The 60,948-nt window shown below is 57.3% G+C and overlaps 1 protein-coding gene across 2 annotated transcripts; it reads right to left on the bottom strand.

Annotated features, from left to right (window-relative positions):
* Positions 1-16,069: 16,069 nt before the first annotated feature.
* Positions 16,070-28,932, bottom strand: LOC121819256 (histidine-rich glycoprotein-like). Of its 2 annotated transcripts, none has more exons than XM_060413726.1 (2): positions 28,849-28,932; positions 16,070-22,454 (listed from the first exon to the last, which is right to left on the bottom strand). In XM_060413726.1, the coding sequence occupies exon 2, from the start codon at positions 19,658-19,660 to the stop codon at positions 18,719-18,721; it is 942 nt and encodes a 313-aa protein (XP_060269709.1). In that variant the 5' UTR covers positions 19,661-22,454; positions 28,849-28,932; the 3' UTR covers positions 16,070-18,718. The 2 variants fall into 2 exon arrangements, with proteins under 2 accessions (XP_060269709.1, XP_060269710.1); XM_060413727.1 differs by having other exon boundaries at positions 16,070-20,666.
* Positions 28,933-60,948: the final 32,016 nt, after the last annotated feature.

Raw genomic sequence — 60,948 nt, 5'->3', positions numbered from 1 at the left:
AGGAGTTGCGGGAGATTTGCTCTCTGCTCTCAGAGTTTGCTCTCAGAGTTTGCTCTCTGGGTCGGGAAGATCCCCTGGAAGAGGGCATGGCGACCCACTCCAGTACTTTTGCCCGGAGGATCCCATGGACAGAGGAGCCTGGCGGGCTACAGTCCAAAGAGTCACAGAGAGTCAGACATGAATGAAGTGACTTGGCATGCCTGCACACAAGGTCAGGACCAAAGTCGGGATGTGCAGTGACATTAGTCCCGTCAGCACTGTCCTAGAATAAGTACTGCCGGTGGGCCAAGGCACGTGAAAAAACGCCGGGCAAGGAAGACATAAAACCGCTTCTTTTTACATTCAACATGACCTGAGTGTCTCTATTTAGGAAGATGGTTTTTTGTTTTGTTTTTACTGATTAAATCCATGTAATTGTTATAGGTGCAGGAGCGGCCGAGAGGAGATACCCCGGTCCAGGGTAAGAGAAACCCAAGTAAGATGGTAAGTGCTAAGAGAGGGCATCAGAGGGCAGACAGACTGGAACCACACTCACAGGAAACCAGCCAATCTGATCACATGGACCACAGCCTTGTCTAACTCGATGAAACCAAGCCATGCCTGCGGGGCCACCCAAGACAAACGGGTCATGGTGGAGAGGCCTGACAGAATGTGGTCCACTGGAGAAGGGAATGGCAAGCCACTTCAGTGTTCTTGCCTTGAGAACCCCATGAACAGTATGAAAAGGCAAAATGATAGGATACTGAAAGAGGAACTCCCCAGGTCGGTAGGTGCCCAATATGCTACTGGAGGTCAGTGGAGAAATAACTCCAGAAAGAATGAAGGGATGGAGCCAAAGCAAAAACAATACCCAGCTGTGGATGTGACTGGTGATAGAAGCAAGGTCCGATGCTGTAAGGAGCAACATTGCATAGGAACCTGGAATGTCAGGTCCATGAATCAAGGCAAATTGGAAGTGGTCAAACAGCAGATGGCTAGAATGAGTGTCGACATTCTAGGAATCAGCGAACTAAAATGGACTGGGATGGCTGAATTTAACTCAGATGACCCTTATATCTACTACGGTGGGCAGGAATCCCTTGAAGAAATGGAGTAGCCATCATGGTCAACAAAAGAGTCCGAAATGCAGTACTTGGATGCAATCTCAAAAGCGACAGAATGATCTCTGTGTGTTTCCAAGACAAACCATTCAATATCACGGTAATCCAAGCCTATGTCCCAACCAGTAACCCTGAAGAAGCTGAAGTTGAACAGTTCTATGAAGACCTACAAGACCTTTAGAACTAACACCCTAAAAGATGTCCTTTTCATGATAGGGGACTGGAATGCAAAAGTAGGAAGTCAAGAAACACCTGGAGTAACAGGCAAATTTGGCCTTGGAATACAGAATGAAGCAGGGCAAAGGCTAATAGAGTTTTGCCAAGAGAATGCACTGGTCATAGCAAACACCCTCTTCCAACAACACAAGAGAAGACTCTACACATGGACATCACCAGATGGTCAACACCAAAAACAGACTGATTATATTCCTCACAGCCAAAGATGGAGAAGCTCTATACAGTCAGCAAAAACAAGACCAGGAGCTGACTGTGGCTCAGATCATGAGCTCCTTATTGCCAAATTCAGACTTAAATGGAAGAAAGTAGGGAAAACCGCTAGACCATTCAGGTATGACCTCAATCAAATCCCTTATGATTATACAGTGGAAGTGAGAAATAGATTTAAGGGTCTAGATCTGAGGAGTGCCTGATGAACTATGGATGGAGGTTCAGGGATCAAGACCATCCCCATGGAAAAGAAATGCAAAAAAGCAAAATGGCTGTCTGAGGAGGCCTTACAAATAGCTGTGAAAAGAAGAGAAGCAAAAAGCAAATGAGAAAAGGAAAGATATAAGCATCTGAATGCAGAGTTCCAAAGAATAGCAAGGAGAGATTAAAGCCATCCTCAGCAATCAGTGCAAAGAAATAGAGGAAAAGAACAGAATGGGAAAGACTAGAGATCTCTTCAAGAAAATTAGAGATACCAAGGGAACATTTCATGCAAAGATGGGCTCGATAAAGGACAGAAATGGTATGGACCTAACAGAAGCAGAAGATATTAAGAAGAGATGGCAAGAATACACGGAAGAACTGTACAAAAAAGATCTTCACGACCCAGATAATCACAATGGTGTGCTCACTCATCTAGAGCCAGACATCCTGGAATGTGAAGTCAAGCGGGCCTTAGAAAGCATCACTACGAACAAAGCTAGTGGAGGTGATGGAATTCCAGTTGAGCTCTTTCAAATCCTGAAAGATGATGCTGTGAAAGTGCTGCACTCAATATGCCAGCAAATTTGGAAAACTCAGCAGTGGCCACAGGACTGGAAAAGGTCAGTTTTCATTCCAATCCCAAAGAAAGGCAATGCCAAAGAATGCTCAAACTACCACACAATTGCACTCATCTCACATGCTAGTAAAGTAATGCTCAAAATTCTCCAAGCCAGGCTTCAGCAATACGTGAACCGTGAACTTCCTGATGTTCAAGCTGGTTTTAGAAAAGGCAGAGGAACCAGAGATCAAATTGCCAACATCCACTGGATTATGGAAAAAAGCATGAGAGTTCCAGAAAACATCTATTTCTGCTTTATTGACTATGCCAATGCCTTTGACTGTGTGGATCACCATCAACTGTGGAAAATTGTGAAAGAGATGGGAATACCAGACCACCTGACCTGCCTCTTGATAAATCTGTATGCAGGTCAGGAAGCAGCAGTTAGAACTGGACACAGAACAACAGACTGGTTTCACATCGGGAAAGGAGTACGTCAAGGCTGTATATTGTCACCCTGTTTACTTAACTTCTATGCAGAGTACATCATGAGAAACACTGGACTGGAAGAAGCGCAAGCTGGAATCAAGATTGCCGGGAGAAATATCAATAACCTCAGATATGCAGATGACACCGCCTTTATGGCAGACAGTGAAGAGGAGCTAAAGATCTTCTTGATGAAAGTGAAAGAGGAGAGTGAAAAAGCTAGCTTAAAACTCAACATTCAGAAAACTAAGATCACGGCATTTGGTCCCATCACTTCATGGGAAATAGATGGGGAAACAGTGGAAACAGTGACAGACTTTATTTTCTTGGGCTCCAAAATCACTGCAGATGGTGACTGCAGCCATAAAATTAAAAGACATTTGCTCCTTGGAAGAAAATCTGTGATCAACCTAGACTGCTTGTTAAAAAGCAGAGACATTATCTTGCCAACAAAGGTCCATCTAGTCAAAGGTATGGTTTTCCCAGTAGAGAGTTGGACTGTGAAGAAAGCTGAGTCCCAAAGAATTGATGCTTTTGAACTGTGGTGTTGGAGGAGACTCTCGAGAGTCCCTTGGACTTGAAGGAGATCCAACCAGTCCATCCTAAAGGAAATCAGTCCTGGGTGTTCATTGGAAGGACTGATGCTGAGGCTGAAACTCCAATACTTTGGCCACCTGATGGGAAGAACTGACTCATTGGAAAAGACCCTGATGCTGGGAAAGATTGAAGGCAGGAGGAGAAGGGGACGACAGAGGATGAGATGGTTGGATGAAATCCCCAACTCAATGGACATGAGTTTGAGTAAAGTCCGGGAGTTGGTGATGGACAGGAGGCCTGGTGTGCTGTGGTCCATGGGATCGCAAAGAGTCAGACACGACTGAGCGACTGAACTGAGCTGCCAGCCCATGCCCCTAGTCCAGAGCCAGGGCTTGAGGTTGTGTCCGTGGATGCTGGGGATGAAGCAGACCCAGTCCTGGAGGCGGCAGGCAGCTTGGCTCCTCGCTTCGCCGCCTGGTGTCAGCCTTCCTCTGCCGCTCTGTCCCCACCTCCGCGGGGTGCCGCCCCTCTGAAGACCCCTGGTGTGGGCGCCGCGGTGCTCTGTTCTTGTCTCCTTTTATGGGCCTGTGCCCCGCCTGGATCAGGCACCTGTTCCCCACAGCAAGCGCCAGGAGTCCAGGCTCCCCAGCACCCGCCCCTTCTATCCCTCATCTCTGGGGGTTCCTGCGTTTTTGGCCCCACCATGCCTGTTGGGTTCATCACGTGGCTTTTATCGCTGGAGCGGCGGATGGGAGAAGTGGCCTCCTGAGAGCTGGGTGCGCCCGTGTTCCGGGATGCAGCTGGCTCCGTGTCTGTCTTGGTTTCTGCAAGTTGGAGTAGAGGAGGTGGTCTTGCCGCGTGGGGCGAATCGCCCCCGCCACCCCAGGATGCGGACGCGGCGGTGGGCTCTGACCTCATGTTTTCCTTCCCTCTTCATGTGTCTCTGCTGACGCGGTTCTGCACGGGTGATGTGTGGAGGCAGTGATAAGATCGGGGGCCTCTTTCAGCTTCGCTCAGACTCAGGGCCTCCTGGCCCCTCTCTGACCGCAGCCTTCCTCTCCCTGTCCTCCACCCCCATGAAGCCCCTCGCCCTCCCAGTTTCAGCTCAGACCTCGCTCCTGAGAGAAGCCCTCCCCCACTCCGCCAGACTGGCCCCTTCATACTCCCGCCCTCCATGCTCCCTCCCGGCCCTGGCTTGGCCGTGATGGGATTTGGGGGCCTTGTGGGCTCTGGGTCAACCTGCAGGGAGGTGGCGCTTGTCCGGAAGGCTGGCCCCTGCCCGTCCTGCCGCAGGACCACAGCGCATCTCTCCGGCAGGAGTCTGGACGGTCCAGGCCCGGGCTCCCCCGCCTCCTCGACGTCCTCGGGCGCTGCCTCTGTGGGCGAGAACCTGCTGGGACCGCTGATTTGGGTCCTTGTAGCCTCGACCGGGCCTCTGGCTGTGCAGACTCCTTCTCCGGGGACCGCTTGCAGGCCTGCCCTCCCTGCCCCTCGGAGGGGAGGCCGAGGCAGCTCCAGTCTGGCGCACGCCCCGAAGGGCTCTTTCAGGGGTCCAGGGTGACTTCCTGTTTGAATATCTGCAGAGTTTACGGAATTTGAGAAACGCTCTGTTAATAAAGGCAGAAGCAACCTTTGACCCCCTCCCCCCTCACATCCTGTAACAGGAAGCCAGTGATTCTGCCCCACCTACCAGAGGGCAAGAACACATCCCTGGGAGGAAGGCCGTTGCCTTTTCACCCCATCCTCTATCTGGAAAGCTCTGTGCTCTCTCCCCCGGGGGGGTGGCTGGGAGCGGGGTGAGCAACACAGCTGTGAGAGGCCTTAGGACTTTGTAAATGAGGGCCCGAGCCCTACAGAGCCAGGGGCTGGGGGTCCCCCTCTCTGGGTGGGGGGCGCCCTCTAGGAGGCGGGGAGCTGGTGGGTCGGCAGGGGGCGCCCAGGAATACCTGTCTGGGAGGAAGCTCAGTTCTCTACCCGGGGTGGGGGGCGGGAGAGGCCATCCATCTGAGCGTCTTATTTACCTTGAACTAGTCAGGCAAGCAGACACATTATTTAGGGACTAGAATAAAAAGCCATTCACTTTACTTCAATTGACCATTTAGCTCAATCTGTGTGTTACTGCAGGTAATTACTCCAGTAATAACGTGCCGTAATCCCCGCTGATTGGGAGCTGGCCCGGCTCCGCGTTAACGCCGCGCGCAGTGTACACTACCTCCCCGTGTGTCGCCATGGTTATTTCCATGGACGCCGTGTTAATGACACCCTGGAAACATAAAGCAATAGAGAGTTTTGAATTAAATCTTTGTGTTCTCTTAGAGCTAAAAGTGCATTTCGCATCAAATAATCATGAATAAAATGAGGTCATCTTGGCGGAGTTGCCAGGAAGCTGACTAGCTGAATGCAGAAGTGTGACTTTACTCTGCTCGAGAATTAGCGCCTCCCAAACGTTGTCGGTTGCTAGGCAACCCCCGCGATGACGTCACTCACGCAGCCACGCTGCCCGCGATGTCATCTCTGCATATTTATAGCGTCTCCGTGGAGAGGCTGTGCATTATAGAGATGACATTATTTTTCTCCCGGATGATGGGTATGAATGGGGGCGGGCTTCGGAGGGCCGCGCAGAAAGAGAATTTGGGAACACCGTGAGCCTCTTTCTCTGGGCAGTAGATGCTTTATTTCCAGCGGGGTCCAGGTGAAGAGATGCGTGTCACTGCACGTGTCTGAGAGCTTGGGCAATGGCGGGTCCACCTCCTGCCCGTGAATAGGCCACTAGAAGTGCGCCCAGCCTGGGGGGGGGTCGGGGAGGGATGGAGCCCCCCAGCGGGGGCGTGTGCCCCACCCCTGGCCCTGCTGGCCCTGGTTCCCTGCTCTAGCTTCGAGCCAGCACCAGGAGGGAATAACCAGAGCAGGGACACGGTGCCGCGTGTGGCGCTGAGCACCCCGTCGTGGGGGACATCCAAGGGGAAGCTGGACAGTGAGAGCAGAGAGGCGGAGGGGTTAGGGGCGTGCGGTCGGCCCAGCTGACCCCAGCAGTCTCTCTCAGCTGTGCTGTGCTCTGTTCTGTGGTGCCATCTCCGCCCTCACTTCTAGCCAGGCTGGCCACATGGTCGCGGCTTCTGGGAGCCTGAGGTCTGGCTGGGGGCAGAGGTGAGTGGACCCCAGTGAGGCGTGATCCTGGCCTACCTCCTCCCAGCGGGAAGGGGCGAGCTTCCTGGAGGAGCTTTAGGAGGTCACGGCCGGAGCGCGGGTCTCCCAGGGCAGGCGGGTGGGTGGGCTCTGGACTTCCCCTGAGGGCACTGGGGAGCCACCGCGGCTTTAGCAGGGGAGGGCCACGTCTCCATCCAACCTGAAAATCGGCTTGCTCCAGGGGCGGCGGTGTGAAGCTCGCTGCGGATAGCTCCGGGCACCGAAGTGCACCTGGTCTCAAGATCTGGGCCCCGCACAGGGCTTCCCTCATAGCTCAGGCGGTAAAGAATTCGCCTGCAATGCAGGAGACCCCGGTTTGATTCCTGGGTCAGGAAGATCTGCTGGAGAAGGGGAAGGCTACCCACTCCAGTATTCTTGGGCTTCCCTGGCAGCTCAACTGGTAAAGAATCTGCCTGGAATGAGGGAGACCTGGGTTCGATCTCTGGGTTGGGCAGATCCCCTGGAGAAGGGGAAGGATACCCACTCCAGTTCATTGGAAGGACTGATGTTGAAGCTGAAACTCCAATACTTTGGCCGCCTGATGTGAAGAGCTGAGTCACTGGAAAAGACCCCGATGCTGGGAAAGATGGAGAAAGCGATGGCACCCCACTCCAGCACTCTTGCCTGGAAAATCCCATGGACGGAGGAGCCTGGTAGGCTGCAGTTCATGGGGTCACACAGAGTCAGACAGGACTGAGCAACTTCACTTTCACTTTTCACTCTCATGCACTGGAGGAGGAAATGGCAACCCACTCCAGTGTTCTTGCCTGGAGGATCCCAGGGTCTAGGGAGCCGTGGGCTGCCATCTCTGGGGTCGCACAGAGTCGGACACGACTGACGCGACTCAGCAGCAGCAGCAGCAGCAGCTGGGAAAGACGGAAGGCGGGAGGAGAAGGGACGACAGAGGATGAGGGGGCTGGATGGCATCACCGACTCCATGGACATGAGTTTGAATAAACTCCGGGAGTTGGTGATGGACAGGGATGCCTGGCGGGCTACAGTCCATGGGTTCGCGGAGAGTCGGACACGACTGAGCGACTTTCCCTTTCGCAGCTCCGAAGCCACCTTGTTCTTGCCTGGCCATTAGCTGCCCTCCCTGCGGGCTCAGAACAAACTGCAACCCTGCCCCCCTCCCCCCACGTCTTAAAACTCCCCCTGCTCGCTTCCGTCAACCAGCCCCTCATCAGGAAGGCTCCACCGTCCTCCTCCCTCTGGGCGGGGCCTGGCCTGTGTGGTCCTTCTGGCTCCTTCCCCCTGGGATCGCCGGGCTCAGCCCCATCATGCCCCTCCCCCTGCCCTTTAAATGCCATCCGCGTGGAGAAGGCTCCTGGGCTCCAGTTCACTCTGAGATCCAACCACCCACTCCGCTCCCCAATAGTGTCAGCCTGTCACAACCTTGACCGTGAGATTGCGTAGCAGCCTGTCCAAACTGAAGCCTGCTGTCTTCCCCACGTCCGTCCGTTCCTTAAACGCTGCTGTCCTCCTCCGTCCGGCCCAGCTGACGCTGCTGCCCTGGTGGACACCCTCAGACTCTGTTCTCCGTGAACCCTCTGCCTCGCCTCGCCTCTCCACCCTACCCCAGGGCCTTTGCACCTGCCATGCCCCACAGGAGCCCCTCATGGATGTTTTCACAGCTCCTTCCCTCCCTCCCTGGCTCGTCTGTTGTGAAATGCCCACCGCACTCACAAGAAACAATATTATTTTTCACGAAGCCACCAGTCTCCCTCCTGAGGGTGGCACCTCTGCTCTGCTCACGTCACAATAGGAGCTGGTGTGTTGGTGGTGGCAAGTGAGACACCAGGATTCCCAGCACAGGCTGCATGCCAGGACCGGGATCCCTGAGCTCCCAGAACAAAGTGTGGACGGCCACCTGGGGTCCTACAGCAGCTCTCTTCTTCCGTCAAGGAATGAAGACCCTCAAACAAGCAGAACAAACACCCAGCTTCCAGCTGCCGTCACCACGAGCCCATGACAGAGGCCGCCTCTCCCCACACAGAGGGACAGTGGCGTGAGGTCAGAGCAGAGGCTGGCCCGCCATGCGTCCTGCTCTTGCTTGTTGCTGATGGCAGAAGATGCTGGTGCCACCAGAGCCCAGTCTGGGGACCGGGGCTCACGAGGCCCTGGATCTAACCTGGCCTCGAAGAGGTCCTGGGCGTCGGGGTGACACCTGGGGCCCTGGGGTGGCTGCCGCGGTGGTGGTCCCGACGCTGACGCTGATGGAGCCCATGGTCCCGGCAACACCGCAGAGCTGTGCACTTGGTCCCAAGGCCTTCGGCAGTGAGGTGGGTATTCCCGGTGGATTTGGAGCCTGAGCCCGGACACCATGCCCTGTTTCATCACCAATCACCAGTGAGCAAGTCCAGGCTGACCTCCAGGCCCCTGAAATGCTCGCCAGGGAGAGAGCAAACCTGGGAAGGCTGGCGGCCCACCATCTCTGTCTTCTTTAGAGGCAGCTCCAGTGCTCTCGGCCAACTCTCTCCTAAAAACCTCTGTGCCTGTTCATTTAGCGAGGAAAAACTTGGCCCGCATTGCTTTACAATCAGGGCAGAGACCCCTGCAGCCTCGACCGTGAGGTCTGCGGTTCCTTGGGCTTGGCCTTGGGCACACTCCGTGGGGGGCCTCTCCCTCCGGGACCTCTTGGGTCTCCCCTCGTTGCATCTGAGCCAAGTTGTCCTGCTCACGGGAGATGTCCATCCATCCCCAGCCCCTTGTCCCTGCTGCCGCAAGCCGCCACAGCCGCATGGGCAAGGCGAGGCCGCGCTCGCTGGATGCTGCTGGGCCTGGACCAGGCATGGTCCAAGGGTCCGTGCTACCACAGCGGCCTGGTGGTGGGGAGGAGTCAAGACCAGCTTGGTGGATGGAGGCCTTAGAGGGTTTGCAGCAGAAGCTGGGCTTTGGGGTCTAACTCAGGAGCTGGGCCAGAGAGTGGTCCCTGAGAGAGGGCGCCCGAGTTGGCCATGGAGACGCGTGGAGAGGACGGGGGTCCTCAGAGGGGTGCAGGTGACCCAGGATGGGGATGTGGGCTGCCGCTCATGGGGCTCTGGATTGGGGAGAGGGCTCTGAGATGGAGGGGCGGAGACACACCGATGCCCACTGCTTCCCCCCGGCTCGGGGGGCACACTCGTTGCTCTCCTCTGAGAGGCTCGGCCCAGGGGCTCTGCGCCTGAGTCTGCTCGGCCAGGAGGTGCCGGAGGATCAGTGCCGCCCCCGTGCGTGCAGCGGCGGTGTCCCCCGGCTCTGGTCCAGAGATAGCCCTGCCTGGCCTGGCAAGGGTGTGCCCCCTGGCAAAGTGGGGCCTCCCCCCTGTTGGCTGCTGTGGGCAGGAAGCTTCAGGGCAAGTCCTTCTGGACCAAACACACAGCGTGATGTGTCTGAGTGCTCACTCGGTCGCGTCCGACTCTGTGCCACCCCATGGACTGCAGCCCGCCAGGCTCCTCTGCCCATGGGGAGTCTCTAGGCGGGAAGACTGGGGTGGGTGGCCGTGCCCTCCTCCAGGGGATCTTCCCGCCCCAGGGATCGAGCCCGGGTCTCCTACAGCTCCAGCATTGCAGGCGCATTCTTTACCACGGAGCCGCTGTGTGGGTGAGGGGTCCCCAGGGATATTCGGGGGTGTGGCGTCTGAGTGGCGTGGACCCAGAAGGCTCCCTGCAGCTGGCAGGGCGCTGAGGGAGCCCTTCACGCCTGTGTTCCCATCAGGGAAATGGCCCTAGAGCTGCATGCCTTGTTCACAAGGATTGGGAAAACATGGGAGAAAGGAAGGTGGAAGGGGTTTTCCCTCATGTCCTGTGTGATGGTGGCCAAGGGCGTGGGTTCTGGAACTGGCCCCACACCCCGGGCGACGTGTGACCCTGGGCTAAGGTGCTTTACCTCTTTGCGCCTCTGTGTTCTGGTGTGAAAACCGGGGCTGATAATAAGCCCTGCATGCTGGGCGCTGCGCGGGTCAGGGTGTTCACAGGCCTCTGGCCCTTAGGGCGTCCAGGCCCCCAGGGAGGACCCGGACCTGTCGGCCATCATCACTGGGCGTTCTGTGTCAGCTTCAGACTGGCACTTACCAAGAGCATTGTCCTGACTGAGCAGCAAAGGCCTTTGCCGCCTGCCTCTATGGAGACCGAACTCCGCGCTGCCGTAGCTGTTGACGTCCAGCGACCCCGAGGGAGCTCAGGGTGGAGAGAGGCACTCTGTGCTCCAGGGAATCTGGGGGGACAGGTCTTCAGGTAGTTGGATGTCTTTAGGGACAGATTTTGTGATCTCCATCCTTGCATCTCCTCACAGCTAGAGAAGCAGTGAGTCCCTTCACGGTGACGTCAGACCCTCACGACCAACGAGAAGCCTTTCGTAAAATGATGCTTCGTGGCGTTAAACTCCCCCTTGACCAAAGCCTTGTATGCTGGCCTTCCCTCTCTGCCGCTTTGGAACAGACTCTCAGAGCCCTGCCTCCCGGGCTGCGGTCCTCATTCTGCTCCAAATACAACTTGGCTTGCAACGCTCAAGTTGTGCCTCGTTTTTGGCCAACACTTGTCTCCTCTCTGCTCTCAGAGTGGGACTGGCTGTCCCCAAGGAAGCCGCTCAGGTGTATGCACACTCAGGGAGTGGGGGTCACTTGGAGTGACAAGGAGGCAGCAAGCAGGTGACTCTGAGCGCTCCCTCTTTCCCGAATCCCAGTACAGGACAAAGACGCAGCAGGAGGGGCCGAGCCAAGGTTTCGGGTGATTTCCTGCGGTGGCTGGCCTGGTTCGTCATCGCCCGTCCATCAGCCCAGGAGGGTGGGAGGGGGCGCGCTGGCTGAGAAGGCTCAGCCCAGGGAAGCCGCCGTCCTGGGTCTGGTGGGGGGGGTGGGGGGGAATGGGGGGGTGGGGGGGAATGGGGGGTGGGGGAGATGGGGAGTGGGGGGGTCTGAAAGCCTTCCCCCGTCTCTCCCCGCCTCCCCTGATTTGAGTGCAGGGCCCTATTTCCCAGGTGGGCTGGTGATACTGTCTGCCTCCGGGGATGCTCTGGGAAGGGGCGTAGAGGGGAGGAAAGTCCCCCAGCCCAGCCCAGCCAGGAGAGTGGGCACGGGCCCATCTGCTGGGGACCCTCTCCTGCCCTAGGTCTGTACCAGCTCCCAGCCAGCCAGTGGCCGCGGCTGGAGGCCCCGCCCTGCCTGAGGTTGCACTGGGCGCCCCTCTGGGCCCGACCAGGGTCAGCCTGGGCCCTGTGCTTTCCCTGTGCTTGCAGGGGTGTGGCTGCCCGGGGCGGGGAGAGAGGCTGCCTCGAGGGGAAGGGGGCCCCAGGGAAGACGATGGGCTCTGCCCTTGGCCTGGACTCTCTGTGGGCCCAGAGGTGGGTGCAGACAGAGCAGGGCTGGGCAGAGCCCCCTTCTGCCCGGAGCAGCTGCCGGCCTGGAGGGGCCGACTCGGGTTCAGAGATGGGTGGCGAGGGGGTGGTGCCTGGCGCTGAGCCTGATCTCCTAGGGGAGAGCTTGGGGCATGAGCGGGTCCCCCTGCCCTGGCCCAGGCAGAGGGTCTGCACCCCGGCGCTGTGCCCGCCTTTGTGGTACGATCTTGGGTGGTGAGTCCCTCCAGTTTCCTCATCTGAAAATAGGTTGTTGACGGCCCGAGGTCATGGGCTGCTGGGGGGACAGTGGGCACGCACAGCGAGTCTTCACTGAAGCTGATGGTTCTTCCTGGGGGAACCAGAGAGGCTGAGCTATTCAAGATGGTGAAACTGAGGCTGGGAGTGGGTGGCCAGTGGGCACCTTGGCCCAGCTGGACGGAGTGGCCTGACGCGCTGAGGACAACCACGTGGGGCTCCCTGACCCACATGTTACCGATGTAACAGCCGTTCTCAACCTCCCTCCCTACTCCTGCTCCACCGAGGTCCCCAAACATGTCCCCAGCTCCTCATCACAGCTTGGACCTAAGGTTCCTGGCCGTGGGATCTCTGTCCCTTCAGGGGTCCCCGGCCCTATCACGAGGGCACCAGCGTGGCTGGTTGGCCAGTGGTGGGGGCAGGGTGGCCTGCAGCCGGCGTGGACAGATGGACAGAGGGCCACCGCACAGGGCCCTCCCCTCTCTCCCGCTGCAAGCCACAGCCATTCCCCAACTCCTTGATTTTTCATTAAAACAGCCACCGGCTCCGAGCTGCCAAGGTCACGGGGCTGCCAAGGGAGCTGAATGCGGGCCATTACGCTGGCCGCTAATGTCCTTGAGGCAGCGGCTGCTGGCGCGATCAGGCACCCGGGACACTCCAATCTCCGCCTGTCCAGCAGCGATGGTATCGGGGCCTGAGTGATCTCCCCGCGGGCAGCCCTCCCTGGGGAGCAAAGGGATGCTCGTGGGCTGCTGGTTGGCCCGAGGGGCTAAGAAAGGGGCCTCTCCCTGCTGTCCTCCCTTCATCAGCCAGCCGAGTTCGCGCTCAGTTCACTGGCTGCTGGGAAACATCACTCATTCCATCCTCTTCTGGCTGGAAGGCCTGGGCCAGCGCGGGCACAACCCCTGCGTGCTGCCCCCCCGAGGTGGTGGTGGGGGGTGGGGGCACCAAGCGGGCAGCAGCCCACCCCTGGGCCTCCTCAGGACCCGGGGTCCCATCACCTCAGTTACAAAAGGGCTGGGGTTCTAGGGGGTCCTGTCACCACCAGAACCCGCCAAGTAAGGGGCGTGCAGGGGCGGGAGTCCTATGCCCCAGCTGGAGACCCGGGGTCCGCGAGCCTCGCTGCCCCCTCCAGCGAGTCTCGTGGTGGCCCACATGTCGGCACACAGCGGCCCATGTGCAAGGGGCTGGAGCCGAGGGCCAGGGAGCCTGTTCTGGGCTGAGAAACCGCTGTAGATCTTGGCTAAGCAAAAGCTAGCAACAGCCAGAAGGCCTGTGCCTGGGGAGCGGATCGCCGGAGGCCAGGCCAGCGGGGAGCGCCTCTGAGCAGCGAAGAGGCTGCAGGGCCGGGCCCAGCCTCTGGTGCCTGCTGGGCCCCGAGGACCACATGCTGTCCGGTTCCAGTCACGGGCCGCCCGCCGGGCACAGAGGGTGGTGACCCGCCGCGAGCAGCTGGGGTGGGGCGGACTGACCGTAAAGGGCACAGGGGGGGCATGCGGGTGCTGGCTGGGGCTAGATCTGGACACTTACACAGCCGCACGGACGCGTCCCGGATCTCAGAAGGGTGCACAGGAAAGGGCGCGTTTCTCTGAGTGTAAATTATACCCAAACTGAACGACGAGAAAGCTCCCTTCCCCTGTTCCAGACACAGTCGGCACCGGGGTGGGTCCAGGCGGGACACCCTGCTCGGGAACCAGCCGCACCGGAGCAGGGCCCGTGCTGTTTGCCCCCGGGTCCCTGCTCTAGGCCCGGAGCCGCTGCTACTTGTGAGGCTGGGAGGGCTCCTGGGGCGAAGGTGGCCTGGCTGCAGGGTGGCGGGAATGGGCCTCAGTGGCCCGCCTCCCAGTTTCTGGTTCCACCCCGGTCTGGGAGAGAGGGGTGTCCGGGAGACAGAAGGCGGGGCTCTTCTGGAGTTTCACCAAACAGGCAGATAGACCACCCCAGAGGAGTCCAGGTGTGGGGAGGGGTGGGCAGAGCTGGGATGGGGTCTCAAACCCACTCAGCTCCTGGGTTTTCTTTCCGATCAGATGGTGGGGAAGATAACAGGTAATGAAGCCTCAGGAGCTCTCTAGGGGAGGTGGCTCCCCTTTGCTCCTGTTTAATTGACCCTTCTCAGCTTTTTGGCTAAGATCAAATGTCGTATGGGGGCTTCCCAGGTGGCTCAGCTGGTAAGGAGGACCCATCTGCCAGTGCAGGAGACGCCAGAGACGCAGGTTCGCTCCCCGGGTCGGGACAATTCCCTGGAGAAGGAAATGGCAACCCACTCCAGTCTTCTTGGCCTGGAGAATCCCATGGACAGAGGAGCCTGGCGGGCCACAGCCCACGGGGTCACACAGAATCGGACACACGCGAGCACGCAGCAGGGAGGGGATGTCGCTCTCCCTGCCTCCATCTCAGGCAAGGCCACGGCCTCTCCACCTCTCCCTTGCCCTGACAGCCCCCCACGGGGCATTCTGTGCTGTAGAAAATAGCTCCTGGGAATGGGTCTCCCTCCCATCCTGCCTGGGAGTCATGAAGCTTCTCCGGGGTTGGGTAACACAGCCGCTTTCATGGGGCCCGGCATCTGCGATACTGTGTTATCCCGTCAGCCAGGTCAGACCCTGACGCTGGGAAAGACTGAGGGCAGGAGAAGGGGACAACAGAGGATGAGATGGCTGGATGGCGTCACCGACTCGATGCCCATGAGCTTGAGTAAAGTCCAGGAGTGGGTGATGGACAGGGAGGCCTGGCGTGCTGCGGTCCACGGGGTCACAGACACAGGTGAGCCCCTGAGCTGCACTGATCGGCCAGGTAAGCCTGGCGGCTGGCACCTGAGTTACTGCTGCCGAAGGGGACTGGGAGCCCCCAGCAGCCCCTCTGAGGGCTGGGAGGCCCTCACCTCCCGTGGCTCACTTCGTGGCAGCCCACAGTGTGAGCCTGTGTGCAGGCTCCGTGCAGAGGGGCCCAGGCCGGGGGAGCGGTGAGTCCCGTACACAGACGTGGTGTGCTGTCCGCGCGACCTGAGGAGGGAAGGGACCGCCGTGTTCCCGCGTCCTTGTGCTCGGCTCTGTGTCTGGGATGCTCTCATTTCAGATGAGGGAGCTGAGGCTGGAGGAGCACAGGGGACCCACCCAGGCTGGCACTGGGTGCTTCTCAGGCGCTCCCCTGCCCCCCTGCTTGCCAGACCAGCTGTGCCAGCTTCCCCGCCTGGGGCCTGGGCACCAGCATGCTATCAATGCCTGGCGGTTTGCCGGGCAGCTGGGACTCTGTGTTGACCTGTTCTCCCTCATCAGACCCGTCCCTGTACTGTTCAATATGAAAATCATAGGAGATACAACTCAGCTCATATGTAATTTTGAAAATGAGAGCACTATAATGTCCCGGCTATGATATAAAGCAGGGACTGAAGGGAAGAGGCTGATAATAGCATTTAAAGTGGAAGTCGACCAGTGGCGTCCCCCTGTTTGTGACCCCGTGGACCATCTGGTCCGTGAAATTCTCCAGGCCAGAATACTGGAGTGGGTGGCCTTTCCCTTCGCCAGGGGATCTTCCCAGCTCAGCATTAAAAAGCCAAGATCGTGGCATCCAGTCCCATCTGCTGCTGCTGCTGCTAAGTCACGTTAGTTGTGTCCGACTCTGGGAGACCCCATAGATGGGGGCCCACTGTCTCTGGGATTCTCCAGGCAAAAACACTGGAGTGGGTTGCCCTTTCCTTCTCCAATGCGTGAAAGTGAAAACTGAAAGTGAAGTCGCTCAGTCGTGCCTGACTCTTGGCAACCCCATGGACTGCAGCCCACCAGGCTCCTCCATCCACAGGATTTTCCAGGCGAGAGTGCTGGAGCGGGGTGCCATCGCCTTCTCCGATCCAGTCCCATCACTCCATGGCAAATAGAAGGGAAAAGGTGGAAAAAGTGGCAGATTTTACTTTCTTGAGCCCCAAAATCACTGTGGACAGTGACTGCAGTCATGAAATCAGAAGGCGCTTGCTCCTTAGAAGGAAAACTGTGACAAACCTTGACAGTGTATTGAAAACAGAGACGTCACTTTGCTGATAAGGTCTGTATGGTCAAAGCTATAGTTTTTCCAGTGGTTGTTTACGAATGTGAGAGTCGGACCATGAAGAAGGCCGAAGGTTTGCTGCTAATTGTGGTGCTGGAGCACCGGAGCTTCAGCTTCAGCATCAGTCCCTCCAAAGAAATCCCGGGGCTGCTCTCCTTCAGAATGGACTGGTTGGATCTCCTTGCAGTCCAAGGGACTCTCAAGAGTCTTCTCCAACACCACAGTTCAAAAGCATCAATTCTTCGGCGCTCAGCCTTCTTCACAGTCCAACTCTCACATCCATACATGACCACAGGAAAAACCATATCCTTGACTAGACGGACCTTTGTTGGCAAAGTAATGTCTCTGCTTTTGAATATGCTATCTAGGTTGGTCATAAATTTTCTTCCAAGGAGTAAGCGTCTTTTAATTTCATGGCTGCAGCCACCATCTGCAGTTATATTGGAGCCCCCCCCAAAATAAAGTCTGACCCTGTTTCCACTGTTTCCCCATCTATTTGCCATGAAGTGATGGGACCGGATGCCATGATCTTCGTTTTCTGAATGTTGTGAACAGGGAGGCCTGGCATGCTGCGATTCATGGGGTCACGAAGAGTCGGACACGACTGAGCGACTGAACTGAACTGAATTGAACTGTGGTGCTGGAGAAGACTCTTGCAGTCCCTTGAACTGCAAGGAGATCAAGCCAGTCCATCCTAAAGGAAATCAGTCCCGAATAGTCATTGGAAGCTCCAAAACTTTGGCCACCTGATGCGAAGAGCTGACTCATTGGAAAAGACCCTGATGCTGGGAAAGATTGAGGGCAGGAGGAGAAGGGGACGGCAGAGGATGAGATGGTTCGATGGTATCACTGATCCAATGGACATGAATCTGAGCAAACTCCGGGAGATGGTGAAGGACAGGGAGGCCTGGCATGCTGCAGTCCCCTGGGTCGCGAAGACTCGGACACGGCAGTGACTGAATGATAGCAACAACAATGGAAAAGAATCTGAAAAAGAATAGATGTGAGTGTGTGTGAGTGTGTGTGTGAGTGTGTGTGAGTGTTGTATGTGTGTATGTGAGTGTTGTGAGTGTGAGCGTGTGAGTGTGTATGAGTGTGTGAGTGTGTCTGTGAGTGTGTCTGAGTGTGTGTCTGTGAGAGAGTGTGTGTGTGTCTGAGAGTGTGTGTCTGTGAGAGTGTGTGAGTGTGTGTGTGTCTGTGAGATTGTGTGTGTGAGAGTGTGTGTGTGTCTGAGTGTGTGTGTGTGTCTGAGAGTGTGTGTCTGAGTGTGTGTGAGTGTGTCTGTGAGAGAGTGTGTGAGTGTGTGTGAAAGTGTGTGTGTGTCTGAGTCTATATGTGTGTGTGTGAGTGTGTGTCTGAGAGTGTGTGTCTGTGAGTGTCTGTGAGAGTGTGTGTGTGAGTGTGTGTGTGTCTGTGAGATTGTGTGTGAGAGTGTGTGTGTGTGTGTGTCTGTGAGTGTGTGTCTGAGAGTGTGTGAGTGTGAGTGTGTGTGTGTCTGTGAGTGTGTCTGTGAGATTGTGTGTGAGAGAGTGTGTGTGAGTGTGTGTGTGAGTGTGTGTGAGTGTGTGAGTGTGTGTGTGTGAGTGTGTGTGTGAGTGTGTGAGTGTGTGTGTCTGTGTGTCTGTGAGATTGTGTGTGTGAGAGTGTGTGTGAGTGTGAGTGTGTGAGAGTGTGTGAGTGTGAGTGTGTGTGTGTCTGTGTGTCTGTGAGATTGTGTGTGTGAGAGTGTGTGTGTGTGTGAGTGTGTGTGTGTCTGAGTGTGTATGTGTGTCTGAGAGTGTGTGTCTGAGTGTGTGTGTGTGAGAGAGTGTGTGTGTGTGTGTCTGAGTGTGTATGTGTGTCTGAGAGTGTGTGTCTGAGTGTGTGTGTGAGAGAGTGTGTGTGTCTGTGTGTGTGAGTGTGTGTGAGTGTGTGTGTGTGAGTGTGTGTGTGTGAGTGTGAGTGTGTGTGTGTGTCTGTGAGTGTGTCTGTGAGATTGTGTGTGTGAGAGAGTGTGTGTGTGAGTGTGTGTGTGTGTCTGTGAGTGTGTGTCTGAGTGTATATGTGTGTGTGAGTGTGTCTAAGAGTGTGTGTCTGTGAGAGAGTGTGAGTGTGTGTGTGTCTGTGAGTGTGTCTGTGAGATTGTGTGTGTGTGTGTGAGTGTGTGAGTGTGTGTGTGTGAGTGTGTGTGTGTGAGAGTGTGTGTGTGTCTGTGAGTGTGTGAGTGTGTGAGTGTGTGTCTGTGAGAGTGTGTGTGTGTGAGAGTGTGTGTGAGTGTGTGTGTGTGTGTGTGTCTGAGAGTGTGTGTCTATGAGAGAGTGTGAGTGTGTGTGTCTGTGAGTGTGTCTGTGAGATTGTGTGTGTGAGTGTGTGTGTGTGTGAGTGTGTGTGTGTGTATCCGTGAGATTGTGTGTGTGTGTCTGAGAGTGTGTGTCTGTGAGAGAGTGTGAGTGTGTGTGTGTCTGTGTGTCTGTGAGATTGTGTGTGTGAGTGTGTGTGTGAGTGTGTGTGTGAGTGAGTGTGTGTGTGAGTGTGTGAGTGTGTGTCTGTGAGAGTGTGTGTGTGAGAGTGTGTGTGAGTGTGAGTGTGTGTGTGTGTGTCTGAGAGTGTGTGTCTATGAGAGAGTGTGTGTGTGTCTGTGAGTGTGTCTGTGAGATTGTGTGTGTGAGTGTGTGTGTGTGTGAGTGTGTGTGTGTGTCTGAGTGTGTGTGTGTGTCTGAGTGTGTGTGTGAGAGAGTGTGTGTGTCTGTGTGTGTGAGAGTGTGAGTGTGTGTGTGTGTGAGATTGTGTGTGTGTGTGTGAGTGTGTGAGTGTGTGTGTGTGTGAGTGTGTGTGTGTGAGAGTGTGTGAGTGTGTGTCTGTGAGAGTGTGTGAGTGTGTGAGTGTGTGTCTGTGAGAGTGTGTGTGTGTGAGTGAGTGTGTGTGTGTGAGTGTGTGTGTGTGAGTGTGTGTCTGAGAGTGTGTGTCTATGAGAGAGTGTGAGTGTGTGTGTGTCTGTGAGTGTGTCTGTGAGATTGTGTGTGTGAGATTGTGTGTGTGAGTGTGTGTGTGTGAGTGAGTGTGTGTGTGTGAGTGTGTGTGTGTGTGTGAGTGAGTGTGTGTGAGTGTGTGTGTGTCTGTGAGATTGTGTGTGTGTGAGTGTGTGAGTGTGTGTGTGTGAGTGTGTGTGAGTGTGTGTGTGTGTGAGTGAGTGTGTGTGAGTGTGTGTGTGAGTGTGTGAGTGTGTGTGTGTGTGTGTGAGTGTGTGTGTGAGTGTGTGTGTGAGTGTGAGTGTGTGTGTGTGTGTCTGAGAGTGTGTGTCTATGAGAGAGTGTGAGTGTGTGTGTCTGTGAGTGTGTCTGTGAGATTGTGTGTGTGAGTGTGTGTGTGTGTGAGTGTGTGTGTGTGTGTGAGTGAGTGTGTGCGTGTGAGTGAGTGTATGTAACTGAATCCCTCTGCTGTGTACCTGAAATGAACACAACACTGTCAAGCAGCTGTGCTTCAGTTTAAAGAAGGGTTTAGAGCCTCCAGCCCCCAGTGCGGTGGCCTCCGTGCGGTCCGCTGTTGGAAATCTCATTCAGGCTGGGCGGGATTATGCCCGGTTGCCGCACCTGCAGCGCTAACGTCTGGGCGTCCTCACCTGGCCTGGAACTCTGCAGGTGTGTGTGTTCTTGGAGTCCAGACTGGCAGCCAAGGGCGGAGGAGCTCAGCCCCGCTCCAGGCCGTCCCAGCCAGAGCCGGGGCCCCCCCCTGCCCCGCCCGGGGCCCCTCTGACCCTCGGAGCGAGCCCTCTCTGTGCCCCTGCTGCTGTCTCTGGGAGCCCGAAGGGGCGGCTTCTCCCTGCGCCGCCCGCGTGATCTGTCTGGCTGGCCCCGCCGCCCTGTCCTCCCGCGGTGATTGCATTTCGCACCGACTGGCTCAGAGTCACCGGTTATTGGCTCATTTTTCATTTTGCATCTGCGGTAACCAGACTTGGAAATAAGAAGCAGGGCAAGGCCTAAGCCAGATGGGGAAGGGCTGCGCGGACGCCTGCAAATGGGGTGGGGGCTTTCCAGCGGTGGCGCAGGGGGTGCGGCCGGCTCCCGCCCAGGCCCACCTGGGGTCTGGCCCCAGCCTCGTCTCACTGCCAGGCCCGCATGGCCGGGGTTTTCGCGGCTGCAAAGTGGGAGAGTAAGACCCACCTTGAGAGCTTCATGGCACATAGTAGGTATTCAGTTGGTGCAGTTGTTACGATAATGGCTATATGCTGTTTCAGCGTTGTTTTAGAAGTCATGAAACGATGGCAGTGCGTCACTGGGGGCTGTTTTAGAGACGTAGAGAGTGAGAATGAGCCATGGGACGCCTGGCCTGGCCTGGCCTCCTCTCTGCTATTCAATTACCCTCCCTCACCCCCCGCTCCTCCTGTGATCTGATTACTTCGGTGCCCACGAGGCGCTCCTGTTGACACATCGGAGGAGCTAGCTGCTGCAGCTCTTCTCTTCGGGGTGGGGCTGGTCTCCAGACCTCCTAAAACAATCCTTTCGTTCTTGAGATTTGCAGCAGGCAGAGTGAGGGTCCGTGCATCTCGCTGTCTCGCTGTCCGTCTATGGATGAGAAGGACGGAATGACCAGCTCAACCAAGGTGGCAACACAGCAGCTGGGCTGGGGTTCAGACTCAGGCGTCTGCATCTCAAGCGCTTGCTGTTTCGGGATCCAGTCTGCATTCAACATTTACCTCGCTCAGGGCTCGGCGCTTGGCAAACACAGTGGGGAAGGCGTCAGATCCCACAGAGGCTGGGGCAGGGGACACACGCAGATGGAGCACGGAGCGGAGCGACCGGAGAGCTGCTGGGGGCTCTGACGGCGGGCCTCAGGGGGACACACCTGTGGCCAGGGTCGGGGGGGCTTCTTCAGGTGGGACCGTCTCAAGGAGGTGACCCGGGGATGGCATGGAGCCTGCAGGCTCTGGACCGGGCGGGCAGAGTGGACAGCGGGCTGCTGCTGCTGCTGCCAGAGCCGTGCGTAAGGTCACCGCGGGCCTGACTGGTGGGGTGCGTCCCGGCGCTTGAGCCGGGCACCGGGACTAGGGGAAGGGGCAGTCGGCATGTGGTGCCCAAGCTGGGCCATGCAGCCCTGTGCTTCAGCAGCCTGGGCATCCGGATTTGATGGCACCCACTTCTTGGAGAAAATGGCAAGCCCACCCCAAGAAAAGCCAGGCGCTCAGCAAATCTCTCTCCTCCTCCTGCGCAGGTTATTATGGGCTGGGAGGGATCATAAACACCTTTCCGTGATGCTTGCTTGCTTTGCGGGGTCATGGACCCGTCAGAGCGTTTGTGAGTTTGAAGATTTTGTAGGTTCCTTGGTAGGTATGTGCATTGCTGGCCAAGTGATACCGCAGATCCTGGGCAAACCCCAGCCTGGTCTGGGCAGACCTGGGCACCTGCAGCTCACGGCCTCCCTGAGCCCTGGGGTCCCACTGGGAAGTGCGGTTAGTCAGGCAGTGCCTCACCCGGCCGAGTGCCCATGTGGTCCTCGGGCACCTGCGTTCTGAGTGACAGCGTTGCCCCTCCCCCCACATGGCTGCTCCCCTGTGCCAGGAGGCACGTGGCCTCTTTTCATCCTTTACGCTGGTGGCCAGAAGCCCAGGAAGCGGTCCGGGGAGCGGGCCCCCGGGGGGAAGCCCAGCACCCCTCCATGTCGGCCACCGTGGCCTGAGCTTCCTCCGCGGGTGCGGGTGGGGCCGCCTTCTCCCCAGGCAGGTGGGCTCACACTGTGTCGAGGGTGCCTGCGGGCTGGTGGGGGGGGGGGTGGTCACAGCACAGAGATGCCCAGCCCCAGCTCCCTGTCCCCTGTCGGTGGGATTGGGATGGGAGATCTAGAGGGATCCGGAGGAGCCAGGATCGGGGCTTGACTGGGGGGTGGGCAGAGGGACAGAGCGCCCCCAGGGGCTGGGGCAGGGGAGGCAGGGGTTTCCCACTGCCTGTGGCCCCCAGGACAGGGTCTCCCCGGCGGGTGCGGCGAGTGCGCCTGAAAGCGAGTGTTTCTCTCTCTCTAATGAGCCCCCATAAATCGCGCCTTTCATGTACAGTAGCCCTCCAGCAGTCCCGGACACAGGCCTCTCCAGCGCCCTCCCTGGGGCAGCTGACGGGCACCCTCCCCAGTGCCTGCTGAGTCCAGGCTCCGCCGGACACTGCCGGCCGGGCTGCAAGTTCCCAGGGCTGGAGGGGAGGTGGTGGGGCAGTCGTGGCCGCTCCGCCTTCACAGGCCGAAGTAGCGTGTCTTCCCCAGGCGGGAGCGTGTCTTCCCCAGGCGGGTGCGTGTCTGGGGTCCGGCCCGGCGATCTTTCCACACGTCGTGTTCGTCAACACATGTTCCTTCTCGAAGAGCAGTTTCTGTCGAGGTGAAATTCACGTCCCATAAAATGAGCCTCTGCCAGCGGGCCGCCCAGCGGCGTTCGGCCCGTTCACAGCGCTGTGCTCCCAGCCTTCTATCTGGTTCCAGGACCTTACCATCACCCCAGAGGGAACCGCCCCCCAGCCCTGGCAACCCCCGGTCGGGTTTCTGTTTCGAGGGGTCCCTTATGCCGGACACTTCCCGGCCACACGTGGCCTGCCTTCTCTCGCCTGGGAGCTGGTCTTTGAGGTTCATCCACGTTGTTTTCCCCGAACTTCCCTCTTGTTGGGGGTGTGTCCGAGGCCCCAGGTCTGGCTGCATTCCACACGCTTCACTTGATACACTTGAGAGGTAGGTGTCAGCACTGTGTGATTCCTACTTGAAGGACAAGGAAGCTGAGGCTCCCTGAGGTCGGGCGACGCTGCCCGAGGCTGCAGCTGGGGCTTCAGGCTCTCCTGTCCTTCGGACCCCGCTTCTGGCTCCTGCTCGTCCCTGGAGCCCTGGTCCCACCTCCACCGCCTCCCAGAAGTCATGAACAGGGCCGCCTGGGTGCAGAGCCCGTTTAGAGTTTCCCCTGCTGGAGGGAAGCTCCTCGCAGGCAGTGAGCTCTTGTCCTTGGCCCTCGTGGGCCCCCCGGACCTGTGCACAGTGGGCGCTTATCAGTTAGCAGGCAGTGCCTCTTAATGGGCTCCCTGGGTTGGGGCCCTGGGACACGGCCATGGCCTGGATAGACTTCCGGCGCTCTGCGGCCACCCAGGGGTCCCTGTGCCTGCAAGGGCGTTCCTTCTGTGAACCTCGGGTCAGCTGGTTTCTTGAACCTCTTTTTGACTTAAAGGAAAATCGTGTGTTTGGAACATAGGATGCTGCCAGGAGGGCCCGAATCTCTCACCTCCCTTCTAGAAAAATAGATCGTCATTTCCTTTGCCTTTTCTTTCCGCTCATAGTGGAGCAGATGTTGGCTTTCCAATAAACAGGGGAAGAAATAGATGAGAGACGTTTAGCAAACTATCTCTGTGCAGGCCAGAGTTATCACTCTGATTTCAACGGGGACCATAAAATTTTATGAGCTATTAAATTGTCCTAAAGCTCCTTTAACATACAAACTTGAGTGGCTGAGATTACCCATTAAGAAAAAGTGGGTTACATCAGGGGAACTTTCACTGCTAACACTCAATTGTGTTCAATCAATAAAACTTTTAACTAGCCACGTTGCTCTGGGCGGATTATACGGGTCTTGCTGGGGACGGGCCAGCCGGTGGTCCTGGACCCATCGTTGAGCATTGCCTTGGCTGGGGAGCGGGACTCTCAGCCAGGCCCGTCACCTCTGAGCATTCCAGAAGGTTCTGCTTCCTGCCTGGGCATCTGTGGTCAAGCGGTAGCTTGAGCTGGGAGGTGGGCTTAGAGGCCAGCGTGTGCTGGGGGTTCCCACCAAGAACCCAGCAGGGAGCCCGAGCACCAGGCCGCACTGTGGGTGGGAGCTACGCCTCTCAATGGTGGGGACTGGGGGCTCCTTGGCTGTGGAGGTGCCTCCCCTGGGGTTGACCCCTCAGCCAGAGTGCTCTGTGAAAGGAGCCACGGCCACCCGGCCGGTGCCCCTGGATCCAGGAGGACCCCCACCTCGAAAGGGACGGGGGCCAGGAGGCACCGTCACTGCGGGGCTCCTGGCCCTCCGTCCTCTGGCAGGGCTACGGGCCTGTGTCCAGTCTGCTCCGGCTGGGGCTGGGCCACCCTGGGCTGGGCTGCTCAGAGGAGGTGCGAGGCCCGAGGGGCTGCCCTACTGGGCTGATGGGCAGGGCGCCGCTTGGAAGGAGGAGGAGGGAGGAGGAAGGGCTTGAACCGGGGGCTCTGTGGTCCTGGCTGGACCCTTCCCCACTTCCTCACCCGTAGGGTGGGGCGGGAACCTCTGCTTCCTGGCCTCGCACCTATTGTAAAGTGCTGGGAAACCGTGGCTGGACCAAAAAAGAAAGTAAATTCTGTAGAACAAAAGGAGGGATTTGGTAAACTCCTATAGAAGAATGGGGTTGCTTTGCCCCCTGCCCGGGGAGGTGAGGTAGGGCCGGGTGGAGGGGGGCCAGGCTGCCCCGTGTGACAGGCAGGTGAGGCCGGGGCACGTGGCCTCCGGAGTCCTCGTGAGCCCAGAGAACCCTCCCAAGGCCGGAGGGTATGTGCTGGGGCAAGTTTAAGACCATTTCTGCGGGCTGCGCGGTCATCTGCCTCCACCCCCGGCCCAAGGGTCCACATGGCGGAAGACAGCAGGGCTGTAGAGGGGCGGGAGTGGGCTGGGGAGCCCCACTGGGCCAGGGCTGTGGCAGGGCCCGTGGTTGTCAGGTGTGGGCCTGGGTCTTCCGTATTTCCTGGGGGCAAGAGGGGGGCATGTCGGACTGTCCTGGGATGAGAATGGTCAGCCCTGAGCTGCTGCTGCCCCAGAGGCCTGATTCTTGCCCATCGCCCCAGCCACAGACTGCAGGGTGTGGGGCCCAGGGACGCTGGCCTTTCCCCGTGCCGGGCAGCCACTGTCCCCGCACCCGCGGTGCTCAGGGCAGCCGGGAGGCCCGGCCCAAGCGGCCGTCTGCAGGGCTGACCCTGGAATCCTAGCCCCTTGCAACAGTCCAGTTGGGCAATTCCCGGGGGAGAGCTCTGCCCGGAGCCGGGCTTCCCATCCCCGCATCTGGGTCAGCGCAGACGCGCCCTGCTACCAGTGTTTACGAGCCGCCTCTAATCCCTGCACGCCTCCGGAGCCCGCCTCTGTCTCCAGCTGGCTTCGCTGCAATGCTCTGGCCCCGAGGTCAGGGAGACACATCTCTCAGGCCCGCAGTCCCGCCGCTGTGGTGCCTGCCGGCTGGGAGAGAGCCCGGTCAGAGGCTTCCTGGGGCAGCCCAGGCAGTCGGGTTTGGGGGGCTGTCGGGGTGGGGGCTGTGGTCAGCGTGCAGACCTGGCAGGGAAGCAGGCCGGAGTCGAGGAGTGTGCTTTGCCGGACGCCAATTAGCCTGGAATTCGGGGCCTGCGGCCTCCCCCGCCTGCCTGGTGGTGGGGCCTGAGATCCACTTCCCACCAGACCCTTCCTGCGGGACCCCTCTCTGGTTCCTGGAGTCCCACGACCCAGGGGCACGTCCGGGATCAGAGGGCCCTAAGCCTCGGGTTGGGAATGAAGGTGGGGGGGCGGCTGTCTGGAGTGCAAGCCAGACTCCTGCCAGCCTGACCCAGCCCTTCTGCCAGCTCCAGGAGGGGCCCCGTGAGGCGCTGGCCTCTGTGGGCCTTGGAAACGAGGGGGGCAGAAGAGGCCCCCCAACTTGAAACCTAAACTTCCGGGCCTTTGGCTCAAGGGTGGCTTCTAGGAGCTCCAGATAAACAGTAGTGTTTCCAGAGCAAATTCACCCCGAAGGCACTTTTAGGTCATCCCACTCTAGTATCAATGAGCTTTCCAGACCAGCTTGAATACAGAGCTGGGAGGGGCCGGGCACTGTGCTTGGGCCTCTGCGAAGAGGGGAGTGGGGCAGACCAGGAGGTGCCTCCTGGCAAAACTAGACATCCCAAGGGCCCCCGGGAGGAAGGCCCAGGAGGAGGAGGAGGTGTGACCTCAGTGTGGGGAGCTGAGCTGGGAAGGAGTCCGGCCCTGGGAGCATGAGAACATTCGTGCGGGGGTAATGGGGAGCTAAGGAGGGCTGTGTGGTGAGGGAGCAGACCTCCAGCAGCGTATTTTGGGGAGGTGATGCCGGAAAGTAGCGTGAGGGCTGCAGGTGGGAGGGATGGAGGTGGGACCCTGGGCTCTCAGATGTCCGCTGAACCCAGTGAGAAATGCCCAGCAGGGAGGGTGAGGGTGAGGACTTGGGCTTTCCCTGCCCTTTAGCCGAAGTGGCTCTTTGACTTGGTGGCTTTGTCTTATGGAGTTGTCCCCAAACCCTCAAGGACCCCCTGCCCCAGAAGATGAAGCTCTGTGTTCCCTTGGGGGCAGGGAACACGCCCAGCTGCCCCAAGGCTTCCGGAAGCTGTTCCAGGAACACGGGCTCTGTGAGGTGTTAATGGGGTCCCCGGAGGTCTCAGGCATCCAGGTCAGTTCAGTTCAGTCGCTCAGTCGTGTCCGACTCTTTGCGACCCCACGGACCACAGCACACCAGGCCTCCCTGTCCATCACCAACTCCCGGAGTCCACCCAAACCCATGTCCACTGAGTCGGTGATGCCACCTGGGTTCAGGTCAAACCCTAAGTCCACTGCAGGTTGTCTAACCCCAGTCAGCATGTCCCGGGACCCCCGAGTCCTGTGCTGGGCAGGCTCTGTTCCTCAAATGTGTGCACAGCAGGGCCCTGCCAAGCCCCCCTGGTGAACGCCGACATGCCCTTCTGGACCCCGAGGGTAGAGGGGCAGGTATGCTAGGCGTCAGCTGGGAGGGAAGGCCTGGAGCTGCTGGCTGGGGAGTGCCCACACCCCTCCCCTGGGCGGAGTGACTGACCACTCCAGTTGGGGGATCACGGCCCCGACTGCCCGGCCTGTGACCCAGCCATTCAGTCCTTGGGGGCAGGGGCAGACCTGGGCTCGCATCCCTCTGTCCATCCATTGACCGCGTGGGCTTGGACGCATTAGGTGGCCTTCCACAGCCTCCTCAGGGGACGTGAGGCCGCCCCCGACCCGGTGTCTGTGGCCTTCAGGACAGTGACAGTAGATCCCGTACGGACACTCTGGGAGACCCAGCCTGGCCCCTGGGGGAGCGGTCAGCCTGGGAGGAAGGCTGCCACGGCCTGGGGCATGGTCCCTGGGAGGCCAGCATGGCCGCACGGCGGCTCCTCCCTCACCCTGGCTTTGCCTCGGCTGGGACGACACTCCGTGGCTTCCTCCTCTTCCTGACACGTGGGGCACACACGCGGGGTCGGCAGGCCGCTCATGCCGGGACCAGCGCAGGACCTACAGAGGGGTCCTGGGCATGTGGCCCATCGCACGTGGGCCCCGGGGCCGAGCACTGGGGGTGTGCCCCCCGCCCCCACGCCCTCTGCTGTCCCAGCTCCCCCGGGCCGGGCGGGGGGAGCAGAATGCCGGTGTCCCCCTCTCTCTCCCAGGCACTGGAGAAAGTGGCTTCATTTGGCCTGCTGTTGCAGAACGGCTTGGCTCACAGGTGCCCGGAGGCCCAGCCGGCCAGGGAGTCCCCGCCAGCCGAGGGGTGGAGGGCCTGGCGGCGCTGGCATTGGCTGGCAGCCCCCGCGGCCCCTCCCTGCTGCCCAGCTCCCAGATGGGCCTCCTGGCCGGGACTCCGCCCGCTGCAGCCAGGCTGGAGGACGCTCCCCGGCCCCCCGGGGCCACCCCGGGGGGTGCGGGCAGGAATTCAGGGCCTTGGCTTTTCCCGTGCTGCCTGGCCGCCGCGGCAAGGACAGAGAGGCTGCTGGCGGGAAGCCCTGCGCCTCGGGAGGCTGTCGCAACCCTCTGAGACACACAAGCGGGCGGCGGGGGGACCCCCTCACTGGGCACCGAGCCTGGGAGCCCCAGTCTCTTGGGCAAGGAGGGACTGAGCTATGGGGCCAGGCGCACAGGCCCCACGACTTAGAGGGATCCACGTGCCGGGGGTTTCTGCTCCCTCCTGCCCCACACGGGGTACTCAGTCAGCCAGCAGGCATTCACTGAGCACCTACTGGGCGCTGCCTGCAGTTCCAGCCCGTTTTCCCGGTCTACCTGTTTCCCCCCCGGCTCCCCCTACCTGCTCCCTGGTCCTCAGGCCTCCAGAAGCCTCGCTGTCCTCCCCAAGGCCCCGCCACAGCCCCAAGGGCACCATGTCGCCCCAGCCCTGCAGTACGTGCACTGCCCTGGTGTGTGCTTGTCCGGTGCCAGCCAGCCCGAGTGGAGTGCCGTCCCTCCACAGCCCAGTCCTGAGTCAGGCCGACAGCCAGCCCTCGAGGCTCCTGAGCGGGGAGGATGGTGGACTTGGTGGTGTGTGGGGGGTGATTCCTCCCCAGGGTGAGGCTGATGGTCCCAGGGAACTCCAAGGCCAGGGCCCCACCTGGCCGCCTTCCTCCCGTCCATGGTGCAGAGGTGGGAGAGGGCAGGGGTGCGGAGGGGTGGGGACAGGTTTCTCTGCTGCGGGCGCCTCACCCCTACGTGGGCTCTCGTCTCTGTCTTGGGATGGAGGTGGTGTTCTGCCCATTTTACTGATGAGAAGACTGAGCCCCAGGTGGATTGAGCGGGGAGGGGCTGAGCTGGGCAGGGTCCTGCTCTTTGCCAGGAAAGTCAGCCTTTGGCATCTGAGGCCACACATCCCCAGCACCCGGGGGCGCCCCTTGGGAGCTTCTAGGCCCTCGGCACCGTCATTACTGCGTAAAACGCTCCCGGAGGAGCCGAGAGACCAGCGGGTGAGCAGGTCTGGGCCCCGGAGCATGCCTTCCCACCAGGCTCACCTCCCGCCCGTGTCTCACCTTCAGACGCCATGTCTCCCTTAATTAGCTGCCTGGGGAGCCGGGCCCCCTGCTTCCTTCCGAGGGTGGTGCTAACCTGGGTCTGCTCCAGCTGGGTTCCTCGGGAAGGGGTGGGGTGAATCGGGAGCTGCTGTGTGCCGCAGGCGAGCCACACGCACAGACACGGGGGCACACCCACGGGCACAGAACACCCACAGGCGTTGGCACGCTCTGTGTTCCTTCCCAGAGCTGTGTATAGACACGCATCCTCCCGGCGAGGCCTCCACGCGGCCCCCGCGTCTGCACACGCAGGCTGTGGCCCGGAGCACGGGCTCGCATGGGGACTGGCCCCACAGGGCGCCTTGAGCGGGCAGTGGGCTGCGTGGAGGCCCTCCTCCCGCCCGCATTCCCCACTGCCCCCCCCACCCCCACCCCCAGCAGCTGGCCCTTCTTTTGCAATTCTAGCATTTACTTCACAGTCCTTTATGTCGGCAGAGGCTTTCAAAACACTTTAGGCTTGTTTACTGAGCTGTGCAAGAACATTTTGTCTCCTTTCCAACTCAGCCTTCCAGAAGGACCAGGAACGTGCCCGTCTCTGGCGGGGCCAGCTGTGTGCTGTGCCAGGAGCAGCCCCCTCTTCTTAAAGGGCCAGCTGGGCTCCCCCTCCATGCTGGACGGTGCCCACTCGGACCCTGGGGCTGCTGGCCCCAGATGCCGGGGCTGGTGAAACAGGGCGTTAAAACCCTGGGACTGGGAACCAGTACAGGGGATCGTACTCCTGACAGAACAGCCCCAGTTCCTTATGGTTACATTGTAACCCTGGGAGGGGGTGTTCCTAAAGAATCTGCCTGCAATATGGGAGACCCAGGTTCAGTCCCTGGGGTGGGAAGATCCCCTGGAGGAGGGCATGCAACCCACTCCAGTATTCTTGCCTGGAGAATCCCATGGACAGAGGAGCCTGGCTGGCCACAGTCCACGGGGTCGCAAAGAGTCGGACGCGACTGAGCAACTAAGACTTCATGTTTTTTTCCTGCTTGGCCGCTCCCTGAAACAAGACTGTGACAATGGGGCAGGGAGACTCTCTTCTCTGTTCCCCTCTGGGGGCTGAGGGTCTTCTCTGTTCCCCTCTGGGGGCCGAGGGCAGCTGTCGCCCCCACTGTGACCCAGGGCCGGGCATTGTCCCCAGGACCTGCCCTCCAGGCGGCTGCAGAGGAGGCTCTGGACCCACAGGGCTGGGGCTCCTGGGTGCGGGGGGTCCTGGCAGGGGGTCCTGGGTGCTGGGGGTCCTGGATGCAGGGGGTCCTGGGTGCTGGGGGTCCTGGCCGGGGGTCCTGGGTGCTGGGGGTCCTGGGTGCTGGGGGTCCTGGATGCGGGGGGTCCTGGGTGCTGGGGGTCCTGGGTGCTGGGGGTCCTGGCGGGGGTCCTGGGTGCTTGGGGTCCTGGGTGCTGGGGGTCCTGGATGCGGGGGGTCCTGGGTGCTGGGGGTCCTGGGTGCTGCGGGTCCTGGTGGCTGCGGGTCCTGGATGCAGGGGGTCCTCGGTGCTGGGGGTCCTGGGTGCTGGGGGTCCTGGCGGGAGGTCATGGGTGCTGGGGGTCCTGGATGCTGGGGGTCCCAGTTGGAAAGGAAAGCAGAACCGTCCTGTAGAGGGTAGGGGGGCCCTGGGGACCAGCTCCCCACTGCCCATCCCCCACTTGGCTGTTGGTGATTGAGAGACGGTCCTTTGTCTTCGTTTTCTCTCCAGACCTCTTTGACATGCAACACCCAGACCGCCTTTCCCAGGACCCATGCCCGCCTGAGCTCGTGTGGGGCCCTTTAGGACGTCAGCCTCCCCAGTGGACATAGCTCCTTCGTGTGCAAGTTTAAACAAATGAAGCCTGAGTCCACCTCCCTCTTCTAAGGGCTGAGGAGGTCTGCCGGGGACACACACATGTCAGGGAAGACAGGCAGGACAGGAGAAGGCCACCCTGGCCCTGAGGGGCGGGGTCCGGAGGTAGCAAGCAGCGTGACTGTGTGCTTGGCCGGGACTACAGTGCTGAGCCTCCTGGCAGCCAGGGCGAAAGAGAGCTAGGACAGAAGACGGCCCTCCCGATCGAGAGAGAAGATGTGTAACTATGACGCCCTTAAAGGGAGTGCATAAGAGAGTATAACTTGACCTGGCAGGGAGGCAAGAAAGGAAGCAAGGGGGAGAGAAAGACGCCCCAGGTCACAAAGAACAATAAGCATAACAAACTAAGTTCTTCCATGATTATTTTATATTCTTTGCAGCCAAAGATGGAGAAGCTCTATACAGTCAGTAAAAACAAGACCGGGAGCCGACTGTGGCTCAGATCATGCGCTCCTCATTGCCAAATTCAGACTGAAATTGAAGAAAGTAGGGAAAACCACTAGACCATTCAGGTATGGCCTAAATCAAATCCCTTATGATTATACAGTGGGAATGAGAATAGATTCAAGGGCCTAGATCTGACAGACAGAGAGCCTGAAGAACTATGGACGGAGGTTCTTGACACTGTACAGGAGGCAGGGATCAAGACCATCCCCATGGAAAAGAAATGCAAAAAGGCAAAATGGTTGTCTGACGAGGCCTTACAAATAGCTGAGAAAAGAAGAGAAGCTAAAGGCAAAGGAGAAAAGGAAAAATATACCTATTTGAATGCAGAGTTCCAAAGAATAGCAAGGAGAGATAAGAAAGCCTTCCTCAGTGATCAATACAAAGAAATAGAGGAAAACAATAGAATGGGAAAGACTAGAGATCTCTTCAAGAAAATTAGAGATACCAAGGGAACATTTCATGCAAAGATGGGCTCGATAAAGGACAGAAATGGTATGGACCTAACAGAAGCAGAAGATATTAAGAAGAAGTGGCAAGAATACACAGAAGAACTGCACAAAAAAGATCTTCATGACCTGGATAATCACGATGGTGTGATCACTCACCTAGAGCCAGACATCCTGGAATGTGAAGTCAAGTGGGCCTTAGGAAGCATCACTACAAACAAAGCTAGTGGAGGTGATGGAATTCCAGATGAGCTGTTTCAAATCCTGAAAGATGATGCTGTGAAAGTGCTGCACCCAGTATGCAGCACATTTGGAAAACTCAGCAGTGGCCACAGGACTGGAAAAGGTCAGTTTTCATTCCAATTCCAAAGAAAGGCAATGCCAAAGAATGCTCAAACTACCACACAATTGCACTCATCTCACATGCTAGTAAAGTAATGCTCAAAATTCTCCAAGCCAGGCTTCAGCAATATGTGAACTGTGAACTTCCTGATGTTCAAGCTGGATTTAGAAAAGGCAGAGGAACCAGAGATCAAATTGCCAACATCCGTTGGATCATTAAAAAAGCATGAGAGTTCCAGAAAAACATCTATTTCTGCTTTATTGACTATGCCAACGCCTTTGACTGTTTGTATCACAACAAACTGTGGAAAATTGTGAGAGATGGGAATACCAGACCACCTGACCTGCCTCTTGAGAAATCTGTATGCAGGTCAGGAAGCAGCAGTTAGAACTGGACACAGAACAACAGACTGGTTTCAAATCGGGAAAGGAGTACGTCAAGGCAGTATATTGTCACCCTGTTTATTTAACTTCTATGCAGAGTACATCATGAGAAACCCTGGACTGGAAGAAACACAAGCTGGAATCAAGATTGCCGGGAGAAATATCAATAACCTCAGATATGCAGATGACACCGCCTTTATGGCAGACAGTGAAGAGGAACTAAAGATCTTGATGAAAGTGAAAGAGGAGAGTGAAAAAGCTGGCTTAAAACTCAACATTCAGAAAACTAAGATCACGGCATTTGGTCCCATCACTTCATGGGAAATAGATGGGGAAACAGTGGAAACAGTGACAGACTTTATTTTCTTGGGCTCCAAAATCACTGCAGATGGTGACTGCAGCCATAAAATTAAAAGACATTTGCTCCTTGGAAGAAAATCTGTGATCAACCTAGACTGCTTATTAAAAAGCAGAGACATTACCTTGCCAACAAAGGTCCATCTAGTCAAAGGTATGGTTTTTCCAGTAGAGAGCTGGACTGTGAAGAAAGCTGAGTCCCAAAGAATTGATGCTTTTGAACTGTGGTGTTGGAGGAGACTCTCGAGAGTCCCTTGGACTTGAAGGAGATCCAACCAGTCCATCCTAAAGGAAATCAGTCCTGGGTGTTCATTGGAAGGACTGATGCTGAGGCTGAAACTCCAATACTTTGGCCACCTGATGGGAAGAACTGACTCATTGGAAAAGACCCTGATGCTGGGAAAGATTGAAGGCAGGAGGAGAAGGGGACGACAGAGGATGAGATGGTTGGATGGTATCACAGACTCATTGGACATGAGTTTTGGTAAACTCCGGGAGGTAGTGATGGACAGGAAGGCCTATCATGCTGCTGTCCATGGGGTCACAAAGAGTCGGACACAACGGAGCAACTGAACTGAACTGAAAAGATAAAAAAAGTTGAATTAGATCTCATCAGAATTTAAAGTTTTGCTCATTAGGTATGGAGGCAATAGTTCCAAAAGGTGGATCTGACAGAGAATTGCTATCCAGGATCTAGGGAGATACCCTACAATTCCATGATAGAAACGCTCAAAACACTGTGCAAAAAAGCGGGCAGAAAGCTTGAGCAGACACTTCACAAAGAAGATCCACAAGCCACCAAAAAGAAAACACAGGCAAAAAGTGTTCACTATAATAAAAAAGAGAGAGAAGCTTTTTAAGACTTTGTGTGCAGAAGGGCCTTCCATCTAGGCCTGGAGGGAAACGTGGTCTGGGACAAGGTGTGGGAACTTTCCTTCTGGGGCACTGCCCCCAGCGGCTGTGAGGGGCCATGGCCCAGGGCCCCGTTTCTGAGTCTGCATTTCAGCAGGGAGCAGCCTGGGAGTCCAGGCTCAGCCTCAGAGCAATGTGGAGCTCCAAGTCGGAAGGGTCAGGGCCTAATGCAGTTGAAGCAGAAGGTCCTTGGGGCCCCGAATCCTCAGAGCCTGGGTGTGCCAAGGTGCTGCCCAGGGAGGGGGCCCTGGGCCTGCAGACGATCCCTGCGCCGTGCAGCTCTGGCCCACCTGGGGGGTGCCGCAGGGACTGCCGGACCATAGGCGGTCAGGAGGCCATGTCCGCCCCCACGGCCATGGGCAGGCAGGCTTCTGGCCCCGCGCTGGAGGCTTGTTTACCGTGAGGCCTCCGACAATGCCCGCCCGTCTGGGCATCTGCGTCCCTCACCCTGGTCCACCCTGCCTCGTGCATGGGGACCCAGGGCTCTGCCTGCCCAGATGGCCTCCGTCTGCCTCTTCACCCACCTCTGCCTCCTCCTTTCCCAGGGCCCCCGCCCTGTGCAGGTGGGAAGGGGCCAGGTTCTGCCAGGGTTGCTTATGCAAGAGGGCACCCAGCTGCAGCGCGGCATGTCCTTAGCGCCTTAACCTATGCCATGAGGCCAGGCACGTGAGGCCCAGACGCCCACCAGGCCGCCTTCTCCATGCCCTGCCCCGGCTCTGAGCCCTTACTCTGCTCTCTGTGGTTCGCAAGAAGGTTTTCTCTTTAAAAATTGCCTCGTGACTCCCCGGAAAGGCAGCAGCTTTGGTGGGTGCCAGGCAGGGGCCGGAGGATCTGGGGACACTCCCAGCACCCCCTGCCCCCTGGGATGGGTGCCGAGACTCTGCTCTCTTCTGCCGGACAGTCCGGCTGTCCAGGCGCCCCCTGCCCCGTCCCCCGGAGTGTGGTGTGGCTCCGGCCCGTCCTGGGAGCAGGGTGCCCAACTCCAGGGGCCCTGGTCAGTGTCGGTCCTGGAGGGAGGGCAGGACCTCTGAGTGAGGGGCCGATGTCTGTGGAAGGCCGGCACCCACCAGAACCCACTGGCTGCTCCTCCGAGCTGGGGCGTGGGGCCTGCACGGTGTCAGTGTGGGGAGCCTGGGGCCTTGGGGCTGGGATGTGGGGCCAGAGGGGGTGCTCCCTGCACCTCGGTTTCCTCCCTGGAGGGGCAGCGGCTGCCCAGTGGGGCACAGGGTGGGGGCAGGCACTCAGAGGAGGCTCGGCTCAAGACTCCAGCAACGCCTCGCTGGCGAGGCCGGCGGGCTCCCTCCTCAGAGGCAGAGGACACGGGAGAGCACAGCCCACCCGCAGGCGGCAGGCCGTGGCACCCGCGTCTGAGGTCCCAGGACCAGCGGGAGGAGCAGCGGCTCTGCAGCAGGCGTCCTTCCCGGCCAGGGGCAGCCCCCGGGGGTCAGGGCTGCCCTCCCCCCAGGACCCCGCACCCGGCACGCGGATCCCTTTGGGCCTGTAGAGAACTGGAAAAGCAGGACCCCTGGGGACCCTTCCTCACCCCTGGGGCCTCTCACGGAGTAGGGGTCCCGTCCAGGGCAGGAGGGCTCCATCCCCCCTGCCCAGTGATCCTGGTGACCCCCAAAACGAGTGTCAAGGAGGAAGGGCCCCCTGAAGTCTGACCACTTGGCCTCCTCAGCCCTGCCCTGAGGACCCGTCGGCGCTAGCGATCACTCACCTTTGGCCGTCCCTTCCTGTCCTTCCCATTGCAGCCCGCAGAGCCGACCTCAGGGCCTCCATTTCTGGCCCCCGCCCTCTGAGGACGCGCGGAGGCCCCCGGGACCTGGCTGGGCAGCACCCCCCACCTCCTTCAGCACCTTGGTGCCCCGAGGCTCACTGCCTACATCTCTGCCCTGGGCGTGACCCCCGAGGGGGAATTTGCCTCCCTCGCCCAGTGAACTGTGTGTCCCCCTCCTTGCCCGGCTCGGTGGGCTCCTGCCCAGAGTGCCCATCCTGAGAGGCCCTGCCCCGTCCCAGCCGCCGCTCACCTCTGGGGCGCCTGGTCGGGGCTCACTCCCCAGCTCCCATTTACTCCGGGACCCCGCCCCACGCGGGCTCCCGCACTGCAGCCTGGTCTCTCTGGGTGTGGCCCTGGGCGGGGGACAGAGGCAGGTCGAGGGGCTCAGGCCGAGGTCGTGGGGGACCCGGGGCTCAGCACACCCCAGAGGAGCCCTGGGGTGTGAAGTAGAGCTGGAGTCTGGGCCCGAGGGGGCCCCGAGGCGTCCAGGGCTGAGGTCGGGCAGCACTTATCGAGCCACGTGCTGGGCCCACACATGTGAACGCCACCTTGATCCAGCCTCAGAGGCCCCGGGACGGCGGAAAATCCTCCAGAGGCCCCGGGACGCCGGAAAATCCTCCAGAGGCCCCGGGACGGCGGAAAATCCTCCAGAGGCCCCGGGACGGCGGAAAATCCTCAGAGGCCCTGGGACGGTGGAAAATCCTCCAGAGCCCCGCGTTCCGGGGCCTGGGCCCTGCATGAGGCCCACTGAGGCCTCTGGCTGCTGTTCCCATCAGTCTTAGGGGTGGGGCTGAGAACTGGCCAGCCCACTGCGAGGTGCTGAGGGCCCGTGCGGCCCTGCCCCCCACGTGGCCCTGCCCCTGCATGAGGGCCTCCCAGGCCCCGGAAACTGGCAGGGCCCTTGGTGATGGTCACTCTCGGGCCAGGGTGGACACTCTCTTCCCAGCATCTGGGATCCACTTGTTACTTATCTCAATGGGCTCTTCACAGCCTGCTCTCCATGTCTGTCTGTCCCTGTTCCTGTGATGGGTCCTGGGACGTTCTGGGAGGGCCTGGGCACCCCGCTCCTGGGCTGCAGCTCTCCTCTCCCATGCCTCTCCTTGGCAGTGGGGGGCCTGGGGCCCGGGCTCAGGTCGGGAGTGTGGCCGGTGCCCCGAGGGGTGGGGCTGTGGCTCTGGGCCGGACTCTGTCTCTGCTGTTGATGTCTTGACCCTGTTTTCTTGGCTGCACAGCCCCCTGGACCTGCCCCCGGCTCTCACCCCAACTCCCCAACACCGTCTGCCCTCACCCCTCTCTGTACTCCCCTCCGTCTCGCCCACCTGCCTGGTGCCCTGGATGCGCCCCCGCCCCAGCCTGTGCACGGCTGCGGGACCAGTGACTTGAAGTGGGGGGCCCGCCTCGGCTGGGCCGGGGGCATGTGTTTTCCACCGGCCTTGCGCTCGCCCTGCCGGTCAGTGAGGAAGAGGCCCGAGGGCCAGGCCCCCAGGAGGGTCGAGGGGCGTCCCCTCTTAGCAATGCTGACACAGGCTGCCCCAGTGGCGGGGTTTCTGAGTCACTGACTCACCTTGACGGATCGGGGACAGGCTCCTGGCCAGTCCAAGGGGCCGAGCGCTGTGGGTGACCGACCTGCCGGAAGGCCCGTGACGCTGGGCAGGGCCCCCACACTCCCAAGGCTGGCCTCCTGCGGCCCCCGGGCTGTTCCAGCAACTGCTGGCGCTCCCACTAGACAGTCAGGCAGACCGAGGCCCGGTGCTCTCCCAGGAGAGGGGGTAGGGGGCAGCTGCCCAGCCTGGCTCGGGCTCGAGTGCCTGCATGGCCCCTACAGGGGACTCATGCCATGGGCCCCTTGGGCCCCGTTGGCTGCACACCCTCCTGCCCTGGACTCCGCCTGCAGGCTGCTGAGTCCCCAGAATGAGTTCAGGCTGTGGGGTCCCCAGGGAGCTTTATTCTGGAACCAGAGTCGGCCCTGGTTTGTCTTGCCCTTCACACATTTCCCCCAAATGTCTGTACCCTAGCATCGTGGCGAAACTGGGGGGTATTTCCTCCGCCTGCTTCTGGTTATTCACAAGAAGTTCCTCCGAGCTGGGGCTGCCACTGCCACTGCGGGGATGGGCCTCTCAGAGGCTTTTATCTCGGAAACAGGAAGCTGTGAATTTTGCCAGAAGAAAACGAAGAAAGGCGCGCCTCGGGCCCTGACCCACGACGCTGGCCTCGGGGCTCACATGGTCTCGAGACCAGAAGGGCGCCTCGGGCTCTGACCCGCGACGCTGGCCTTGGGGCTCACGTGGCCTCGAGACCAGACTTGGGGCCTCTGCTGCCCCATCTCCCCAGAGGTGGGGGGTCAGGGAGCAGGGGTGTGCCCAGGGCAGGTCGGAGCCTGGGCTCGGAGGAGGCCAGGCTTCTCTGACTGGAGCCCTCGCTGGGCCTCGGGTCTCCCCATCTGTACGAGGCGAGGGGGATGGGGTCACCGGGCCCCAGGCAGGATGAAGCATGGGGACTCACCTGCTCGGCAGGTCGTGCCCCTTGGCGCCAGGGTCGTGTCCATCTGTCTGCTGGGTTCACTGGGTGTTGCCAAGTGCACCACCAGGGCAGGGCCTCAGGGTGGGCTGGGGGTGGGGGTCCTTGGGTCTCAGCCCGCCGGTGCGGAGCCGGGGAGCAGAAACGAGTGCTATCTGCACGCGGCAGGCGGGGGACGGAAGTCTGGGGCAGCAAGGTGGCCTGAACTAGGCTCCAGTGCCAGCCCGTGCTCGTCCCGCAGGACTGCCCCTCCCAGGAGAGGGGGCTGTGTGTCGGAGCGGCTCCTGGGGGCTGGGGATGTCCCTGCGGGGGAAGGGCCTGGGGCCACCTTCTTGGGGGGGACCAGGAGGGGGGCTGTCCTGGCCTTACTTCCTGCCCCCACACCCGTCCGCGACTCAGGACCACTCTGCCCCAGGGGGCCGCACGCTGGACTTGGGACTAAAATCCCACTGGAATTCTCTGCCAGCGCCCGCGGACTGGCTGGCTGCTGCTGCCCTTCTGTGGAAGGACGTGGGCTCAGAGAGGCTGGAGGTCTGGCGCCGGGCCCCCGCAGCCCGTGGTGGGGGTGGGCTCGCCCTGGCGGAGCACTGCCGGCCCCCTCCTCTCCCACCTTGCCCCCTCAGGCCCGGACTCCCTTACTGGCAGCGGCCATGAGACGCTCTGTGGCCCCAGGAGAGACACAGGCCGCAGTGTGACTCGGACCCTGAGGGTCAGCGAGGGCCTTCCCCTGGGGGAGCCCTCCCCCACGCCAACCCACTGGGCAGCCTGCCCCTCCCTGTGCCCTCCTAGAGTGGGCTGCTCCAGGCAGGCCCCCATGGAGGCGGGCTCCGGGCTGTCGGCCACAGGGTGCAGCTGGTCTGGACTGTCCTCGGGTGCGGGGCTCTGCTTCTGCACGCTGCTGGGGTCACCTCCTCCTCCTGGGGGGCAGAACCCAGGGTCACTCTGGGCTTGGCTCACGGCTGGACAGATGTGGCCAGCTTACCAGATGGGTCCTCTCTCTGCCTCAGTTTCCCCTGTAACGTGGGGGCCGCCATCTGAGCTGCCTTCAGTCGCCTCCCAGTCCAGTGAGCACCTGCCTGTGACCTGCAGTGGGCCACGGCCGTGGCCGCCTGCAGCCGTCAGCACTGTCCCTGTTTTGGAGGAACATGTCTTTAAAACTCACAGTGACTGTGATGGTCACAGTGTGCAAGCCTTAGGGGTAGGGCCTGCGGAGCCCCCCAGTGGGGTGGAGAGTTTAGGGGTGCCTATGGCAGTGACTGGAGCCCCCTGCGGGGTGGCCCTGCCGAAGGCGCTGCGGGTGTGACGGTGTGCAGGCAGCGCCACCCCAGGTGGGGTCGTCAGGGGGCCTTGGGCAGCCCTCGTGAACCTGCTGGGCCGTGTAAGAATCTCCAGGGGCCCTAGGGAGCCATCGAAGGTGAAGGCGGGCCCCACTGGGGTATTGTCAGCACCCCTCTTCGCCTCTCTCCTTCTATGGGTGAGACTGGCTGGTGTCCCCTGAACTGTGCCCTCAAAGAGACCCCACCTGTAGGTCATGAAATAAGAGAGCTCAAGGAGACCCCCACCCAAGCGTAACCCCACCCCTCTCCCGGCCTGGGTGAGTGGAGTGGGGGCATCTGTCCAAATCACCTGAGGGAGGCCCCTCCCATGTTGCTTCAGTTCAGCTCAGTCGCTCAGTCGTGTCCGACTCTGCGACCCCATGAATCGCAGCACGCCAGGCCTCCCTGTCCATCACCAACTCCCAGAGTTCACTTAAACTCACGTCTATCGAGTCTGTGATGCCATCCAGCCATCTCATCCTCGGTCGTCCCCTTCTCCTCCTGCCCCCAATCCCTCCCAGCATCAGAGGTTTTTCCAATGAGTCAACTCTTCACATGAGAAAGTGGCCAAAGTACTGGAGCTTCAGCTTTAGCATCATTCCTTCCAAAGAAATCCCAGGGCTGATCTCCTTTAGGATGGACTGGTTTGATCTCCTTGGAGTCCAAGGGACTCTCAAGAGTCTTCTCCAACACCACAGTTCAAAAGCATCAATTCTTCGGCGCTCAGCCTTCTTCACAGTCCAACTCTCACATCCATACATGACCACAGGAAAAACCATATTCTTGACTAGACGGACCTTTGTTGGCAAAGTAATGTCTCTGCTTTTCAATATATGCTATCTAGGTTGGTCATAACTTTTCTTCCAAGGAGTAAGTGTCTTTTAATTTCATGGCTGCAGTCACCATCTGCAGCGATTCTGGAGCCCCAAAAAATAAAGTCTGACACCGTTTCCACTGTTTCCCCATCTATTTCCCATGAAGTGATGGGACTGGATGCCATGATCTTCGTTTTCTGAATGTTGGGCTTTAAGCCAACTTTTTCACTCTCCTCTTTCACTTTCATCAAAAGGCTTTTAGCTCCTCTTCACTTTCTGCCATAAGGGTGGTGTCATCTGCATATCTGAGGTTATTGATATTTCTCCTGGCAATCTTGATTCCAGCTTGTGTTTCTTCCAGCCCAGCGTTTCTCATGATGTACTCTGCATAGAAGTTAAATAAGCAGGGTGACAATATACAGCCTTGATGTACTCCTTTTCCTATTTGGAACCAGTCTGTTGTTCCATGTCCAGTTCTAACTGTTGCTTCCTGACCTGCATACACATTTCTCAAGAGGCAGGTCAGGTGGTCTGGTATTCCCATCTCTTTCACAATTTTCCACAGTTTGTTGTGATCCACACAGTCAAAGGCTTTGGCATAGTCAATAAAGCAGAAATAGATGTTTTTCTGGAACTCTCTTGCTTTTTCCATGATCCAGCGGATGTTGGCAATTTGATCTCTGGTTCCTCTGCCTTTTCTAAAACCAGGTTGAACGTCAGGGAGTTCACGGTTCACGTATTGCTAAAGCCTGGCTTGGAGAATTTTGAGTATTACTTTACTAGCATGTGAGATGAGTGCAATTGTGTGGTGGTTTGAGCATTCTTTGGCATTGCCTTTCTTAGGGATTGGAATGAAAACTGACCTTTTCCAGTCCTGTGGCCACTGCTGAGTTTTCCAAATTTGCTCGCATATTGAGTGCAGCACTTTCACAGCATCATCCTTCAGGATTTGAAACAGCTCCACTGGAATTCCATCACCTCCGCTAGCTTTGTTCGTAGTGATGCTTCCTAAGGCCCACTTGAATTCACATTCCAGGCTGTCTGGCTCTAGGTGAGTGATCACACCATCATAACTATCTGGGTCGTGAAGATCATTTTTTGTACAGTTCTTCTGTGAATTCTTGCCACCTCTTCTTAATATCTTCTGCTTCTGTTAGGTCCATACCATTTCTGTCCTTTATTGAGCCCATCTTTGCATGAAATGTTCCCTTGGTATCTCTAATTTTCTTGAAGAGATCTCTAGTCTTTCCCATTCTGTTCTTTTTCTCTATTTCTTTGCATTGATTGCTGAAGAAGGCTTTCTTATGTCTTCTTGCTATTCTTTGGAACTCTGCATTCAGATGCCTATATCTTTCCTTTTCTCCTTTGCTTTTCATCTCTCTTCCCTTCACAGCTATTTGTAAGGCCTCCCCAGACAGCCATTTTGCTTTTTTGCATTTCTTTTCCATGGGGATGGTCTTGATCCCTGTCTCCTGTACAATGTCATGAACCTCACTCCATAGTTCATCAGGCACTCTATCAGATCTAGACCCTTAAATCTATTTCTCACTTCCACTGTATAATCATAAGGGATTTGATTTAGGCCATACCTGAATGGTCTAGTGGTTTTCCCTACTTTCTTCAATTTGAGTCTGAATTTGGTAATAAGGAATTCATGATCTGAGCCACAGTCAGCTCCTGGTCTTGTTTTTGTTGACTGTATAGAGCTTCTCCATCTTTGGCTGCAAAGAATATAATCAGTCTGATTTCGGTATTGACCATCTGGTGATGTCCATGTGTAGAGTCTTCTCTTGTGTTGTTGGAAGAGGGTGTTTGCTATGACCAGTGCATTTTCTTGGCAAAACTCTATTAGTCTTTGCCCTGCTTCATTCCACATTCCAAGGCCAAATTTGCCTGTTACTCCAGGTGTTTCTTGACTTCCTACTTTTGCATTCCAGTCCCCTATCATGAAAAGGACATCTTTTTTTGGGTGTTAGTTCTAAAAGGTCTTGTAGGTCTTCATAGAACCGTTCAACTTCAGCTTCTTCAGCATTACTGGTTGGGGCATAGACTTGGATAACTGTGATATTGAATGGTTTGCCTTGGAGACCAACAGAGATCATTCTGTCGTTTTTGAGACTGCATCCAAGCACTGCATTTCGGACTCTTTTGTTGACCATGATGGCTACTCCATTTCTTCTGGGGGATTCCTTCCCACAGTTGTAGATATAATGGTCATCTGAGTTAAATTCACCCATTCCAGTCCATTTTAGTTCACTGATTCCTAGAATGTCGACATTCACCCTTGCCATCTCCTGTTTGACCACTTCCAATTTGCCTTGATTCATGGACCTGACATTCCAGGTTCCTATGCAATATTGCTCTTTACAGCATCAGACCTTGCTTCTATCACCAGTCACATCCACAGCTGGGTATTGTTTTTGCTTTGGCTCCATCCCTTCATTCTTTCTGGAGTTATTTCTCCTCTGATCTCCAACAGCATATTGGGCGCCTACTGACCTGGGGAGTTTCTCTTTCAGTATCCTATCATTTTGCCTTTTCATACTGTTCATGGGGTTCTCAAGGCAAGAATACTGAAGTGGTTTGCCATTCCCTTCTCCAGTGGACCCCATTCTGTCAGGCCTCTCCACCATGACCCGCCCGTCTTTGTTGCCCCGCAGGCATGGCTTAGTTTCATTGTGTTAGACAAGGCTGTGGTCCTAGTGTGATTAGACTGACTAGTTTTCTGTGAGTATGGTTTCAGTGTGTCTGCCTTCTGATGCCCTCTTGCAACACCTACCATCTTACCTGGGTTTCTCTTACCTTGGACGTGGGGGTATCTCTTCACAGCTGCTCCAGCAAAGCACAGCCGCTGCTCCTTACCTTGGATGAGGGGTATCTCCTTACCGCCACCGTTCCTGACCTTCAACGTGGGATGGCTCCTCTAGGCCCTCCTGTGCCTGCGCAGCCGCCGCTCCTCCCATCCCTGTTCTCTGAGCGGTAAAGAACCCGCCTGTGATGCAGGAGACGCAGGCTTGATCGCTGGGTTGGGAAGATCCCTGGAGAAGTAAATAGCAACCCACTGCAGCATTCCTACCTGGAAAACCCCATGGACGGAGGAACCTGGAGGGCTACAGTCCTTGGGGCCGCAAATAAGTTGGATACAGATGCTAAACAATGACACCCGCCCCTCCTGCCTGGACCTGCCCCACACCAGTTTGCCCAGCTCACCAGGACTGGCAAAGCCCCTGGCTTCTCCTTGGTTATGGAAATGAGGGGGTTCCCCACGATGGGCAGGGCCGGGGTGCCCCTGCGCAGGTGGGGCCTGGCACAGGCTCTGCCCCTCTCGGAACCTCTGTGGTCACTGGGGAGGGGGTCTGTGTGCTGCTGGGGCTCACCGCAGACTCACCAGCTGTGCTGATGGACCTTTGTGGACCCCAGGCAACGGAAAACAGAGCCAGCCCGAGTAGGGCAGGCGCTAGGGGCTCCAGAGTCCCCGGGCCCTGGGGCTGTGGGGGCGGGGCGGGGGCGGCCCTGGCCACGCCCCTCACTGGTTCATTGGGTTTTGGGGATCTTTGTGCCTGTGCAACTTTGAGGTTTATGTGGGGTTAAGAACAGGGCGCCTGTGGGCGAGCCGGATGCCCCTCAGCTGGGAGCGTGCTTCTCCTGGGTGGGCAGAGGCTGGGAGTGGGGGACCTTGGGAGCTCCCCAAGTCGTGGGCAAGCTGAGCCAAAGAGACAGGCTCGAGGGAGCAGCTGAGCCTAATTAGACCGCAAGCCAAGAGGGACTCCAATCAAGGATCAAGGGAAAACTTCATTCCTAATGAGGCCAACAGCGTGGGTTTCATCTCCGCGCGCCATTCAGTTCAGAGACGGTTAATTAGGCACCTACTGTGTGCCAGGCTTGAACGGGCTTGGCACTGCTGAAGTGTACAGTTCCATATGGGTGGCCCCAGGACAGGGGCCAGGGGGTCAAAGTGCAGAACGGAGGGGAGAGGACTCTACGAGGGAGGCGTGGCCTCTGCCTGGGGCCGAGGTCACGAGTCCCGGCCACAGCAGGAGCCGCTGGAGGGCAGCTGAAACGGACACCGCACGCCTGCGGCCTTCCTCCCCAAGCCCACCACCCACCCCAGTCTCACCACGAGACACCCCAGTTAAGGGACATTCAACCAAAGCCTGAGCAGCCCCCCCAAATCTGCTAAATTCGCGATAATGAGGCAAGTCCCAGAAGCTGTCCCGGACCAGAGGAGCCCAGAGAGGTGTGAGGGCCCTGTGGGGTCCCTGATGGGGTCCTGGGGCAGAGACGGGGGTCGGGGGAAATAGGAAAGCTGAACAAAGACTGATTCCAGTTAACAACGCATCAGTATTAGTTGATGAATTGTAGCCAACACCCCACACAGAGGTAAGAGGCTAATAATTAGGAAAACTGGGGGCAGGGAGATGGGAACTCCACAAACATCTCGGTTTTGCTGCAAATCTTCAGTTCAGCTCAGTCGCTCAGTCGTGTCCGACTCCTTGTGACCCCATGAACCGCAGCACGCCAGGCCTCCCTGTCCATCACCAACTCCCGGAGTCCACTCAAACCCATGCCCATTGAGTCGGTGATTCCATCCCACCATCTCGTCCTCTGTCGTCCCCTTCTCCTGCCTTCAATCTCTCCCAGCATCAGGGTCTTTTCCAATGAGTCAGCTCTTCGCATGAGGTGGCCAAAGTATTGGAGTTTCAGCTTCAACATCAGTTCTTCCAATGAACACTCAGGACTGATCTCCTTTAGGATGGACTGGTTGAATCTCCTTGCAGTCCAAGGGACTCTCAAGAGTCTTCTCCAACACCACAGTTCTAAAGCATCAATTCTTCGGCTCTCAGCTTTCTTTATAGTTCAACTCTCACATCCATACATGACCACTAGAGAAACCATAGCCTTGACTAGATGGATCTTTGTTGGCAAAGTGATGTCTCTGCTTTTTAATATGCTGTCTAGGTTGGTCATAACTTTTCTTCCAAGGAGTAAGCGTCTTTTAATTTCATGGCTGCAGTCACCATCTGCAGTGATTTTGGAGCCCCCCAAAATAAAGTCTGACACTGTTTCCCCATCCATTTGCCATGAAGTGATGGGACCAGATGCCATGATCTAAGTTTTCTGAATGCTGAGTTTTAAGCCAACTTTTTCACTCTCGTCTTTCACTTTCATCAAGAGGCTTTTTAGTTCTTCTTCACTTTCTGCCAAAAGGGTGGTGTCATCTGCATATCTGAGGTTATTGATATTTCTCCCGGCAATCTTGATTCCAGGTTGTGCTTCATCCAGCCCAGTGTTTCTCATGATGTACTCAGCATAGAAGTTAAATAAGCAGGGTGACAATATACAGCCTTGACGTACTCCTTTTCCTATTTGGAACCAGTCTGTTGTTCCATGTCAGTTCTAACTTGCTTCCTGACCTGCATATAGGTTTCTCAAGAGGCAGGTCAGGTGGTCTGGTATTCCCATCTCTTGAAGAATTTCCCGCAGTTTGTGGTGACCCACACAGTCAGATCTTAAACTGCTCTAAATAAAGGCGGATCCAGACTGAGCACAAAGGTATGGAGGTGAGGTGCTGAGGCCCGGTGGGGCTCTATGGGGAAGGCCCAGTTTCACTTTGCCTGACTCCCAAGTCCCACCCGCATTTGCCTGTGGAACGCCTTTCCCACGCGGGAACCTCCATACCAACGGATAGCCGGTTCTCTGAGCCATGATTTGTGAGGAGTCCTGGACCGGGCGCTGGAGCCTCATGATCGGCAGGGCCCCTCCCCAGGCCCAAACCTTCCCAGGTGGGCAGAAGGATGAACCGCCCCCTCAGATGTCAACCCTGCCCCTAGACTCTCTCCTCTGCACTCCTGGGCACGACAGACAAGGGTGGGGTCAGGATGGAGGGCTTTAGACTTGTGCTGGAATCTCAGAAGAGACCTTGGCACTTGCCCAGCTCTGTGTAGCATTTTAGCTGCATCCACACACTGAATGAAATTAAAAGACGCTTGCTCCTCGGAAGAAAAGCCATGACCAATCTCGACAGCACATTGAAAAGCAGAGGCACCACTTTGCCCACAAAATTCCGTCCAGTCAAAGCCAAGGTTTTTCTAGTAGTCGTGTGTGGATGTGAGAAGTGGACCACAAAGAAGGCTGAGGGTCAAAGAATGGATGCTTTTGAACTGTGGTGTTAGAGAAGACTCTTAAGAGTCCCTTCGACTGCAAGGAGATCAAACCCGTCAATCTTAAAGGAAATCAACCCTGAATATTCGTTGGAAGGACTGATCCTGAAGCTGAAACTCCTATACTTTGGCCGCCTGATGGGAAGAGCCGACTCACTGGAAAAGACCTTGGTTCTGGGAAAGATTGAAGGTGGGAGGAGAAGGGGACGACAGAGGGTGAGATGGTTGGATGGCACCGTTGACGCAGTGATCGTGAGTTGAGTAAACTCTGGGAGACACTGAAGGACTGGGAAGACTGGCGTGCTGCAGTCCACGGGGCTGCAAAGCGTTGGATGTGACTTTGCAGCCAAACAACAATAACGCTTTAAATTCTCGTGCCCTAGCCAGGCTGGTGTGACTGTCTTCACCTTACAGGTGTGCAAAGTTACGGAAGCGGTGGCAGGCCTGGGAGTCCCAGGCAGGTCCCTCCGACTCAAAAGCCTGGGTTGTTACTCAGCTCTTCCCCCCAACCTTGGCACCAACAGGCAGCTGCAGAAACAGCATCTTTCCAGGCGCAGTGAAACCCTTGGTGGCCACATGCCCAAGTGTTAACTGGATCCTCTCCGGAGCTTGGGGCTTGGTGGGGCAGTGACACTCCGTAATTCACACACTATGACTTGCTCAGACTTATTTGTTTATATTTTCACAGTGAGCATGCATTTCCTTTATCATGTGAAGAAGTCGTCCCACTGAGGGAAGGATGTTTGAGTCAGCCCAGGGCAGTGGGGAGAGAGCGAGGGAGGGAGGCCTCTTTCCATCTCCCTCCCTGCAGGAGCGTTTCAGAAGTCCGCCCCCTGGAATTTCTGTCCTTTGGGGGAAGCTTGAAACCCAACAAGGGCATCTTTGTCCCTCCAGGCTGGCCGCCAGCACAGCCTCTCTAGGGCACAGGGCAGCGGGTGTGATTCCCACACACCCATCCAAGAGGGATAAAGAAGGATAAAGCCACCTCGCCGTCAGGCGTCAGCTCCTCTCTGCACGCTGTTCTCCACTGTCCAAGGCTTTAAATTTGGTGTCTCCAGGCCATCAGATGCCCCACTGGCACGTGGAGGTCTGCACTGGTGACCTTCCTCAGGAGCCGAGGAAGCCAGGACAAGGCAAGAGAGCCCCCAGGCTGGGGGGCAGGAGGCCTGGGTTCTAATCTCATCCTGCTGTAAACTTGCGGGGTGACACTGCGTAAACATATCCGCATTGACGGGGGACTTAGCAGTGGACTTAGCTGTGGCCTAGTAACGGGCAGGGCCCGCGGCAGGATGGTTCAGCACACAGAGTTTAGAATGGGGGACAAGTCCCAAGGGTGCCAGAAGGGCAGAGAGCCCAGACAGGAGGGGGGAGCAACGCAGAGAATAGCTCCGGTAGGGGCCGAGGGCGTTCCTGGGCTTCCCCAGGGCCCCTGTGGAAGAAGGGGCCGCCTGGCAGCAGCTGAACTGCAGGAGTGGGCGCCGTGATGCACGTCCAGACCTGCACCTCGGAAGGAGTTCCTGTTCTGCTTGCCGCTGGCAGTGGTGCCTGCTGGCACTTTGCAGCCAAGTATGTCTCCAGCATTGCGTCGCCTGAAGCAGGCTGCCTCGCCCCAGTTTAGGTCTGCATCCAAGCCTGGTGGGCATGGGAGCATGGAGTCCCAGCCTCTTGCCTTGACCGTGGACATCTCTAAAGGGGCTATCCCCGCCCCAGAGCCTCCCATGAGGTCGACCGAGGCCTCTGTTGCAGCCTGCTCTCTGCCCTGTCCTGCGTCCCTCACTCTCTCACAGGTCTTCTCCCCTGCATGCAAACCTCCACTTTGGAGTCTGTCTCCTGGAGAACCCGACTGAAGGCTGTTGGTACTGAGAATGGCACTAGGGAGAAAATTTTAAAATGGGATTTTGGAGCTGGGCAGTAGGTGATGGGTGAAGACTCTGGCAGGCGACTCTGGTGCGACTGTTAAAACGTTGGCCAGTGGGGAGCTGGGCTGGGGTCCTGCACTGGCGCGTGCAGTATCTCGAGTGGTTGCTGTCTGGGGGGAGAGTCAGTATAAGGACCGCGGAATCGGGTGCTGTTACTGGCTGTGGTCAGTGGGTGGGGGAAAGACTGAAAGCCTGATTGCTCATCAATTTAAGATGAAGTGTGGGCTGATGGCAGCGAAAGTTGTGGCTGAGGAGCTCTAAATTCTGTAAACCAATTAAAAAGGGGCAAAAATGGTTAACGTCTACTTTTTCCTCCCCCAAGAACTCTGGAAATTAACCAAAGGCTTACAGCAATTGAGGGATTTACTTAAGAAAAATAGCTGATTATCAGTGAAATCAGTTACTTTGATAGCCCCCGCCCCCCTCTTCTTCAGCTCAGTGGTAGCTCGCGTTGCAATACCAGTAAATGCGGAGCAGAGCTCATTCCCAAAGAATCGTGATTAGTTGTCTGTTCTGACTTGTCCTGTGTTCTCTGGAAGGCCAGCCCAAAGTTCGTTTGTGTTTCATTTAACTCGGAGTTGGCCTAGAGCTCAAGCGGCACACGGGGTGTGTGCTGAAAGCATTAGCCAACTGCTGTGAGAGGTGGTAACAGCTGGGAAGCAATAGGCTAATCACAAAGCTTGGGAGGAAAGGTGAGCAATGAGATGTCCGTGCTGTCCAGACGCTAAGTTGTGTCCCCCTCTTTGTGGCCACGGACTGCAGCACACCTGGCTCCCCCGTCCTTCACCACCTCCCGGAGTGGCGCAAACTCACGTCCACTGAGCCTTCCAACCTTCTCACCCCCTGCCGCCCCTTCTCCTGCCCTCAGCCTTTCACAGCATCAGGGTCTTTCCCAGTGAGATGTCCTTAGGGCTCTGGAAAGCTTGGAAGTATTCGCACAAGTCTAAAGGGCCGAGCGCACATCCGCCCGAGAGATTGAGCAGGCCCTGAGCCCTCACCTCCTGACGCTGCCTGGGCGGCAGCAGGAAGTGAAAGCTAAGACAGAGCGGGAAGCCACCTGGCTCGGCACTGAAGGCTTGGCCCTAAACGCACAGAGCCCTTTGGCAAAGACTGGAATATTGTTTAGCTGTCCCAATCCTTCAGGGAAATCTCTGTCCAATCAATACCTGACCAGAAGCCAACGAAACAGAGATTTCAGGGTCTACACATGACAAATAAGATGGACTCTACAGAAAAGTTACTCGAGAAGATCCCGACTACAAGAAGGGACAGCACCAAGAAACCCTGGGGAAGGGAGAGAACCTGGTTTCCAGAGCTGCCACGTGAAACACTCAGAATGTCCAGCTTTCAGCTAAAAACGACCAGGCCTGCAAAGGAAAAAGAAAGTATGGCTCACACACAGGAAAAAATGACATCACTGTACTCTATCGCTGAGGAAGTCTAGATATCAGACTTTTTAGACAAAGACTCTATATCAGCAATTTAAATGTTTGATCAGCTAAAGGAAACTGTGTCTAAAGAATAGAGGACAAGGGCTTTCCTGGCGGCCCGGTGGTAAAGAATCTGCCTTGCACCGAAGGGGGTGTGGGTTCAGTCCCCGGTCAGGGACTAAGATCCCGCATGTTCGGCAGCGACTAAGCCCGTGCCGCTGCCGCTGAGCATGTGTGCTCCAGAGCCCGTATCCCACAACCGGAGAGTCCATGGTGGTGTCGTCCTGTCGATAAGTTGTGTCCGACTCTTTGCAATCCCACAGTCTGCAACATACCAGGCTTCCCTGTTCTCCACTGTCTCCCATCCTTTGCTCTGACTCATGTCTGTTGAGTTGGTGATGCCATCCGACCATCTCATCCTCTGTCGTCCCCTTCTCCTCCTGCCCCCAGTCTTTCCGAGCATCAGGGTCTTTTCCAATGACTCAGCTCTTCGCATCAGGTGGCAAAAGTATTAGAGCTTCAGCTTCAGCATCAGTCCTTCCAATGAATATTCAGGGCTGATTTTCTCTAGGATGGACTGGTTGGATCTCCTTGCAGAAACGAGGGACTCTCAAGAGTCTTCTCCAACACCACAGTTCAAAAGCATCAATTCTTCAGCACTCAGCTTTCTCTACAGCCAAACTCTCACATCCATACATGACCACTGGAAAAACCATAACTTTGACTAGACGGACCTTTGATAGAGGCAAAGAAGAGCAACTTTAGTATACTGTTGAAAATAAATTGTTATTAATCCAAACCGGTGTGTTATAAATTAAGATACTGATTGTAATCTATAGGGCAACCACAAGAAAATAACTCAAAAATAAAGTAAAATAAATTACAATGGCATTAAAATAATACTTTAGAAATATTTAACATAAAAGTAAGCCGTGATGGAGGGACTGAGGGACAAAAACGAGGCAGAGAAAACAAGTCGCAGAACGACAGACGTTTGTTCTTTCTTATAAGTAACGATTAAATGCAAACAGATTTAAACTCTTCAATTAAAAGACAGGGATTAAAAAAAAAAAAACAGGGACTAGCAAACTGGATAAAATAACGTGGCCGATGAGGTGCTGTCTCTGAGAGACTCGTTTCATTTCTTTGTTTATGATGGTGGAGCAGAGAATAGCTTTATTGTTTTGCCAGGCAATGGGGCCACAGCAGGCTGATGCGCTCAGAACTCTGTGTCCCAGCCTCGGGAGAGTAGTGCGAAGTTTTACAGTAATTGTTTTAAGGGGCTGTTTGTGTTCCTGGACTTGCTTCCGATGGGTTGGTGGTGAAGTAAGTAGGAGTTGAAGGTGAAAGTGAAAGTCATTCAGTCGTGTCCAACTCTTTGCGACCCCATAGACTATACAGTCCATGGAATCCTCCAGGCCAGGATACTGGAGTGGGTGGCCTTTCCCTTCTCCACGGGATCTTCCCAACCCAGGGATCAAACCCAGGTCTCCTGCATTGCGGGCAGATTCTTTACCAGCTGAGCCACAAGGGAAGCCTCAAAACACTGTAGTTGGTGGCCTATCCCTTCTCCAGCGGCTCTTCCCGACCCAGGAATCGAACCAGGGTCTCCCGCATTGCAGGCGGATTCTTTACCAACTGGGCTATTGGGGAGTTACCATCATTAATCTTCAGGTTCCAACCAGTCTGGGGTCTACATGCTTGTGGGCAGCAACAGTTAAGTTCCCCCGCCTGGTGGGAGTCTCAGTGAGCAGACTCACTTTGGAATCAGACACAGATTGGCTGAAACGAAAAGGAGGGAGACAGGTAGTTCATGTAAGCTGTATTCAAAAGAGGGTCGGAGCGGCTGCGCTAGCATCAGGCAAAAGGGACGTTATTAAAGACGAAGAAGGCGATAAAATGGCCAAAGGGTCAACCCGTGAAAAAGAGTCAACAATTACAGATACATAAGCACCTGGAAACAGAGCCCCGAAATCATGAAGCAAAAAAAAAAAAAAAGACCAAATTGAGAGAAGTAGAGAATTCAGCTATAATAGTTGGAAACTTCAATACTCCACTTTCAATACGGACATAACAGTTAGACAGAAAATCAGCAAGGAAATTAAAAACTTCAAGAAAACTGTCTACCAAAGTAGCTGAACAGAAATCAGCAGAACACTCCACCCAACAGCAGCGGAATGCGCATTCTTCTCAAGGGCAAACGGAACGTTCTCCAGGACAGACCATAGATTACCGCGCGCATATGTCTCAGTCCATTTAAGAAGACTGAAATCAAACAAAATATGTGCTCTGACCACAATGGAATGAAATTGGAAATTAATATATAACAGAAGGAAATTTGGAAAAGTCACAGGTTTGTGGGCATTAAATAAAACACTCTTAAATAGCCAATGGATCAAAGAAGAACAAGGGAAATTAGGAAACACTCTGAGGAGAGTGGAGGCGAAGACACGGCAGAGCAGAGCCATCAGGGATGTAATAAAAGCAGTGCCAGCGTGGGGCGAACAGCTGCAAACGTCTGCCTTAAAAAGGGTCGAAAATCGATAACCTCGCCTTCCACCTTAAGAAACCAGGAAAAGAACGAGCTTCATGACAAAGGAGGTCTGGCAGCTGATGGCCCGGGTGAGAGACGGGACAGCCTCACGAAGGCGCAGCTGTCCTGGCCTGGGGATGTCACCTGTGAAGATGAAGCGCACCTTCTAGGGTGACCCTGGGCCCCAGCCAGGCAGTCCTGGGTCTGGGGTCACCATCACTCCCACTGCCCTTCTTGGGAAATTTGTGTTCTCCATCCTCACGGTTCCAGGATCTGCGGTCCACGAGTCCTGCCTCCCAGAGGGAGCACTTCCACTGGGGGACACCACAAAACCCTGTTAAACATGAAGTCATGCCTGCCACTCAGTCCCTGCAGGCTCCTTTTTTTGCCCAGAGACCCTCCTGACAGGGGCAGCTGGTCTGGAGCATCTGGAGGCAGTGGGGCTGCTCTGACACTCTTGCTGCTGTTCAGCTGCTCAGTCGTGTCCGACTCTTTGCCACCCCGTGGACTGCAGCACACCAGGCTCCCCTGCCCTTCACCGTCTCCCGGAGCTTGCCCAAATTCATGTCCACTGAGTCAGTGATGCCGTCCAACCATCTCATCCTCTGTCGCCCCCTTCTCTTCCTGCCCTCAATCTTTCCCAGCATCAGGGTCTTTTCCAGCATCAGAATCTTTTCCAGTGAGTTGGCTCTTTGCATCAGGTGGCCAAAGTATTGGAGTTTCAGCTTCAGCATCAGTCCTTCCAATGAATGTTCAGGGTTGATTTCCTTTAAGAGTGACAGGAAAAATACCTTTAGCACTAGAGGCATCTCTTTGTATTTCTCTGCCTAATTCTGACAGCAAGTAGACAAAACCAGCAGTCACAGCAGAGGAGGACACAGCTTCTAGGAGCTCAAAGCAACCAGGAGCTCAGAGCACTCGGGGATGTTCAGAGAGGCTGGATGCCCAACAAATAAGCCGCCTGGGTCAGCAGAGGGGCTAGCCTGGGATGCAGGAAACTGGAGAGCGCTCGGGGATGTTCAGAGAGGCTGGGTCAGCAGAGGAGCCAGCCTGGGGTACAGGAACCTAGAGGGTACAGAAGGTGAGCCTCACCATGTGGCTTTGAGACCAGTCTTTAGACAGGGGCTAGAGGGAAACAGTGATAGAATAGGTTCTTTTAAAATGAAGAACCCTATTCATCAAAAAACACAACTGGGAGATGAAAAGGGAAGCCGCAGAGTTGCAGAGCGTATTTGCCGTATATTCATCCAACTTATGACCCGCATCTAGGACACTCCTAAAATCAATAAGGTAAAGACAACCAGTGGAAAAGGGGGACAGAATTCTTGAACAGGCCTTGTTTAAAATAGGATTTCCAAGTAGCCCCTAAGCAGATGAAAAGCTCCCCAACCTCATGATTCATGCGGGAAATGCAAATAAAACTCTGGTCAGGCACTACTTGACTTCCACCAGCACAGCTAAAATTCAAGACCCTGAGAATCACTCGTGCTGGCAAGGATGTGAAGGAACTGGAATGCTCTGCATGCTGGTGGGAGTATGTTCACCCACCTTGGTTTTATCCCCAAAGCTTTTTCACTGCTGCGTGCTCAGCCACTCAGTCGTGTCCGATTCTTTGCGACCCCAGGGCCTGTAGCCTCCAGGCTCCTCCGGTCATTGAATTTTCAAGGCAAGAATACTAGAGTGGGTTGCCATTTCCTTCTTCAGGGCGTCTCCCCGACCCAGGGATCCAACCGTTGTCTCCTGCGTTTCTGGCATGGGCAGGCAGATTCTTTACCACTGAGCCTCCCGGGGAGCGACACCTGTTCCCCAGACCCCAGCAATCCCACCACCGAGCGTCTGGACCACCCAGAGAGGTACACAAGAGTGATCCGCTTCGCTCTGTTTGAACGAGCTGAAAAGCTAGCACCTGCCTGAACGTCCACTCTAGGTAGAATGGGAAAGCCAACCGTGTGGGTCCACGCCACATACAGAGCCCTGCTGGTATTAATAACAGACTGAAAACTACAGGCCGCAGCGTGGGCGCCTCTCAGGGTGCTGAGCCCAAGGAGCCAGACAAGAAAGAGCGCATTCCATTCCTATGGATTTCAAAACAAGCAAACCTAACCCGCGACTCTGGAGACAGGGCTGTGGTTACCAGGCGGCGGCGTGGTGGGGAGAGGTTAGTGACTGGAGGGGTGTGGGGGCTTGATACCTGGGGGCTTGATTGGTGTTGGACCTCCATGCAAGGCCCCACGGAGGCAAGCACTTTGGGGCCACACTGCTCTGCACGGGAAGGGGTGGTCAGGGTTATCTGGTTAGTGGTTAGTGATCTGCACTTGGTCATCCGGTTCTGTCTGGCCCTGGCCATCCACCCGTCTGTAATCTATCCACGTGGTCCTGGGTCTGGCTGGTCTGGTTGGGCCTAAGGTGTGCTTTCTGGCTTTTGGTCGGGGGTTTCCTGGCCTCAGTCTTGTGATGAATGACCCCGGTTGTCGAGACGCCTCACCTCCTGTTCAGCAGCGTCTTCCCTGATGCTCTGGGGCTGGACTGTGTCCCCCTAAGCCCACATACTATAGCCCTGGGCAGCCCCCGAGGGATCACATTTGGAGATACAGCCTTTAAGGGGGTATAAGCTTAGAGAGCTGTAAGGGTGAGGCCCTGATCTGATGGATCGTTGTTCCTACAGGAAGAGAAAGACACCCCTGTGCTCTCGGTCCCCACAGATAACAGGCCATGTGCAGATGGGGACCGAAGGCGACCACCTCCAAGCCACAAGGAGCTCTCTCACCAGAACCCACCCCAAGTGGACGGCACCTTGACCTTGGAGCTCTGGCCTCCAAAGCTGAGAAAATCTCTATTGTTGAAGCCACCAGGGCGCTGTGGTTTGTTATGGACACCCAAGCTGACTGAGACACCACCTCTCAGGGCTTCCCCAGCCCAGGAGGGCTGGGTGGATGCCCTCTGCTCCTTCTTTGGCCTGGGTTAAGCAGCCCCCGCCCCTAAAGGGCGGCGCACAGCCGGTACCAGGTGAGACTGAAGCTGCTGGGCTTGAAGCCTGGCTCCCCCACTTGCTGGCCTTGCTACTCAGCCTCTTGGAGCCTCAGTCTTCCCTTCTGGATGGAGGTGAGGATCTGCCCCCAGAGAGCACCGAGGACATGGGAAAGCCTCAGCAAGAGCGCACAGCAGTCCAAGCCCTCCACAGAGGCCCCAGGAGGGGTGGGTGTCGGTCTGGAGGACCTCATCACAAGATCTAAGCAGTGGTCAGCTTCTGCAGAGGCGAGGGCAGTCAGAAAATCTGCCTGCTTGGGGTGAGAGAGCAAAAGCTGTCCTGGGCAGAGTTACCGAGGCGCTGGGCAGACCCTTCCTATCTCTCCGTCTTTCTGAAAGGGAGCGTTGGCCGCACTGTTGCTATTTAATTAGGGGGAGCAGTTTAAGCATGACGGAGGCTTCGTCTCCCGGGGGCGAGGGTGGTGCTCTCCGACCCGGCAGGCGCCCAGGCCCCCCGCTCAGCACCCACCGTCCACACACCTTCCTTCCTGGTGCGGAGTCCTCCCCAGCCCGGACTCCAGTCTCCCCCTCGCTGCCACCTCTCCTGGCCCTGACCCCGCAGGGCCCGTGCCTCTATCCTTGCCCTCCGACCCCGGTCCCACGAACACACCCTGCTTCTCTTCTCTGCAGGTTGCTGGGAAGCGTCTGGATTTTTAGGCTTGGTAACCGCAGATCTGGGTTTGGGGGAGTTTCTGCACAGACCCTGTTCTGGACCTGTTCTGCCTCTGTGTTTGAGGCCCAGACCACGATGGGCTACCGGCTCCGTATCTTCCAGCAGCAAGTAAATGCATTGATTAGAGTCGCAGCTCTCAGGGAAGTTGACACAGATCATATTCGTGCACTGGGTGGAAGAGCTTTCTCGAAATTTAATTACAACTTAAGTGTAAAACATGCCTCTTCTGTGGGAGTTTCGTGCCTCGCACATAATTACCTCCCCGCTCTCTCCCAATCACCCTCTTACGACGCCTCTGTGTGCTGTGAGCGATTAATTTATAGGCTGGTAATAGGCTAAAGCAATATTTAAAGTCATTTTGCCCAATGTAGCTTTTAAGGCGGGATTGAGATGATAATTACTCAAAGCCCCGTTTTATCGCCCTGGAGGCGTTACCGTGGTACTCCTCTCCGGCCCTGGCAGCCTCCTCCCGCCCCGGGACCCGTGTGCTCCTCGGCAGGTGTGCGGGCCCCCGGCCACGGCCCTCACCTGGCGGCGACCACACTAGATAACACGTGGGCCCCCGCTGGGAGTTGGGGCGACCCCAGAAGATGGAAGCCAGGCTCCACCAGCTTCTCGTTAGCAAAGTCGGGGCAGAACTTACCGGCCACTCAGGAGGCCGGGACTCTGCAGCCTAGGTGGCTGGAGACGATGCCTTGGTGCCCGCTCTAAGGGCATGTGGGGGGGGGCGGCAGTGGGCACTTGACAGAAGGTGGAGGGCTGGGGTGGGGCGAGCCCATGCTGTGAGCGTCCTCTCTGATGTGGCTCAGCCATGGAGGGGAGAGAACGGTCCCCATCTTCTCAGGGAATCCACGCATGACTGCAGGGCAGGCGGGCGGGCACCTGCCGCTGGGCCTCTCTCGCCCCTGGAGTGTGACTCTGAGGCGCAGAGACAGCTCAGGGAAGGGGCTCTGAAGGAGGAGGTGTCAGGGGAGCAGCTTTATCTGGTGAGCACCCGCACTGCTTCCTAGGGAGCCCCTTCGCTGCCCTGACCCCCGCCCAGGCTGTCTGTGGGTGCCTGGCAAGGGGCGTGGTCAGCCCCCCAGGGGCAGGACCTGGACTTTGGGGTCAGATGGAGCTGGGGCCGGATTCCAGCTTTGACTCTCACCGGGGTGACTTGGGGGATTGCAGGAGACCCCTGGGCGCTGTGCCTGGGTGGATGAGCCGGGCTCCACCTGCAACCAGGGAAGCCCGGGGTGTGCTTGGTGGGCCCTGCGGGGTGCTCAGCCCCCAACACCACCCATGCCGCCGAGGGGCACCCATGACTTCACCGGGTTCTCAAAGAAACGAGGGCACCATGCTACAGAGGGCCGGGTCAGAGTGGACTGGGAGCCCCCAGCCCCCAGGGAGTCGGGTGAGGGCCTTGCCCTCTGGGGGGCCTCTGGAAGCTACACTGCCCGCACCCCACCCCCCAGTGGCTGTGGGCTCTGGATTCACCTCTGGGGAGCGCGCACCCGCTCTGTGCCTCTTAAGGGGCGAGGTGCTCATGGCCTTAGAACCATTACGAAACGCCTGGGTCTGTCGTGTCTGATGTTCTGGCCCTTGTTTGGCGCTTCTGGTGCCATGTTTGATGAATTCTTCAAATAGTCTACGAACGGTTAAGGGAAGGAATGAATGAATTCCCGGCATTATGTCATTTGCAAGAAACTGTCCTCTGGAGACAAAGGGTGATCTGAACTGTAGCCTTTTCTAGAATCTGAAGCAGTGGGTGCTGGGGGTGGGGAGGGGGCCGCCCCGCCTCCGTCAGGAGGCCAGCCTGGGGAAGTGGGCTCCGAGGCAGGGGGCGGCACTTTCAAGCCTGCAGGTGAGGGGATTCCACGGAAAGATGTCCCGGGGTGGACATGCGGCCCGCCCAGAGGGCAGCAGAGGGGAGTAAGTGACCCTGGGGGAGTCGCCTCCCTCCCCGGGTCTCAGTTTCCCCATCGGTACAGGGGGTGGTTGAGATCGTCCCTAACTTGTCTCTGCCTTGTCAGACTGTCCTCCAGCTCTGACGTTCCAGGATCCTATGACCGGGCACATCGTGGGCGATCAGGAACACCCGCGGTCAGTCATGCACTCAACAAGCCTGTGTGAGTGCAAACGCCAGGCTCGGAGCTCAGGGTGAGACCCCGGCTTCTCTGCCTGTCCCATGGGTAGGCACACCCTGGGCTGTGGCGGGTAGGAGCCCAGAGCAGGGTCTCGCCAACCCTGGGAATTCTGGAAGAAATGAGGGTGGGGGAGTCGGGGCTCCGTGTGGGCAGGGCGGGGGGCTGGGGTTGGGGAGAGAGCAGCTGCGGCGGGGCCCTGGGGCGGGTTGGGAGGGCTAGAGTGGGGAGGTGGGTGTGGGGGTCACAGAGGAAAAGCAGGCCTTTCAGGGCCTGTGCTCCCTGGATGAACGAGGGTCGCCCCGCCCCGTCGTTGGCCCTGGGTAGGGAGGGGGCAGAGCGGAAGCACTCCCGCCCCAGGGTCATCCACCCCGCCCCTATCCTCTCTTCCTCACCCCGTCTTCCCTGTTGTCCCCCATGGTTTTTGCAGGCCTGGCCCAGGGAGGGGGCTGGTCCCCAGAAAGTGGTGGGCCGCGTCCATGCGTCTTCTGCAAAGAGCCTCATAAAAGGGGCCCAGACTGGAAATCAATTCTCTGAAGCTGAAATCAATAACAATAACTAATATTAATACTGATTATTGCGCGTTGCAGTTGGGCTGGGGACGGATTGTGTTTGGGGATCGAGGAGGGGGCAGGGGCAGGCTGTACCAGGGGGCCCGCGGGGGCCGCATGTGGGGTCCGGGGAAGTGGAGAGGAGCCAGCCAGGGCTGGGCCTGGGATGCAGGTTGTGCCGCAGAAGCCTCAGCCCCTGCCTCTTGGGTTGAACTCGCCCCAGGCCTGGTTTCCTCATCACTGTCCCCACGTGACTGGGCTCATCAGGCGCCCAGGTTTGGGGAGGGCAGCCCGCCCCCACGCTCGGGGCACCCGAATCTGGAGGGGAGTCGGAGGAAGTGCATTGCGCAGGAAGTGGTCAGCGAGGCTCCTGGAAGTGCCCAGAACTGGGCTGACTTTTCGTGCGGTTCTCTCCAGGGTCAGCCTAGGGCTTCGGTCAGAGTCTAGAGGGAGGGGGCCCAGGGCCAGGAGGAGGGTGCCTCCCTGGAAGGCGGTCAGGCACGGCACTTGAGGTCTGGGCAGTGAGTGCCCCCCCCCCTTGGAGAGGAGCAGTCACTAACTCCCATGTTCCAGCTGTGTAACTGCAGGCTGGGAGGGGCCCCCAAGTCCTCCCTTTCATGGGGGTAAAGCAGGATCCCGGCCCAGGGCTTCTGCTTGCCAAGCCCCTCCCCATGCCCAGCAGGACGCTGTGGGTGCTGAAAGCAGGGTAACAGGGTGAGTGTAACACAAGCGTCTTTAGAGACACAATGGATCCAGGAGAGGGGGCTCCGAGGACTCTGACGACTGCGTGCGTGCACGTCTGCGTGTGCATTTCCATGTGCGTGCACATCCCTGTGTGCACATCCCTGTGTGTGCACATCTCTGTGTGTGCGCGTCCGTGTGTGTGCGCGTCCGTGTGTGTGTGCACGTCTGTGTGTGTGCACGTCTGTGTGCATGTGCCAGTGTTTCGAGGACACAGTTGGAAATTACTTATTCTACAATGTGAGGTGGCTGGGTGTATACACAATGACATGTATTCTGTGTATTCATTGGGAATCTTCTGCAAAAAACACACACTGAAACTAGAATTTAAACACTGAAGTGGAAGGAAAAGGTTAGGAATACTCCAGAGGGAAGAGGACAGAGACCCGTGTCTCAGGAACCAGAGAGACGGTCACTGGTCAGGCGACATGAGCCTGCGCTTCCTGACAGCCGCAGCAAGGAAAGAAAGAAGATGGGTCTGCCCTTCTGGCCAACGGGAGGAAGTGTTTACCGGGGGGTGGCCAGAGTCCGACGCTGGTTTATCAGAAGTTTCCTTATCAGAGGGGAGGAGGGCGGTCCACGTCTTCAAAAGGCTTTTTCCGGACTTGCCGGGTGGTCCAGTGGTTAAGGTTCCGAGCTTCTGCTGCTGGGGCGCGGATTTGATCCCGGTCAGGGAAGTGCCACCTGCTGTGCAGTGTGGCTAAAAAAGGCCTTTCCTTCTACAGTCCCTCAGCAGAGGCCGAGGGAGTCCATGAGGTCTGGAATCCACGTGGATTTGGACAGAGAGTAGCCCTCACCCCAGACAGGACCAGTTCGGTGGCCACACCAGCTCAACAGTTGTTGGGTGGAGGAAAGGGCTCGCTTGGTCCCGCAGGGGTGGTGGCGTCCTGGGCTAAGGGGCTGGGGGGAGCCAGGAACGCGGCTGGGGCTCTTCAGGCAGGTCTGTAACTGGCTGGGCTGGGTTTCTGCTCGTCTGTGACCCGGGTGGGGGCAGCCCTGGAAGAGGGGGCGGGCTCTTCCCTGCAGCTGGCTTGGCTCCAGGCCTGGCCCTCTCTGTCCCCAGCTTCTCCTGCCTGTCCCTCGCTGCCCCTCGCTGCCCCTCGCTGCCCCCGCTGGCCCCGCTGCCCCCGCTGCCTCTCGGCGGGTCAGCCCTCTGGGGCCATGTTTACCCGCCGTCCATCGCCTTGATGTGGGCAAACAGGACGGACAGGAGGGACAGGAGATAAGGCTGGGCCTCTGGATCAAAGGTAGCGGTGCTCCCCTTACTTGACCTGTGAGTTTATTTACTGTCCCTGAACTTTCACCTGCCCTCCATGGGGCACAGAGACCGAGCCATGGGGTGCTTCAGAGGGCCCAGGGCTCATTCTGGGCCCTGTGCAGTCAATGGGGCTACGGGGAGGAGTGCAGGATGAAGACACACAAGTGAAAACGTGTGAGCCTCCCCTCAGGTGGGCCTCTCAGCAAACTGGGGTTGTTGTCGTCCCCAATTCACAGATGAACAAACTGAGGCTCAGAAAGACCAAGTCGCCCATCCCGGGTGCCCTCTTAGTCAAACATGGGGATTGTTTTTCCTCTTTTAAAAAGATTTTTTGATGTGGACCATGTTCAAAGTCTTCATTGAATTGTTACAATATTGCTTCTGCGTCATGTTCCCTTTCTTTCGCCCAGGCAAGCTCCACCTTAGCTTCCCGACCAAAGACCCTGCCAACCGCTGGAGGCAAAGGCTTAGCTCCTGGACTGCCAGGAAGGCCCCAGGACCGG

Source organism: Ovis aries, chromosome 3, assembly GCF_016772045.2.
Source record: "Ovis aries strain OAR_USU_Benz2616 breed Rambouillet chromosome 3, ARS-UI_Ramb_v3.0, whole genome shotgun sequence".
In the NCBI taxonomy this organism is placed as follows: domain Eukaryota; kingdom Metazoa; phylum Chordata; class Mammalia; order Artiodactyla; family Bovidae; genus Ovis; species Ovis aries.
The sequence above is the reverse complement of the archived record's forward strand: the minus strand, read 5'-3'. Positions and strand labels throughout refer to the sequence as shown.

Coding starts and splice junctions, on each gene's coding strand:
- LOC121819256 (XM_060413726.1), bottom strand. CDS start 19,660: ATGAGATTTCCAACAGCGGACCGCACGGAGGCCACCGCACTGGGGGCT.